At 53.2% G+C, this 70249-nt stretch overlaps 1 protein-coding gene across 2 annotated transcripts; it reads right to left on the bottom strand.

The window, feature by feature from the left end:
• Nucleotides 1-38114: 38114 nt before the first annotated feature.
• On the bottom strand, nucleotides 38115-52099 carry OLFML2A (olfactomedin like 2A). Of its 2 annotated transcripts, XM_032767548.2 has the most exons (7): nucleotides 51817-52099; nucleotides 50198-50305; nucleotides 47636-47821; nucleotides 46836-47100; nucleotides 45263-45520; nucleotides 44584-44769; nucleotides 38115-42375 (listed from the first exon to the last, which is right to left on the bottom strand). In XM_032767548.2, exons 1-7 carry the CDS (start codon nucleotides 52066-52068, stop codon nucleotides 41774-41776), a joined length of 1857 nt encoding a protein of 618 aa, XP_032623439.1. In that variant the 5' UTR covers nucleotides 52069-52099; the 3' UTR covers nucleotides 38115-41773. The 2 variants fall into 2 exon arrangements, with proteins under 2 accessions (XP_032623439.1, XP_032623441.1); XM_032767550.2 differs by lacking the exons at nucleotides 50198-50305; nucleotides 51817-52099 and adding an exon at nucleotides 49241-49315 and having other exon boundaries at nucleotides 38116-42375.
• Between the last annotated feature and the right edge of the window lie 18150 nt (nucleotides 52100-70249).

The following is a 70249-nucleotide window of genomic DNA, read 5'->3' as shown; positions in this document are numbered from 1 at the left end:
GAGTCCAGTCCCCTGCCCTCATGGCAGGACCAAATACTGTCTAGACCATCCCTGACAGACATTTATCTAACCTACTCTTAAATATCTCCAGAGATGGAGATTCCACAACCTCCCTAGGCAACTTATTCCAGTGTTTAACTACCCTGACAGTTAGAAACTTTTTCCTAATGTCCAACCTAAATCTCCCTTGCTGCAGTTTAAGCCCATTGCTCCTGTCAATCTCAGACAGGGGCTCCTTGAGGCAGTGGCGACATCTAGCTTTGTGTGTGCAAAGCACCCAGCCCCGCTGTGTAGTGCTGGCTGGAGCAGGGGCTGCTGTGAGGAATGCCAGAGTGCCAGCTGCTGCTCCGCCAGGTCAGTGGCATGCGCTGTGACCAAGGGCAAGTCCCCTGTGCCTCCCTTCCTCCACCTGTCCATGGACGATAAGACCCTCAGTAGCTCCCAGGAACTGAGAGGCTTGGTGGGACAGGGCTTTGAGCAGGAGCCCCATGACTGCTGTTCTGTGCATGGAAACACTGGGAGATCAAGAGCTGGAAAGGAGCCTCCCATTCCAAGGCAGCTGCTATACTCACAGCTCAGCGTTCCCAGGCTGCTTTTGTGATAGCAGCCTTGGCTTAGCCTGTGTAGGTGCAAAGGGGGGCAGAGCTGGCTGGAAAGATGCTCTTCCCAACAAGGAAAATGGAAGGCTCAGCTGTTTTGTCCATAACACAGTCCTACTAGATGCATGGCTCCCAGTGCCCTTCTCAATGAAGGCAGGTGCCAAGGGCAGGCTGGACAGTAACTGGTACCGTGATTCCCAGAGAGACAAGCCTGGGGGCAGCAGGGGAGTCAGCGCTGGCAAAGCTACATCCCCTATTTGAGCACAGAGGGTTTGCAGCTCCGTGGCTGGCAGGCTGGTCCCTTTCCCCAGCACTAAGCTGGGTGCTGGAGCAGGTGTCTGACAAGAAGTAAAGATGCCATTGAGGGAAGCTCTTAATAACAATTGCAGCCTATTCCCCTCCACTTTGCATGACACTCTCATAAAGGCTGAGGTTTGCAGGAACCCTCATTAGCTCCCCACATTAAATTGGTAACAAGAATAGAATATGGAGGGTCTGATATTTTCCAAATTCACTTTCAGCCATGCTCAGAAGCAAGAAGTCAGGCAAGAGTTTGCATTCCTTGCTCTGCTCTGAGCACTAAGCTAATCTTCCTGGGAAGATGGTTGCATGCAGGAGTCTCAGCAGCAGCCTCTTCATTTGCAGCCTGGTGTGATGTTACAGCCTATATGATTTTATAAAAATATGCTAATGAGTGAATATAATGTAACTGGAATATGCTTCATGCAAAAGGTCTCTTGTAAGGTATCATTACAAAGCTTATAATCTACTGAGTGTGTTCATCCTATTTGTGTAAAGGTATCACTCTTGTATCTGAAACTAGAAATGTGAAATATAACACTGAGGGCCTATTGTAATTACGCAAAGCGTGGGCCATTAATGGTGGTTTGGAATCTTAATGGCTCCCATCAACAGGACAATTGACTGGAAGGCTCTGTTTGCAGGCAGGCCTTCTTGTGAGCCAGGCTGGGAGGAATGAAGGCTTGGGATCTTACAGTGACATGTGATCATGTCACATGAACTGGAATCCACCTTTAACCTGGTGCTTTTCCAGTGGGGGGGGGGTAGAAACCCAGAGGCACAACGGATTCCTGTCTTATGCAAAAGGTATATAAAGGGGGTAGAACAGAACAAAGGGGGGAGAGGAGCCATCATGAAGAATCCCCCAGCTACCACCTGAGCTGGAACAAGAGCTGTACCAGGGGAAGGAATTGTGCCCAGGCCTGGAAGGTGTCCAATCTGAGGAAAAAACTTACTGAAGCATCTCTAAAGGTGAGATTATCTGTATTCAGTTTGATTAGACATAGATTTGCACTTTTTATTTTGTTTTGCTTGATGACTTACTTTGTTCTGTCTGTTACTACTTGGAACCACGTAAATCCTACTTTCTGTATTTAATAAAATCACTTTTTACTTATTAATTGACCCAGAGTATGTATTAATACCAGGGAGAGCAAACAGCGGTGCATATCTCCCTATCAGTGTTATAGAGGGCGGACAGTGTATGAGTTTACCCTGCATAAGCTGTAGACAGGATAAAACGGATTTATTTGGGTTTACACCCATTGGGAGTTGGGCATCTGAGTGTTAAAGACAAGCACACTTCTGTGAGCTGCTTTCAGGTAAACCTGCAGCTTTGGGGCAGGTAATTCAGACCCTGGGTCTGTGCTGGAGCAGACAGGAGTATCTGGCTCAGCAAGACAGGGTGCTGGAGTCCTGAGCTGGCAGGGAAAACAGGAGCAATGGTAGTCTTGGCACATCAGGTGGCAGCTCCCAGGGGGGGTTCTGTGATCCAACCCATCACACCTGATCTCTTCCTGCACAGTCAGGGAATGCAGGATCCCTGCTCTACCCTTCCTAGTACTCAGGTTCTATGGCTGGAGCCAGAGCAGATCTACCTTTGCTCTGAGTCTTGCCATAAGCAGCTCAGACCAACATGGTAGTGGGGGGCACCTTTTGTGACTATCCCATCCTTCCTGTATGTCGCTGAGATGTCCATTGTGATCTAAAATACTGTCTGGGAAAGTGGGGAGCAGCTGGCTGTCTCCAACAGACGTGGGGACTCAGCCCACAGCACCCTCCACCCCCAGCACTGCCTGCCTTTGCTTTTCCAAGGAGAGGATTGTTTTCCAAGTGTGGGAAAGCGGCAGTGAAGCACTGGCTCTCCAGTCAGCAGCGCGGATGGCCTCTCAGCATGCCAGGCCCTTCTGAAAGGAAAACATTTAAGCAGGTGCTTTCCTGGGCTCCCTGCCCAGCCTGGCACAGCAGGCTCCAGAGTCAGAGCCCAGCTGTCACTCACACAGGGAGCAAATACTAATAACAGTTTCGGCTTGATCCTGGTTGTCATCTCTCAGCTGGGCTTCCCAAAACGAAATCCCTTCTGCGGTGGACTGGCCCGCTGGTGGCTTTCTGGGCCACAGGCCTGGATTGCAACAGCTATAAAACACAGGTACAACAAACCCTGAGGGACTCATCCAGTCAAACCTCTCCTGCTTTTCTCAGGGATGTCAGCTCAGATGAAGGCGTTCGGATTAACCTTTGGGGAACAGGCTGCGGTCATTCGGGGCTTGGGTGCAAGGTTTGGCTGCAGCTTCCCAGTTGTTGAGGCCAGCACCATCCTTAATTCACCGAAGAGTGTGAGCCCTGGGCCTGCAGCTCCTCCCTCAGACTGAGAGCAGGGCATGGGTTGGAGCTCACCGTAGTGGGTTCCTCTTGCTGTCTGGAAACAAGGGGGGCCTCTCTGCCAGCCAGCGGGGAGAGGGGGTTGGAGCAGCCAGTACAGTGCTCTTGCAGGGCTGAATTCTCCACACGCAGGCCATTGGCCAGGCAGTATTGCTGCTTTGTGGCTATCAGTGGCAGTGACGGACTCTGCCCCGGAATATGTTTCAGCTAATCAGGAAACAGGTTAATGGGGCTGCTGGAAACCACTGAGCTCCGTTTGTCTTTCAAAAAGGAATTAAAACTGAGCTTCTGACCTCTGTGCTCATTGCAGATCCCAAGGCATTTGCACAGGAAAGAGGCCGCAAGCCCCAGTGCCCACAGGCAAGTCCACCACAGGTAGCTCTATTCTGCCTCCTGAGAGGTCCCTGCCTTGGGAATTCCTGGAACAGAACCAGATTAACACACCACTCAGGAGTTAAGTATAGGCCCAATCCTGCCTGTTACTGGGCCCCTCCTGGGTCCTGTCAAGCATCTCAGCTCTGTTGATAACCATGGAAGACGTGGGCACTTGGCACTGTGCAGTTTGGGACCTGATAGCACCAAGCCAAGAAGAGATTTCTGTCCTCACTTCTGAATGGAATCATCTGAGACACAGCCAGGGCCTGGCTGCTTCCAGACATTTTCCTTCAACCAATCAAAATCCCACTTCCGGCTGCACTCACACCCTTTTCCTTTGTATAGTCTACCTCTCTGGGATTGAATGGCTCTGGGAAGTTAGAGTCCAGCCTTCACCTTGGTGGAGGGCAGGAATGATTGATAGTAACAAGTCCCAGAGCAATATTCCTGGAGTGACATGTGCATGGATCGGGATGAGTTCTGAGTCCTCTGTGACACAGCATCCTGCTAGCTCCGTCCATGCTCCATGGAGAGAGGATGGTGATTCTCTGTGGAAATCTGCAGTTGTGCATCTTATGTGTGCCTCCCTTAGTTCTCTGGGGACGGCTATGGGCCTCATGCCCTCTGCTCCCCCAGCAAACAAGGCTGACGAAGTCACCAGGCCCTGAGACAGATTCGAAGGAAGTCCAAGTGCCCCGTTCTCTGTGAGTCAGGACCTTGAGGCTTTGTCTGAGGGCTGGTGATATCCCAGCTTCAGGCCACCGCTGGCAGCTTACTTTTGCTAGGCTGCCTTGAAGCACGTCACCTGGGTAGAGCCAGGTGCAGACACCTGTGTAGTTCTAGCAATTAGCAAGCTAGGCAGTGACTTGGTGCCTTCCCACCCTCTCAGCTGGAATCCCAACAAATCCTCCTTCCCAGCCTCACAGGCAGAGACCCAGGCACGTTGCACAGAAGCTGTTGACTAGCAAGGAGAAGGCTTCCAAAGGGCGTGCCTGGGCCAACCCTGGAGAGGCCCCTGGATGAACGATATGTCCAGCCCACAGGTCTTGGTCCTTTGCTGACCCCTCTGCCCTGGGCCAGGGGTGGTGTCTGTAACACTAGGACAGCAATGGCTGCACTGATTAAATGTTTGCAGTGTTCCCAAGGTCCTCAGGAGAAACTCATACCAGCTGGCAGCAGCATGTCATTTCCTCTCCCCTCCAGCCTCACCGACCCCTGTGCCACCAGTCAACAGTCCCGAGACCGGGCCTGGGCCCGCCAGACAGAGGCACATGTGGTTTGCCAAGTTGTATTTTTCTGGAGCCAGCCAGCATTCATTTCCCGAAAGAAGGTCGCCCAGTTCCTGCCGGACCCCACGGGGGGTGATTAGCTCTCATTTAAGTATAACGTTTGTACAGAGAACAATGGTGCCCTGTGTGTGACAGAGACAGCAAGAAACCCTATCAGAGGGAGGTGTGGTGGCTGTGGCAGGCAAGAGAAACCCCAGTGAGGGAGCAGGGCTTCCAGCACATGGCAGAGTACAGCAATGGCCTGGGCTCCCAGGCGAAGCACTGGGACCAGGCGTGGCCTTCGGCCCTTCCCTGGGGTGTCGCGTTGCCCTGTGGAGGTGGTGCTGGCTGTCTGGCTAACACAGAGGGCAATGAAAGCCTTGGCACAGCAGCTTCCTTCGCTTGGATTTGCAGAAGCCCCTTTCCTTGCCTGCCTTGCCTGTGCCAGGCTGGGAACAGATCGCACTGTCTGGGAGGGAGGGCTTGTGCCCCTCCCGCATGGGGAAAAGGCAGATGGTGCCTGAGAATTGACCACAGGCTGGGCTTAGAGGAGAAGGAACAGGAAGCCCTGATGGCAGCCTGACGGCAGCAGCAGCAAGGGGCTTACCCTCAGCCCAGTGAGGGACGCAGACCCAGGGTGGGGGTCTGGAGAGAGCTGGAGGGGGCTGGTCAGGGGAAGGAGGATGCTTGCCCTTGTTACTAATTATCAGTGTTTATTCACAACCATGGATGAGCCCAGCCCGTTATAGCCACACACACCATGGTCCTTGTCCTGAGGGACTTGCAGGCTGAGGGAAGGTTTCTGTAGGACATTGAGCTGAGCCCATGAATAGTGCAGATGTTGGGCAACATCTGTTCCTTCCCTGCCTCTCCCCGCAGCTTGGCAGGCTCCCCCAGCCTGTGGCCCCGTGGTTTGGGATACAGGAGGATGATTACCCTGTGCTCTGCTTGGCTGGGGTTGCTTTAGCTCCACTCAGGCATCTGTGGTTAGCCTCTAATCATGGCAGTAAATATAATTCTTCCTCCCTTACTTTTAATGGTGAGTCCCGGAACAAGTGGCTCCTAAAAATGGCACTATCCATAACACAGCACGACACTAGCCAGTGTGAGGGGTACCCTAAGGTTTGAGGTGCCCCTGTCTGAGATGACTCAGATAGTGCCCGTCTTGTAAACGACCTTGTGAACAAAGCCAAACCTCTCATGGCAGATGGCCCAGTGATGGGCGTATTAGGAAGGCAGCTGACTACACTGAGCCTAGCTGTAAGGCAAGGTCTTCTTTGCATCCCTGGAAAGCTCAAGGCACTGTCTGCTTCTCAGCCAGATGGCCGCCAGCCTCCCCACACCTTGTCACTAGCTGGTTGTTTCACAGCAGGCCCCTGAACTGAAGGAAACTCTGTGAATGCAGGGCTGGGAATGAGCGAATTGCTCTTGCTGCCCTGCTGTCTGCACAACCGTAAGCTGTTCCAGACGGGACACTCTGTACGCCGCTGTTGGATTCCATTGCAATGAACCTTTCCATCCCTTTATGATGGTGACTTACCCAGACCTCTCTGTGAGCAGCGTCCCTGGGTGGGGGCAGGTGGGGAAGCACCCAGCCCTGGGGATATCACCTCTTCCTCGTTGCCATGGCCTGTACCTGTGCTCTGGGGCAGCCACCCCTGCCTGCATCCTGCTGGGTTTGTGATGCTAACAAGTGCTGAGGTTCGGGGTGCTCCCAGCAGCCCCAGTCACTACCTACACTTGGTCAGCCAATGACCCAGGAACAGCACCAGCAGTTTCCTCCCCCTGGGCCCAGTGGCAAGGAGGCCTGTGCGGAGACCGCATCAGAGCTGGGGGCAGGGCACCAGGGAGCAAAAGAACAAGGAGTCTGGTGGCTTTGCCCACACATCAGAGCAGGTCACTCCTGTGCTGAGGAAGATGCACACAGAAGGTAACAACCTACTACTGATGCAGCAGCTGTTACTGGCCACACCTTTCTATTAAGGGTACATCCAGAAAGAGTTTAGCAGGGTTAATAAATGATTATTAGATGTTCAGAATCCAACAGATGAAGAAATTACTCCTAACCGATCAACAGCCCCTCCGACTGAGGGCTTTACAGACACCTAGAGCGCACGCCCTTTGTGTCTGTAGCATGTGATCATTTAGTAACCTTTATGAACTATGAATAAATATCCCCTTAACACAAAGTGTGTCCATGTTACCCCTTTAGCTCTGTGCCTTGGTGCTGATGGTCCCAGGTCCACCCTTGCTGACAGCCCTGCAGTGACACATCCTCAATGCAATGGAGCCACCCACCTGCAGAGGTGTTCACTCTAGGACTCCCCCTAAGGCCCCCAAACCTCAGAGGGCCCTTGGAAAGCAGACTCTCCCATGGCCATCCAACTGCCGATTGACCGAGGGCTTGGCACCCCCAGGGAAGTGGGTGCTGACATCTTCAGAGTCCCAAAGCTGAGGGGCTAAAGAAATGCCTTCGTAGGCAGGAGAAAGAGCCTGGCCTTAGGCTGTGGCCAGCGCTTCCCCCTGCCCACAACTCACCAGTCTCCTTGTGTTCGGCACCGTGAATCCTGACTCAGAACCTCTGGGAAAAGGAACGGAGCTTAGCAATGCAGACAGGGCTAAATGAGCTTGAAGTTCATGTCCCAGACGCTAATGAAGCCATTGCCTTCTTGGCAGGAGATTTCTAATTAGTGATGATTTGGTGTGCAGAGCAGGGAAAGAGAGGGCCCGGCCCCTGGGCTGGGGCTTTCCTCCTTGAACTTGTTCTTTGGGCTCTATCTGCCGTGAATATTTGCTACCATGCCAGAGGCAGAGAGTGCTTGCTTTGGAATTCACCCCTCGCAGGCTGACACCACAAGTCAAGGCTAATCTCAACCTCCTGCTGACACCCTCACCTCTCTGTAAGCCATTAAAACATAGAACAGCGCCACTCCCACCGAGTCCGACAGATGGTGAGCAGCAAACCCCGGCCGGGACAGGGTTATCCCCTTCGCTCTTTTCGCCACTCCTCTCTCCCAACCTTCTCCAAATCTTTTTCATATTTGTCCGAATTCAGTTCACCCAGCAGCCCGTCAAGTTCAGAGAGGGTTCTCCTGGCAGAGAAGAGGGCAAAGAAGATGTGTATGAGTCAACCCCTTTGCATAGCCAGTTAGCGCTAAGCTGTTTGGGACCTCGGTAAATACTTCTCCTCATTGGGACACTGCCCCCCAGCCCCATGATATGCTGCTATCAGATGCACTAATATTAGGATTATTATTTATTCTTTGTATTGCGATAGCATCTCAGAGCTCCAGTTATGGGCTGGGACCCCACTGTGCTAGGGGCTGTGTGCTGCTTGTCGTAGATCTCCTGCAGGCTGTGGACAATCTGCTTGTCAGATCACTCAGTGATGCCACCAAGAAAGAAAACACGGCCAGTGTGTGTTACAATGGGAAGGGCTGGACTTATGGTTTGTGCAGCATCAGCAGCACCTTCAGAAGTTTCCTCACCTTCCAGGAACGATACTTACTATAGGTGCATGTTGTAACCTTTGAGATGAACACAGAGCTGGTGAAAGACATCACAATGCCAACCCTGGAGACTAAAACCTTCTGCTTAGCCCCAGAATGGGCACAGCTCAGGAAGCACAAGGCCAGCATCCTCCACACCAGGGGTTCTCAACCTTTTTCTTTCTGAACCCCCACCCTCCCCAAAAAATGCTATAAAAACTCCATGGCCCAGCTGTGCCACAATAACTATTTTTCTGCATATAAAAGCCAGGGCTAGTATTAGGGGGAAGCAAGCAGGGCACCTGCCACGGTGGACACCGCAAAGCTATGCTGCTCGAGCTTTGGCTTCAGCCCTGGGGGGTGGGGCTCAGGGCAGCATGGGCTTTCTGTCCTGAGGGGGCCTCAGACTCCAGGTTGAGAACTGCTGCTTCACACCGCACCCTTCCTGTGTGCCGCTGTCCTGTCCCAGAAGGAAGACCTCTATCAGGGGAGGCGGGGGACAGACAGTCTTTGGCCTCTCTGCTTAGACTGCCAACAGGGTAGGACTTGGTCCTTTCTCCAAGGCGCTTGCTGCAGAGCAAGATCAGCTAAAGCTCCCGGATGAAGACGATTGTTGACAGCTCAGCTGCCCAGGCCCAGTGGAACGCTCTGCACTAAGGGTAAAGCTTGTCTTGCAGGAGACAGAGCTATCTCTGGGGCTGGGCCCAGGCTGTGGCATGGACTCCCCTGGGACTAAGAGACAAGGTCATACGGGAAGGCTGGGTCAGACCAGGGGGGTTGAACCCAGGTTTCCAGTTCTCAGGGTCCAGACCACTGGTCCTCTCTGCTCTTGCATGTGCGTTTGCAATCTTCACAGATAGCTTTGGGAATGAGGCTTGTGACACTGGCAGGCCAGGTGCCAGCTCATACCAAGGTCCTCACGTGCCAACTGGACATTGATAGATACATAGCTGGAATCTCTCTGCCTTTGGCCCCTGAACTGCCTCTGGCCCCCCAGCCACCTGTGCTAAGGGGACCCTGGCCCCCCTCTTGGGAGGCCAGTGGCTGTTGGCATCTGGAGCTGTGGTGGGCACAGAGGAGGGAGCAGCCAGGCACTTCCTGCGCATTCCCCTTGCTGCAGCGTTTCATGGGCTGCCAGGGCTGAGCCCGATAGTTTCATTCCACTGTGGGAAGCTGGCCTCCTCATGCAAATCTGAGGCCTGACCAGAGGAACCTGTTCAAGTTCAAGGTCTGCAGATGAAAGAGGCCCCCGAGACAGCCTGCAGCACTGGGCCCCTTGTGGAAACAGGCTGGCACACACAAGCACACCTCCCTCACACCTTTCCTCCCTATGTAGAGGGACATCTCCCGCCATCACCTGGTGGGAAAACCTCCCCCAATTCCGGAGAGCTTGGCCTGAGTGAGGGCTGCACAGCTGGCTGCAGCTTGCGCAGCAGCACCCAGTCCCCCTCTGCGGAGAGCAATGGAGGCTCTCTCCTATGCTGGCATTTCGATTGCTCCAGGCAGGGAGCTCTGAGCAGCTGCAGGGCCCCTGGAGCCATGGAAATCACGTCCCACACTCAGCCTCCCCCACCTCTGGCCATTAGCCGCTGCCTAGCGTGACCCTGCCTGCGGAGAGTGCAGCAGAGGCCGACAATGCGCCGGCTGCTTGTCTCTGTCACCATGGCTCCGGAGGGTGAAGGTTCCCTCGGCTGTCTCGCTGGGCTCCAGCCCGGACAGCAGGGCAAGCAGGACACACGCTGAGCAGGAAGCGCCTGCTGCTCTCCTCTTCCAGCAAGTGTTTTTGTTGGTCAGTTTTCGCATACTGAGCCTCACTCCTGGTTTCCAGTTGCTGCTTAATCAGCATTCCAAAGAGATGTCTTCACTGACGGGCACAGCCAAAGGAAAACCTTGGCCCAGGTTTGCTGTCCCAGCACCTGAAAGCACCTGCGTGTAGGTGCAGGGAGCTGGAGGCAGGCCTTTGCCACCTTTTTGAACCCAGCTCAGTAAGGCAGTGTCTGGGAGTCATTCCCTGTTCCCCCCACTCAAGTGAGTCCGGGGGGGGCACAGGCCAGTTCTCAGTGAACACAAGCTCACATCAAAAAAGCCATTGGCAGTCACTGCAGTGATGCCAGGGGTGGAATGAGTCCTGGACGTGGGTGTCTCCCTGGGATGATACATCCAGGTCAGAGCGCAGGAGCTCTGCCCGGGGCCACCAGGCATTCCCATGGCCTGGGATGTACTGAACCTACCCAGCGAACAGAAGAGTCAGCTCCAGAGAGCCAATTGCCGATCAGGGTTGCTGCCACTGGCAGCATGGCTAGTAGGAAGGCCACAGCCAGGTGGCAGCCACACCAGGAACAAGCAAACGCAACACAAGAACCCAGAACAGTCCTGCCAAGGGACCTGGTTGCTTCTCAGGGTTATAATTCCAAGGGTAACTCACGACTGCAGTAAAAGTTCCCTGAGCAGCTCTGCTGCTCGGGCTCCTGAGGACTCTTCGTTTGCTGCTATTTACTTGCTTTTCAAAGAGCTTTGCCCTGTTTGTCAAACCCACCAGCTGTCAAGAGCTTAGAGATTGGGAGAGTGCAAAGAAATGGAGCACGAAACTCAGAGATCCGTGGAGCTTGTGGAAAGCTGCCCAGGTGTAAATCCAGCCCTGGGGGCATAGGTGGGCTCTGCGATGGGGAAGGCTGTGACACAAGTCAATTGCAGTGTAGGCACAAAGCCAGCCGTGTCTGTGTCGGCCTGCACTGAGATGCTCCCTTGGCATGTTAGAGTTGGTCAGGCTTGGGGGAGGGGGCTGGAGCATTTTCTCTTACCAATAATGGAAAGAGAGAAGCTGTCACAAAATCTCCTGGCTGGGGAAGTTTCCCTGGCCAGCTGTCTGAACATCCCTAGGAGCTGCAGGTAAATCTTACCTCGCCCCAAGGGACAGGCTGAGGTGGACCCAGCATTTCCCTGCTGTGCACTGGAGTCTTAGAAGGGACTAATCATCTCTGTGGGAACAGGGAACATCGGATGAACTTTGCTTCTAGCAGCCTGTGCTCTGCATAGGGATTTACCGAACCTAGTCCCAGTGGGAGCTGTTAGATATTGGGACGGGGGAAGAAGTCTCAGCAAGTCTACTGTTGACCTCCAGACTTGGCACAGAGGGTGTGGGGCATAGATTCAAGTGATGCCAACAAATGAAGGTCCAGGCAACCCATGTACAGAATAGCTTGTGAATCACATGGACCAGAGCAGACATGCACATGCTCCATGATGACTAGCCTATACCCTTCTAAGAGCCCTCTGTTAGGGGTTTGCAAGGCTCTGATGGGCTATTGTCCTGAGGACACCAACTGACACACTAGCCAGTCTCAAAATGTTGGTTTCAATTCTGGGAAGCTAGACAGGCCAGCCAGGAGCTCGAGTAGTCACAACTGCTGTCAGGGTGAGCGGCTGGCAGGCTGAGTTTAACCAGAAGGGAGTTGGCAGAGTAGGTGTCGTGAGTCCTGCATATTTCAGGAGGCATCAGTACAGGCCCCCAAGAGAGAAGTAAATAAGGGACAAGAGAGAGAGAAATAGATCAGTGTGATGGCTGATGCTGTTGGCTATGGCTTGGAAATATGTTCCCAGCACGGGCGAAATACCTAGTGTCCTGCCTGTTGCAGCTAAGGGAGTGTCTGAGGCCCCAGTTAGTGACACAGTAACAAAGGAGGGCTTCTCCCTGGCTCTCAAACGACCCACTGCCTCACCCAGTCTCTTGTAGGCATGTTTGTTCTCCAAACGTAGCTCAGATCAGTGAAAACGCAGTTCCACAGCACACCCAGGGACAGCTTCCAGGGTTTCCTCATTTATTTCTCAGGTGCCTTTTGCCTCCCATCCCAGCAGGGGACCCAGGCAGTCCTAGCTCGCCAGGGGGGCTTACTATTCCCAGGGATCAGGTCCTGAACACCCCATAGCCAGGTTCTCAGCCCTTTCCCAGACCGTCTGTCAGCCTGACTCACCCATACACCCCCTCGCTGGGTCTCTCTTTGTCCCATTAATGCCCCAGGTGCAGCCCCTCTGGCAGAATTGGGAGCACCTGTTCTGGCACAGGGGAGCTGGACCAGGCACAGGGGCAGGCAGAGGGGCTCCCTACCGCCCTTGGGATGCTGTTCCATCCCTGACAGCCAGGGGTTCTCCCCTGTTATTCAGTTCCCATTTCCCTTTTCTCTGTCCAGCCCAGGATCCCTCGTATAAGCCAAAGCGATTGCTGACTCTCTCCTTGCTGCTGACCCCTTCCGGTCTCTGTCAGCGGCGAGGCTGCAGCTGCCGACATGGTTGTGTGCTGGTTTCAGAGGACTGACTCGCTCTCCCCACACCTGCGTTTCCCATGAAAAGCTGGGCCTTAGGCTCCAGCTGTGCAAAGAGACACCCTGGCGGTGAGCAGACCCAGCGCTGGACGTCGTGCTCCCTGCCATGTCAAAGGGGCTTCATCTGGCCCCCTCCCACCTCTCCCTGAAATCCCGCTGGGGATCTTGCCTTTGATCTGAGCCCTGGCTGTGCTACCAGACTTGTACAAATGAGCCCTGGCTGCACAGTGAGTGCAGTTGGCGTTATGCTGGTGTGAGACCCTCCCTGAGGCTCTCCTGGGAGATCTGCTCTATCTGAGGAGGGAGGGCAGGAAAGGCCTGTTGCTGTCACTGCCTAGTCTGGCTTCATCGCGTAAGCTGGGAGGTGCTCACTAGCACTGCACACCCTGCCCGGTCATTCCTTGGCACAGATCCTGTCTCTCACCAGCTCTCCTCAGGCCAGGCCCGCTGGATCAGAACTGAGCCTGGCCCGCTGGGACTGCAGCCTCCATGGGTCACCCCGGGGCCTGCTGTGTTGAAGGTGAGGGCAGATGCAGGCATTGAGCCCGAACTCTGGCCTCACTCTGATCTGGATCCAAACACCCCCTTGACTAGAGATTTGACCCCGAACTGCAGGGCCAAGCTTGGCAAGTGCCTCTCGACTGCACCCTTGCTACCAAGAGGATGTGAGAGTTTATTTTGGCTGCGGCACCCCCTCTGTGGAGGAAAGCCCAGGGCTGTGTTTTTCAGGCAGGATGTGGCTAATCTCCTATACAGCCTTTGAAGCGCTAGACACTTCTCAGTGTCCCAGGGTTGACAAGCCCTTCCCTCCAGAGTCAGCACTCCCGGCCCTGGCCGCACTGGCTGAGCTGTGTTGGGCCTGGAGAGAGGCTCTGGCACAATGTTCACAAGCAGCCTCTCATCTTGGGTGCTTCCATTTATGGGGTGCCCATAGTTAGACCCCGGGGCTGAGATCCTGATCCCAGCACTGGCCCCTTCATGCCTGATAAAAGAGCTGCAGTGGCATAAAGGGGCCCTAAAACGTCAGCTCTGTTCAGGGAGCTTTCCCCGGGATCGGCGCTGCAGAAGAAGGCAGCTGTAGGATGGCATTACAAGGACTCCTTGCAAGCCCTGGTGTAGGGCTTGTGCCAGGAGTGGGAGGGGTGTCCTGGGATGGGGGCACAGCCCAGCCCTAGGGAGATTCCTGTCAATGATGTGGTCCGTAGGCATCTGTGTTACTCCAGGGGCCCAAGTTGGAGCAGCTCAGGGTAGCCTCCTGCAGTGCCTCTAATGCATTAGCATCAGCAGAGATGGCCTACTGCTCTGGAACCAGTACTGAGATTCTTAGCACTGGGAGAGCAGCCAGTGGCTTTCACGCCCTCTGCTTACCAGGTGGCCTATGTCTGTTTCCATGTCTCCAAGGGCTTTATGTGGTATGTGAGGCTCAGGAGCTCTTTGCATGATCTTTTCCCTTTGGAGCCCAAGAGTGGGAGTAGCAAAAAGAGAAGGGAGGTGTTATAACGAAACCATTGCATCAGCTCCCGCTGCTGCAGAGCGGAAACCAGGAATCCCTTGCAAACTCAGTACAGACCATAGAACTCAGACTCCAAACGCCTAATCTGCAGATGGGCTTTGGCTCCAATTTCACCCTGCTCCTGGCAGAGGATCAGATTGCTTTGCTCTGTAGCTCATGACATGGAGGTCCTTCCTCCAGAGCCTGCCCTGGTGATAAGCACAGAGCAGGCTGCAGCAATGGGATTCTGTGTCCGGAGAGACAATAGAGTCATTATAGCACTGAGCCCATGTAAGGAGCTTTTTCATCTTCAAAGCACACAGTGGTCACTAATGAATCCTCATAAGATAGGCAGAAGTTAGTACTAACTCCATGTTATACATGGAGAAACTGAGGCACATAGAGGGGAAAGTCACCTGTTCATGTTTATACTGCAGGTCAGTGCTGGGGCTAAAACCCAGGGGTTTCTGACTCCCAGCCCTCTGCTCAGGTACACCTCTCTGAACTGCAGCTCACTGCAAACGTAGGGGGTGATCAAAGGCTTCTGATGAGCAACTCTGCACTAGCCACACCTCATCTTGACACCCCTTCAGCTGGGCTGCCCTGCCCGGGCAGAGAGGCACTGCCAGGGAACAGAGCTGAGGCTGGGAATTGGGATAGTATCCCTGGCAGAGCAGCGTTCCACACTAATGGCCCATCAATGGTTAAAGCAACCAGTTTTTAAATCCAAATAAGTTGTGGAGCAGCGTCCAGCCCCCTCCCTGCAGGGTCCCCACAGAGCTGCTATTTCAATCCGTCAGCTCAGCGAACTGCAAACGTTCTGCCCTTGTTAGCATGGAGGTGCCCACAGGCTGGGGGCAGCACGGAGGATTTCAGGCACACCGCTCCCTCACGGCAGCCAGACCGCAGCAGGCCTCTGCCTTCCCTGGAGTATCCTGCCGAGCTGAGCAAAGGGGATGGGTGCTGCGCATGTCCCCCCAGGATCCAGCTGGCCACTCCGCTGCTCACCACAGTGGGCCCTTGAGCTCTGCTTTTGTTCACGTAATGGGACTGGACAAGACGCCTGAGCCCACCTCAGATCTCAGTGCAGCCCTTCGTTTTGGCAGGTTTAAGCAGTAACTCAGCAGCTGCACAGTCTCACCCCGGATGCTGCCAGTGGGTGCGCAAGGAGCCCCATCCCAGTCCCAGTCCATTTAACACACCCATCTCCCCACTGCGCAGGCACACGGCTTAGCATCCAGCATACCGACTAGATCCAGAGTCTCTGCCTGATGGGTTCAAAGACCCTGTACGTCCCACTCGCTGTGTTCGTGCTGCCTGGCACCTTACCCATCGCTTCCCTAGAGCAGGAGCCCAGGCCTATAGGCAATGCGACCTCTTGGCTGGACTAAGACCCCAGCTCCACCACGCAGTGTCTGCTGCCTCCCAGGCACCTCCACGCACTGCAGTGAGCGCTGGGGCAGGGCTGCACCTGACCCTGCTGCCTCAGTGGGTCCCTGTGAAAAACTCCCTTAGGATTTAATAGAGAACGAGATCACCACTATCACACCCTGGAGCCCTCGTATGTTTCTACAGGGCACTACTCAGTTCCTGTCCGTCAGGGGGAAAGCAGCCCCCTGTGACTGGCTGTGCAGAGGGGGACTTGGGGAGTCACTGACCCATGGATGAGCTGCCCTGGGATGCTGGGAAACACGGCTCGCTGGGACCCTTGGGTGGGATATTGGAGCGGGATGAGGCTGTGTCATTAGAACTGCACAGGGCTGGGAGCTGGTGACTGGGCATCCTGCTCCTTGTCCCTTTGCTGGCAGGCTTGGCCCAAGTCCTGGGGTCTCCTCTTGGTGCTAATTAGAATCAAGAGTCAAATATGATTCCTCAGTAATAAGACAAAGAAACAATTAACCTTCTGCCCTTCTGCTTCTCCCAAGGGGAGGGAGGCCAGTCTCCCCAGGAAGCCTTTTCCAGAGCATGGACTAGAACAACTGCAAACACACGCAGGGCCAAGGACTGGCTTCCTGGGAGCTGTGTGTCTGGCAGTTCCACCACGATTGCTGTCTGAAAGGACCGCATCCGAGGATTCACGTTTCACCTCACAGGCACCACCATGTTCTGACACTATCTATAGCTCTCTCTGCCTCCCAGTGTCACTCGAATTGGGAGGCCATTCTTGTCTCTGTGCAATGAGTTCTCTGGGTCACCATCCAGTTCCCAGCGGCAGGCTGTCCAGGTCACAAACCCACACACAGCTCCTCCTTATCTAGGAGGCAACAGATTGAACGGGCGATGGAGCTCAACCTGGGGTGAGGCTCGGCTTGCTGCTGCTTGCCCTGCTGCTGCCGGAGTTGTTCCCGTCTGTGGATGAACAGAGGATACACTCCAGGCCGGTCACTCCGGCACCTTTCACAGATGCCGAACTTCAGGTGACAAAAGTCTATTCCCGGCTCTGGACTTGGGTTCCTGGTAGAGTTGCCAGGGTGCTGTGGGCTTGTCACATCTCTGATGATGTCACTGCAAGCACAGGCAGGTCGAGTACTCCAGTTCTCTCTCCATGCCCCTGATTTGCTATTTATGTCTGAGGCATTTGATAGGGAGAAGCAGGCTCGCAGATTGGGCCTGCCAGCTGGGGTCGCGGGGGCTGCTAGGCCAATGGCTGGGCTGGGAGTCCATAGCAGGGCTCCTGGCTCCTGCAGAAAGCCAGTGTTATTACCCCATTACTCTTGTCTGGCCACTGAGGGCTGCATTGTTTTGGGGTCACAAGAGAGGTGCCCCTCCTCCCTAGGGGCTGCTGCAGAGCAGTAGGAGGTGCTCCCCCTGGCGGAGAGCCCATCTCTCCATGGCCCCCCAATCCTCCAGCAGACTTTGCTGCCCAGAGCTGGAGCGGCTGCAGCTGGGGAACGCCTGGTTTTTGTGAAGGAGCCGCTGCTCCTATGTGGAAGTGGCCCTTTGTGTCTAGTGGGAGGTGCTGGGCTGACAGCCCTGGGAAGGGTGACTTTCCTCTGACTGGCCACAGGACAGGCTCAGCAGCCTTGCAGCAACCCTGAGCTGGAGGCAGAGGGCTCGATCCCCAGCCTTTCTGCCCTGGGGGGGAGCAGTGCTAGTTGGGGGGTGCTTTTGTGACAGGGACCCTTCTCCCACTGGATAGAGACCAAACACTCCGTACTGGCCGCTGGACACTTGCCAGGCAGCCCATGTGAAGCAGCTGTCTGCATTCCCCTCCCTACCCCGCCTGCCTCCTCACAGCTGGGGAACTAGAGCGGTTTCCATTGTGCCTGGAAACCAGCAAAACTGGCCCACACGGGGAGCGAATTTGAGTCCTGGGCCCTTTGCTGAGATGCCCAGCCCCACTCCTCATCTGCTCCCATCTAGAGACAGCTCAAGTGTCCCAGGTGATGGTAGCTGGCAGCTCAGAGCGTGAGGGGAGAAGCGTCTGTCCGAGCCTGGAGGGATCTCTCCTCCTCCCCAGTGAGGGCGAGGGATACCTGGCCTCTCTCCCTGTCTGGGGCAAGAGGCAGGACATGCTCCGGTGGGGGTAGCGGGGGCTGCAGAGCGAGCAGGGCTTGGTGAACACCCAGCAGCCAGGCTCGGGGCTGGCTCAGTTCGTTGCAGATTCACAGACCTGCCAGCGTGGGTGGGAGGTGGGGTCAGACTAGCTCTCAGAGGGCCTGGGGCACTGGAGAGCAGCAGTGGGAGGGAGCTGGGAAGGCTTCACAGCCCTGGAGCTGTCCCCCACCGCAGCAGATGCCACGGCCGAGGGCAGCTCCCTGAAAGCCTTTCCCATCCCCATAGTGGCCCCTTATGCAGCTGGCCACAGGAACAGCTCATGCACACAGCTTCTCTGCTCCCCTGGTGCTCCACTCAGCCAGCAAGAGCCCAGCTGTCGCCCCAGCCCCCTGCCCCAGGCATCATGCAGCCTCCTGGTGATGGGGGACCCGGGTTGAGGGGAGCAAAGCAACCAGAGAAAACACAAAGAGGAAGGGGAAATAGAAGGAAAAGAGGAACGGGAGGGAAGGGAGGTAACAGAGGGAGAAAAGGGAGATGGTAGCAACTGACATGGCCAGGAGTGAATGTGGGGGGCAGGCAGTCACCCTTCTCATGGCCCTGCAGGGTGTCTCAATGGCCCCATGGACACACCAGCAGGGCAGGGGCTGGGCTGCTCTGACACAACCAGGGGCCCCAGGCTGGGTGTGCTAAGACGTATGAGAACACGCCACAGAAGGGGGCACGAAAAGAGCCTTTGGGCACCACAGCCCCCGGTGGGAGAAGGGCGCAGACACCAGAGGAGCTTTGTGTAATTGCTAGAGAGCTGCAAGCCTCACACAGTGTCCCTTCCTAAATAGCTGTTTAATGCCTGGTGATTGGGCCAGGCTGCCCAGCACAGCCCAGCAGGGGAGCAGGGTCCATAGATAAGCTGAGAGTTAACTGCAGAGGAGCTCACCCCCCTTCCAGCTGCTATTCTGTTTCCCTCCAGGTTTTATGTTCCCACTGCACAGATTCGTCAGGACTGTGGCATCTGCTGTCTGTCAGTCCTGCAGGGAGCAGACCCATGTCTCTGAACGCAGTGAGTGACCACACGGAGACAGTAACATTGTGGCAGGAATTCCCAGCCCCACATCTCTGGGGCAATCAGAACAAAAGGGAATGAGGAGGCAGAGGCAGCTCAGAGCTGGACCCCAGGGATGGCAAGTCGGATCAAGGTCCGTGGGAGGGGGTGCATCAGAGCTGCCTTTTAAAGGCATTTCCCTGGATCCAATTGGTGGGGTGTAATTCCCTGAAGAAGGGAGATCAGGGTGACTTTAGATTGGGAAAAAGTCCTGAAGTGATGGGGGGTCTTGGAAGCTCAGAGGGAGCTACACAGTAACCCAACTGGGGAACAATAGCCCCTTTGCTGGTGGCGTTTTGTCACTCAGGAGCCAAAATAACTGCGGCTACTGAGCGTCTTAGGGCATGGCTACACGTACAGCTGTATAGCGCTGGGAGTTACAGCCGTCTTCCTACAGCTGTGTAGGGAAAGTGCTGCAGTGTGGCCACATTTGCAGCATTTGCAGCGCCGTTGGGAGTGGTGCATTGTGGACAGCTATCCCAGCGTTCAAGTGGCTGCAACGTGCTTTTCAAAACAGGGAGGTGGGTGGAGTGTGACTGGGAGCGTGGGGGAGACAGAGAAAGTGGATTTTTGGAGCTGACACTGTTCTCAGCTCCCTGCCTTGCATAGTTCCTAAGTACTTGGAACACAGCACCAACTCTTCAATCTTTTTAAAAGTTTTGACCCCTTCCCCCACCCCTCTCTTATTCACTAAATTGCAAAATTATGCACTCCTAAATAGCCTTCAGACCAGCTGCTCAACACGGACTCCCCCTCCCTTCTCTCCTCAAGCAAATAGCTGTGAACATTCCAAAACAATTCCCCTGCCTTCACTTGCTCGCTGGAGCAAAGAGCAGCTTGTGTTTGTTTTATAAGTAACTCCGGGGAGCTCGCAGTTCCTTCCGGTTTAAGCTTGTGGACAGGATTCTGGGATACTCTACATCCTGTGAGGAGGCCGCAATAAAAGCGCTTTTGGTGGCCGGCTTGTGTATTGAGCAGCGCTGCATCACCAGTGCTGCAATCGTTACACCCCAAGCAGACCAGGTGTGCAGCCAGCGCTGCAGCCAGGGAGTTGCAGCGCTGGCTGTGCCTTGCAAGTGTGGACACAGAGTAAGTTGCAGCGCTGTAACCCCATCACCAGCACTGCAACTCTCCAGTGTAGCCATACCCTGAGTATGCAAAAGAGAGGCAGCCAGTGAGCAATGCCCCACACCCTAAAGCAACCCTCCTCTGCTGCTGCCGCTCTTACTGTGGTCTCAGCATCCCTGCCCTGCCCCTGCAGAATAACCTCAGATAAAATGCAAGCTGCAAACCCTAACCCCTGTGCAAAGATATCTCTATCCCACGCCTGTGAGACCAGCACCCAGTTACTGTGACAACCTCCTACACACAACATGGAGAGAAGGCAACAAGATCCCCACTTGGGCGGGCTCCCAAAAAGACAGTGCTGTGCACCCCTGAGCTGAGTTAAGGGAGCTGCTCAGGTACGAGAGGGAACAATCCAACATTAGCAGGCCCATGGCCACAGACAGGGCAGGTCCTTTCATGGAGCAGTGACTTTCCTAGGAATACCAGTGGGCCAGACTGGTCCCCAGTGTCTGAAGTCACTGGAGTAGTAGCAGGGGTGAATTTATCCCAGTTTGTGTGTCCTCCCTGTGTTACATTCTTAAGGGTAGGAACTCCCTTCTTGTGCAAACATGAGTCTCCCGCCTCCCATGATCAGTGCTATGCACTGTTTGCAGCACACAATGTCTATCAGAGCACAGGGCCTTGGTTAGTGTATTGATGTCAAATGACATCTTGAAGGATCACTGTGTTCAGGTGAAAAGCATTTTGATGTGTGCGAGAGCATCCAAAAGTGGGACTCGGGAGAGCATAATGCTGAGTGTCAGACAGAGCTTCAGGTTTCATAGGCTCAGAAAGCTGGAAGAGATGCTGTCTCCTCTTCACCTCGCCAGTGCAGGAATGTTCCCGATGGGACATTCTCCAGGGTCTGTCCATGGACTCCAGGATGAGTTTCTACCACTTGCAAATGTTCAAACATAAACAAGCCCTTGAATTCATCCTTGTATACGAGCTTTGCTTGCCCAGGTTCCCAGGACGCAGCTCACTGGTACTCTGATTCCTTATGAGCAAACCAGCCTTGAACTGCGGGTGGGAGTACTGATGAAAGTACTACAGAGGAGCTGGTCTTGTTACTATCGCTACTATTGTGTAACTGATCTCACTGTCGGGAAATGTCGCCTGTTTCCCTTTCTTGATCTCAGCTCGCTGCTCCCCTGTGAGAATGTTTAGGGTGGATCTGAGTTGAGGGAAGTGCAGTAGGGAGTGGAGGAGCAGTAGGAACAGGTGATGGGAGAGAGGAAATGTAAAGACAGAAAGGAAAGATGTGTCTGTTTGAAAGCCAGGCAGAATGATGAATGAGAAGAGATGGCTAGTAAATGCATTCGCTGCACCACGAGATAGCCATCAGCAGCTGTCACTGATTGTAGTTTCCCAGTAATGCAGTGAGTAATGCTGAGTTAGATCTGAAATAACCCCAAGAGGCAGGCACACAAAGCAGTTGTTTAGGCTATTTGCGGTTTTAATTGCACGTAGATTACATGGAAAAAGCAGAAGATAGAAATAGATCTGGGAAGGGTCAGAGTTTGCTTGTTATGGGATGTCTAGGACTGGAGTTTGGATCCAGCAGGTCTGCAGCTACCATGCAGTGTTTTGCCTGCTGTTTGTGTTACACACAATTTACGTATGAGGCTTGGTGGACATGATGCTGAATTAGCTCCCCCTAAATGGACCAGCAGCGGTGGGGCAATCCCAGGCAGTTCTCAGCCGAAATCTGCTAAAATAGTTCATCTGACTAAAAAGCTCCTAATTAAGGGTTCTAGTCCCCTCTGGCTCTGTCCATGGAGCCCTGGTTTTGTTAATGGTAGCAATGCTTTCCCACAGGAGGCTATTCCACAGTCACACTTAGGAGTTATTGCCTTATAGCCCTGTGCAACTTTTCTTTAATTCGTGTAATCCCATGACTCCCAGCTATGCTCCTTTCTTTGCCTCAAGTGGTTCCTTTCCCTAACTGGGCTTCCTGCTCGTCCAGAGAGTTTAGAGGCTAGATATTTAGAGATGAATAAACAACCTTTTCTGGAAGTTTTAAAAAGAAAAATGTGCCAGGCTTGGATCCGTCCTCCAAAGCCCTGATGAGCCTGAGAGCAGAGAGAATCTTCTCTCTTTCCTTCTCAGTCCATCATGTACGTGGGGAGGATGGGATTGTTTGGTTCCCAGTACATGCCCAAGTTCCCAGCTGCCTGGCTATGTCCCCAGGGATGCTGAATTGGAAGCTTGCTCTTAGCTTGGCTAGTAACAGGCTGTCTCAGAGATGGAAAATGATTTGATTTCAATTACACTAGCCTTTTATTTATTTTCTTTTCCTTTTCTCTCCCTCCTGGCCTGGAGCAGGGGTTTTCATTTCCTCCATTTATTCTGAAATGGGATGTAATCCCCAGATTTGCTGCTGAGCCAGGAACAAGGCTTGAGCTTTCCAACAGGTGCTAACATTTCTCATGGAGAACCTTGTGTGTGCGACTGCTCCCATTGCCTCCCACACCAGCGTATAGGAGACGCGCACGCTGACATCTTACACTGTAGTAAGCCCCGTCAGACGAGTAAAGCGGCCCTTAACTGGGAGCTGCATAAAGAAGAGTGAGATCTGCAGGCGACGTTGGCGCTCAGTTCCCAAATGCAGGGCACACAGGCTCTCCTGCTATCCTGGATCCGGCTATACCACGAGGCCACTAGCAAAGAGGTGGAGAATCTCTGGTTGTGTGATTCATGGGCACTTCAAGAAGATTTTATGTTTGATACCGAGAGATGGGTCAGTTGTCCCAGTTCCCTAATCTGAACACCCCTGGACTTCTGGCTCTCTGTCCCCTTTCTAGGAGCAATGATAAGGGTCAGGCTGGTAGAGACAGTGCAAAGCTCCAGCCAAGGAATTTTCTCATGACCTTTTGTGAATTCCCTACTCAGTTTGCCCAGACCCTGCCCACACAAGCACAAACAAAGATTTTCCTTTTCATTTATACCCAGAGTTTTCAGTTTTCAACCTTTTTTCCCACTCTGCTCCCCAGATCCCGTGACTTGTGAAATCAACAGATCGGAAAGTAGAAGAATGGAATAATTATAAGCATGTCATGACTCTAACCTGCTGAAAGGAAATAAAACTCAACTGAAAACAAACTAGATGCTTCATTGGTTCTGCTTTCATCTCTAATTCCCCCATTGCTTGATGGTGATGTGGTACCATGAATTTAGGGACTGCCGAAGTGGTTATGGCATTAATCCTGGCTGAAGGGTTTCCTGAGTTAAGGCTCAGGAAGGCTTTGAGTCCCTGGGTGGCTGGAGTTTGTCACAGATCCTGGCTTGCTAAGAACTGAAGCATTCTCTGTAAGTAATGACTGGAGCTCAGCTCCCTTTTTCCAGCATGTTCCATAATTTACATGTGACTGAAGCAAAAGGAAGTGACTTTCCAGTTTAGTTGTTAAAAATGTTCTCAGATTATCAGGCAACAGAAACAAAATCATCAGAGAAAAATTCTAGCTCCTGAGAAGTGCTGTGTGTGAAGCTTCCGTAGCAGAACCCAACGCTGGGCATATCTCACCAGGTTCTGGTGGAAATCACAGGACTGGGACCAGGTCATAGAGCTCAGCAGAGTTCCCAGGAGAATGGCCATGGACCAAGCCGCCCTGGGAGACTGAACCCCTCTCTTCCCCAGTTGCAAAACTGATACACCCAGGCAGGGAGAGTGTGATGGGACCTGCCACCAGTGTCTTGTCTGGTTAGCCTGACACTGACTTTACACAGCAACCACAAGACAGGAAAGGACCAAGTGACTGTGACAGTCATTTCCTGTGTCACTGCCAAGGGCCACCTGTCCGGGGAGCTAGTATAGTTCCAAATCACTGGAGACCTGAGTGACTAGCAGCTCGCAGGTTATGTCTTACCTCCCCTCTAGGGCTCCCAGCACCCACGTTCCTGGCTTTCACACATGGTTCATCTTTGGACTTTCTGGCAATTAGTTTTAAAGCTTTCCTGGCTCTATGAGGTAAAGACAAATCAGAGAAATGGCCCAAGTGGAGGCTTGGCCGATTTGCACTCATAGGCGAGCCGCACAGACTCAGCCCAGATGACCACTGCCTGGGCGCATTTATTTGTTCACAGCAAAATGGTCTAAGGTTTCAGAGTGTGTTTGGGATTTAAATCCTGGCTCTTGGCCTCGCTCAGAAGTGGGAGTCTCCCTGGAGGTGACAAATATCCTGTCTAAACTGTGGAAAAGCCAAACAACACCAGATCCGAAAGCCCACGTGGGTGTCTCATTCCCAGGCATACGATCATTTGCAAGGGGAAAGCTGAAAAACATTTCCAGGGAGTTTGTTGCCCTTAACATCATGGTAGTGGAGCTGCTCTATGGATGGAGAAGTCATGAAAAGAGAGCAGCATCAACAGATGACCCACTACAAGGCTTCTGGGCTGAGGGATGCAGGTCCTTAGACCAGAACCTGCCTCTGTGGAATAGTAACCGCTGCTGGGAATAACTGCTGAACAACTACAGTAAGTTTATGTCCAGGGCGCAGAGCCAGGAAGTGAGAATGACCCTACCTAGCCTCGCTGTATAGGCTGGGTCATGCTGTGATGTCAGCCCTGGAAGTCCTGAGCCGAATTCTGTTGGTGTAAAAGGGTGAAATGCCACAGATATAATTGGAGCTGTGACCGTTTACACGCAGAGCTTTTGCAGGTGGAGTTTCCTGCTCCCTTCAATCTGTCCGGACTGTGGGGGCTGAACTCAGATGCCTTTGCTGCTCTTCTTTGTGCAGCCCGCTCCTCACCTGCTTCCCTGGTACAAACAGTATTTCTCCAAGCAGCTCTCAGCCATCGTTAATTGCTAGGTCTTTTCCAATGCAAGGATACCAGACAGGGAAATGTAAGTGGCAAACATTACTGAAGACCCTGGAAAATGGACATAGCTTTGATTGACCAGGGCACTAAAGCTGGTCCCCTTTTAGCTGTTTGCTCAAGGGGATAGCAGGTCAAAGCCCAAAGCCCTGCCTTACACACTAACACCGGGATCACAACCTTCCAAGGAGTCCCCAGGGACAGCTGGCTGGCCACGTGAAACAACATGCCCTCACCTCTGAGGGACTTCTGAGCCAGACCAGGCACACTGGTCCCAAGCCCACCTCCACCTGCTGTGCGGGTGCTGACTCAGACAAGGATCTTGGTCCAGGCAAACCTTCCTTCCTCCTGCCCCCTGGTAGTTTAACTGGAAGCCAATAATGAAATTCACTCAAAACAAAACTTCAGAAACTTCATGCACTGTAGCCAGAGCGTAACTGAAAGAGGCTGGCGACATCTGACCCTTCAGCTCCAGCTGAGGAACGAGCCTGCCACCCTATCCAAGAGCTTCTGGGGACGGGACACTTGACCCAGCTGTTGCTCTGTGCCGCGCCCTGGAGACAGCCACACTTGGTGTCATTGTGGAAAAAACCTGGGAGCCCCACAGCAAACTCCAGCTGCGAGTCTGATATTAAGGAGAAGGCACATGCCCGTTCCTGGCAGATGCTCCCCCTATAGCTCGGATTGGATTGAAACCCCCTGGGCTTCACACACTCCACACCGGCATCTCATGGTCGTGGGTCTCTGCTCTGCCACCCATTTCTTTAGCTCCTTCATCAACCGCCACTTGTCCTAACTTATCTTGTCAGCTCCTAGGAGCAGGGACTGTTCTTGTTCTGCGTCTGTACAGCACCTCGGGCAGTGGGTCCTGGGCCCGACTGGGCTCCTGGGCGTTACTGAAATACAGATAAGAAATAATAATGTTTCTGCTTTGTTCTTTGCTCCACCCCAGCCTTGTTTCCCGCTTTTCATCCCTCCCTTGTCACTGGGAGCTGAGAGTCATTCTGGCCTCCTCTGAGTCCTTGAAACAGGTCGTGCCACTGGAAGCCCCAGTGCCACTGGCACAGACACCAGTTGCATCACGCAGAAGAGTTACAGAGAAGCCAGGGACAGAGCAGCAGGGCCCAGCTGGGCTCCTGGAGACAGGTTTAATTTGCTATTGGCAATGGTCACGGGGAAACAGCAGCAGCAGAATGTAGGTGTTTTTTCTCCCTGTGTGAAGAGACCAAGTGCAGGGGCCTGGGAGGGAGCAGGGCTGGGGCGTGTTGGAGATTTCATTCGGAGACAGACACTAAACATGTCTCTGGCTCAGGCTAGGGAAGGCTGAAGGTGAGCAGTGCCCACGAAACTGAGGGCAAGGGGCCCTAAAGAGGGCAGGTCCTGAGTTGGGTAGTGCTGAAATGCTGCTAGAGTTCACGTTTTGTAGGGATCACCTGAGAAAATGTGATAGCCGGGAGAGCTGGAGAGGCCCTCACAGGTCCTCGCAGTCCAGACCCAGTTCTGGATTGTTCCCTAGAGTATGTTTTACACAGTGTAATTGTAAATATCTTCTCTTCATGAGGCCTCTTTTATGGGGCTTGGGAGCTTTCAAACACTGTATGTACTGAAGTGCCCATGTGGCTCTGTGTTCAGACAGAGCCGAGCGCAATGGGGTCCTGAACCTGACTGGGGATCCCAAATGCTATTGCAATGCAAGAATCAATAAGTGGCCTAGCATTAGTGTGCATGCTGGGGTGACCCAGGCTGAGCTGTGGCCATGTTTCACTAACAGGGTCCTTTTCTCCCATCCCTTTCGGGATGTCACCCTTCTCTTTTAATCAGCTGGCAGCGTTTGCTAGCCTGCGACTGGATTACCCATGAACACCTGTCTGAATCAATCAGCACGGAGCAGAAGGAAGGGTGGGAGTTGTATGAGATCAGTGCTGATGCTTCGGCTCCTGAAATTTTGAGCACATTAAATGGAAGCTCAGCTGAACCAGTGATGGGCCTGCTTGGGAGGCCAACTAATTTACGTGGCTACAGAACATTTACAGAAACTTGTACCAAGCCAGCGCCTGTGCGGTTCCTCACCGGTCGCTGGGAGAATGCACTTCTGGGGGAGTAGGTCTCCTGCGTTGGGAGAGCCAAGGGAATGGCCCATGAATACAAACCATTCACTAGGAAAGGCCTGGTCCTCTTTCACATCTTTTCCATTGCATAGCCCTTACTTCCAGACAGTAGCTGCTTTTATATGGATTGCTCTGTAGCCCTGGGGCTTTCTGCAGACAACTGGCTTGTTGCTTTTGACTTCTGGGGAATGGGAACTCACTCCCAGTGAAATCAGGGACCCATTAGCCCCTGGCACTAGAAACCCCCCGATTTTCAGGGGCATATAATTGAGCCATTGAATAATAATCTGCAGGAACCCATCTTCTGAGCTGTCAGCATGTCATTGTGGAGCTCGGCTCCTCGCGCTATCTGAAGTCCACACGTCACTTCCAGGGTGTGAAGTCATTTGTTGAAGGGATCCTGTCAAACAGCTCAGGGTCCAAAAAGATTTTACAGCAGCTAACACTGAAATTGTGCCTGAATCATTTTAAAAGCATTTCCATAAACATTTGTAAGGTTTCATTTAATCATTCACCCTGCAGTGTGGGAAGCCCAGGCCAAAGAGTTTGTGCTGGGGTATGAGAGTCAGAGCAGCAAAGAGACTGCAAACTGATGGGTCTCCTTTCACTGCTCCAGGTGAGCAAATGGAGTAAAGCACAGCCCTCCTGGGGAGACCTTCTGCAGTGTCCAGGGGTTGATAGGGACTCTGCAGGAAGGTGCTTTATCAATTTCTGAATTTGGAACACTGGCAGTGCCCCTGGAAGGCTGTACACCTGGCAGGGCTTAGCAGCAATTGTTCTAACAGACTTCGGAATGAACGTTTGCATACTGGAGCTCCAGCACTTGGGCCACTCAGCGGAAAGGGAAAGGAAACTATTATTGCAGGAAAGACTTTTGCTGGAGAATTAGGGACACAAGTTGAGGGCCACAAAGCTCTGGGGTAGGGTAGGGGCCCACCTTGACTGCAGCTTCCCTTGGCACTGGCCTGCTTTGCCTGCATTTCTCTGTGTGTATAGACTTGGTATAGGGAGCACTTAAACTGTTTCATTTTCCTTGTCCTTGTGACTCCTGGGTAGAGTTGGTTAAAATGTGACATTTGTATTTTGCAGGAATGTTTCAGAGGGGGTTTAAAAGAAATTTCCCGCTACATATTTTTAGTTTTTGGATGAAAAACTAAAAACAAAATAAAAAAGTTTTTGGTTTCTGAAATCTGGTTGGTTTTCAGATAGAATTTGGTTTTCAAGAACCATAAACTAAAAGGTTTTACCAAAAACCTTTTATACAAAGCAAACATTTTCACTGAAATTTTCTTTTTTTCAATTTTTGTTTCCAGTTTAATTTTCTGCAGAAAGGTTGTGTTTGGGTCAAAGAGCCTTTTTCCCCTCAAAAAAGTGTCGGTGAAGAGATTTGTCAGCTCCAGGCCTATCTGAACTCCAGATAAACAGGCTGTGACACAGGATGCTCAGAGCTGCTTTGCTACTTCCCCCCATCCAGCTATTCCCAGGAGCAGCACACGGGAGAGCAACTTCACGCATTGCCCAGGGTGTTTTGCCTTAGGGAGGAGCAGCCCCCAGTGCTACTAGGCCCAGGAGGAGCTGGAGAAAAGGCCTGTGTTTGATAGGGTGCCCCATGGAAACCTGGGGCATTCCTCACTGCACAGAAGCTGGTTTTGGCTGAGGCTGAGACTTCCTATTGATAAGGAGATGTGTGAGGTGGGGCTAGGCCAGAACCTCCTCCCCCACAGCCCACCTAGGTCTGCACTGACTGCTGGGTGGCGGACGAACTCTCCCTTCAATGGAAAGCAAGTTTCCTGGATGCTTGAATGTTTGGGGAGTTCAGTGAGTTTGTTCAGTGTCACTTGCCACGTAGAAATACGCCCCCACGACAGAGTCTTATCAATACCTGCCAGAAAGGCTCTGCCCACATGGCTCAGGGCTTGACACAGCAGTGGAATCCAGCTCTTCTAGGCATGGCTAGGCTGGTTTTCATATTGAACACAACCCTCTTCTCCCCAGTGACCAAAAAGCTGCTTCCATGGTGGCAGAGACACCCCCCCAGCTCCAGTCACCATCCCGGACCCCCTTTCTCCTGCACCATGGAGCAGATTTAGTGGGACTGGGGATTTGCTGCTTAGTTAAAGCAGTTGCTCCAATCTGCATCTCCAGTTACTCTGCACTTTTGCTTCAGCAGCAACCCCAGCCCCTGTGGGTTTATGGGCAAGCTGCTGCTCCCCTCCTTTCCGCTTGATTTGATTCCCCCTCCTTCCCATGGCCAGGGAAGGGCACAGAATCTGATGGAGCCAAGAGTCTGGGAACTGCTGACATAATGGTAGCTTAGGGCTGGTAGGCGCAGAAATGGATTCAGGGGATTACCTGGACAGGTGCTATTCACAGAGGTTATATGTGTACAGGCGGCTGTGCTGGAAAGCAGGCTAATTACTGATGCTGAATGAGACGGCATCAGCCACAGCCCAGACTGTTGGAAGTTTACAATGGGAGAGCTGAGGAGGCTGGTATGATAGACCAGGGGGCCGCGTGGGGGCTGTAACTCCAGAAATCACAATTTCTGAAATCACCTAAAGACTACACCAAAAATACTGCCCTTCTCCATCTCTTCCCGCTCTGCACCACAGTGCTGGAACCTTTCATTAGTTAATCTTACCACCACCCCAAGATGTAGATCAGGGTTTTTATTCCTAGATGAGGAAGCTGAGGCACAGAGTGGGAAAGCACTTTAACCAACATCATCTTGAGTGAGCACCAGCGCCATGACTAGAAACCTGAGCCTGTCTTCCAGATCCCTGGTTTGGAGGTTTGTTGGAGATAAGCCCTTGCTTGTCCCAATCCCCTCTGTTCTGCAAATGTCAGCAGAGCAGGGGCTCTCACAAAATGTCTTGTATTCCCCAGTTGTAACCTCAGGAACTGGCACAAACAGGCGTTTTGGATATTTCTGGCTTTGAACGTTGACTCTGCTGTTCCGACTCCGAAGAGTGTCAGCCCTCCGGGGCTTGCCCAGTGCTCAGGCTGCATACGCTGGGAACGCATTAGTAATTTAATATATCCGTGAGATTTATTTGCTTCCAAGTGAATATACTGTGAGCAAACACAGGCTGGCTAAACAGCTGGAGCCTACACAGCGGTGCGTGGGGGAAGTTTGGAGAACATTAAGCATCATGCTCCCGGAGAGCCAGAACTCTGAGCTCTGAGTGATGGCTCTTTGGTGTTGCGAGGTGAAGCCATCTGCCTTAAGCTAGGGGTCTCCAGTCCCCTTGGGATTTGTGAATCCCCCAGACATTACTGGGATTGTCTTTACAAGCCATGTATCTGCCTGCCTTCTGAGCAATGGGGCAGCAGGCCCTGAGAGTTCTGCTGCACCACATTCCTCCGCCCCAGGTGACAGAACCTCTGATTCAGGGCAGCTGTGAACCTGTGCAGTGCAATGCAGTGAGGGGCGGAGGGCAGAGGAGCAGAGGTTGCCCAGATGTATGTAATTGTTCAGCCTAGTGACATTCCAGGGGAACCCAGAGGGGCATGGGTCTGTCCTAAATCTCAGCAGCTTCTGAGAAGGTCCCAGCAGGTCTTGTAACACATTTTAGAGTTTGTTTTTGGAACAATTCCCTCCCTGGGATCCACCTCACTCCACCCAGGAGATACTGGGGCCGTTGGTGGTGCGCGGGCAGAGGTGGCAGGAGAATAATGCCTGCAAGAAGAGAGAACATTGGGGCTGCTTGTTTCACCTTTCACTGCGGGTGCAAGTGGAGGGGAAGGGGCAGAGGCCTCTCAGGATCTGGGCACACTGGCTAAGCCAGCTGACGCAAACACCCTGCCGGCTCAGTGCTGCAGCTGTCTGCCCTGCCCCCAGGCTGAGTGGCGCCGCACCCCTCCGTGGGAAGACAGCGCTGTCCCAGGCTAGTCCGAACTGTGCTGCTCGTCCTGGAGCTCAGGCAGGGCAGTGGGCTGAGCATGGCACAGGGCAATAAAGAGAGATGGGGCCTGGCCTCACAGAGCTCCCAGTCCGAGGTGAGAAACCCAGCCACGCACACCAGGCCCAACACCCACTTCACAGTGGAGTCCTGTCTACTGGGACATCTCCATTGAGCCTAACCTACCCGAGTAAGAAGGGGACACTGACATGTCTCTCCCGAGAGGCTGGGTGTACAGGCATCAGGGACAGAGAGCGTGTCAAGGGGTGACCTTCATTCACAGCTGTGTCTGTGGGCTCACAGGAGAGAGATGCCCCACGCTCTCCCAGGAGCCGGCGGGTGAGATGGGATTCCCAGACAGGGATTGGTGTGTGCGTGAGGCGCGGTGAGGGTGTTGCTGCAAATGGCTCTTGTTTTGAACGGTGCCATTCCACCCGAGGGTGCTGTGTGCCATGCCAGGCAGGCCGGACCAGCTCTTCTGCATCGCTCTGCATTTCCTCCCCTTGCCAGCCTGGCCCAGCTAGTCCCTTCGAAGGCCAGAGTTGCTCATCTGCTGTGTGTTTTGATGAGCGGGCTGCGCAGGACCCCACCATGGCAGGGCCTGGGGAGTCAGCCAGGGCCTTACCTCATTTCCGATGTTTTCTTTCCGAGATAGAACTGAAGAATGTTCCTAACCCTAATGCTATGCCTGGATTCATCCCAGCAAGGCAGCACACAGCAAAACACCAGCCCCTGCTGAAGAACAACAAAGCCCTGGAATTAGAGATATGCTTGGGAGTTTGTTTTAGCGCAAAAAAATAAAAGTCAGAAATATGTATTGTTTAGACAGGGATTTGTTGGGGATATTTAGATAAAATCCTGCCACAGACCCAGCCTGACGAGAACCAAAGCAGCCCCCTTTCTTCTCCTGAAGGACCTATGATAGGAGTCAAAGCATTCGGGTAGATGGGACTCCTGCATCTAGGCACCTGGCTGACCTACCATGCTAATGGGAGACAGCATGAGTGAAATGGCCTTCAGAATACAGCTGAACGTACATGTCCTCAAGGACTTGAAATGCCAGTGGGCTGCAGAGTGATGTCTCAGAGGATTTCCAAGACAATATATGGCCAGGAGTCAGCACCAGAACTGGGGCAGGGCTCACTCACCAGCTTCCACTAGCCACTGACCTTTTGAAGAGAAGTGGCTACCCAGGCCAATTGACTCAAGGTCCTGGGGCTTGTGCTGCAGGGCTAACAGTGTAGGCGTTCGGGCTCAGAGTCCATCCCTCCGCACCAGGCCCCAGAGCCTGGGCTCCAGCAGGAGTGTCTACACTGCTAGTTTTAACCCCACAAGCCTGAGTCAGGTGACTGGGCTTGGCGACTTACTGTCGCGGGGGTGTTTTGCTGTGCGGGCGCACCCAGATCATCACTACAATTTTGCCTTCAAAAGCAGAGACAGGAAAGCGGACGGAGACAGTGTCAATGATCTGTTTCTTGTGCCCATCACAATAGTGTCGAAGCATCAGTGATCAGACCAGGATGCCTGAGTATTCTTCCTGCATTGGGCCTTGTGGGGGCAAGTCTCCCACTATCCTCATCTGACTTGCCTCCCAGGGCTGCCCTGAGAGGTGACTAGCGAATGCCTGAGAAGAGTCTGACCTGCTGAGCCGAAAGGTGCTGTAAGACACTGACGGTACAGTGCACAACACTTTAGCACCTGTCCTGCTGAGCCTCACACACGGCTTGCTAGGGAGTTGCTTCCAGTTTAAAGGGAAGGGAGGCTTTCAGGCAAGGTTTAGAAAGGGAAAATCTCAGCGTTTTTCAGTAGTGTCAGCAGCTGCCATCTCCCCATTGCGCTGACCGTGTTTCTGTATTAAGTCTGGTGTGGATGTGGAACGACTCCAACAGGAAATGATATTTCAAACCATGCGTAAAGTCAGCTCTGCCTAGCTGGCCTTAGCGAGGTGATCTCTGTTGTGGGGATATATGCTTAGTTAAGCCTTCAGACGCCCGGTGATGATGAGCACTGACTAATAGAATGAATATGGACATCAAACATATTTGCATCTACAGTATCATTGGCGGTGTAGGGCTGATCTGCTGAGCGGTCTGCAGAGCAGCAGAGGCCAGCCTGAGCTGTATTGTGCAGCCTGGGTGTACAGCTCTGGCCAGGGACAGCGGTGAGGTACCCCGAAAGCAGCACAACACACATGAGAGAGCAATGAAAGCAGTGCCCCCCACTTCTATTTTACACTGATTGCCAATCCTCCAGCATGCAGGGTCTGGCATGTACACGGACACTAGCCTAGAGGTCAGGGCCTTTATCTGCTGAGGCACAGGCCTCTAGCACTTGAGCTACAAGAGAACTTGCCTTGAAGATGTCATTTGTCACTGGCCTCCCACCCACCCAATGGTAAAGATGCTGGCATGCTGTCCGGCAGAGGGCAGGAGCAGGGCTAGCACAGGGCCAACCAGGCACCAGGCTGACATATGGATCCAGAGCAGAGGGGATAAGGGCATCTGTCTTTCAGTGAGTGCTGGCTATTGTGCTGAAAAGCAAATTGCTGGAGAAAGACTTGAAGCACCTTGTGGACATCCTGTTGTGCTGGAGAATACCGGCCACTTCCTCCCCGAAGGACCAGGCTCATGTGGCAGCGTTGGTGCCATTTTAGTCACGTTTCTAGCTCTCAGGGTCACCTATTGTGGGGAGCTCAGTCACAGGGGCTGGAACTAGCGGTGCTGGGGGAGATGCAGCACCCCATTACTTGACGTGGTTTCCATCATACGCAGGGTTTACAGTTTGGTTCAAGGGCTCTAAACACCCCCCCTATACACACTGTTCCAGCCCCCCTGCTCGGTACAAACCCAGCTCTTCCTGACCCAGCCAGTCCTGCCCAGCAGTTTGCGCTGATCGAGCGGCTTCTTCCCTTGGCTTATTAGTGTTCCCCTTGTTTCACACATGCTTGTAATTCTGCTTCAGCTGCCTTCTGAGCTGAAGCAGGTTGCTAATGCATGTACATGCACACACACATACTCACACATACATGTAGGAGAGAGTCAGCCAGGACTCTGGTCTCTTTTCTTTTTCCAGATTAAAGGGAAATTAGATTTCCCCAGAAACAAAGTTTTGGATCCCAGCTGTTCCTCGTCATGTTGCAAATCAGATCTGGAAATGGCAAAACTCTTTTTTCAGGAACACTGACAGAAGCAGCATGAATCCTGGCTCCATAGAACCTCTGGCATTGGAGAAGCCATCTGCCTTACGCATTTTCCTGTACATGGTGCATTTAGGAGATGTCAGGCCAGGACTGCAGGCTGCTTTTCAGCCTTTCCAAATCTCCAGCTGCTGGCTAAGCCTTGAGTCAATGTATCAGGCAGGCTGAGGAGAAGGAGGCTGCTCACAGTCTGAGTGGGTATTCCACTTGAAAGGGCTCCAGCTGGCAACTGGCGACTAGAGACCCAAGGGACAGGTTTGTTTGGCTTCGTGGGGCCCCCAAATGAGGTCAGCAGAATCCAGTTGATGGATTTACCGGAATCTGCTGTAGACAGGGATGAAGCTGCTGCCTACACAGCAGTCCCTGGCAATGAGCAGCAAGGCCACACATGTTCGGTGCTCACCTTCGTGCATGCAGAGCATTGCCTGGCTCAGTGTTTACTGGGACAGCCCCTCAGTCGCACCCTGGGGGAACAAGGCTCTTTACAAATGCTACCAGAGCTGGCAGCCCTCCCATGCTGCAGCAAGCTGCTGCCTTGTCTCCCAGCAGGCACGTGGGAGTTGCATTCCCCAGAGTACAGACCCTCTCTGATGGGGCGACAACCACATCTGATGGGTCTCTTCTCATTTAGAGGGTTTGATTGTGCAGTGCACAAAAGAGACTCCCCCAGGCACCGCGTGCTGTCCCATAAAACCTTGCCTGTCTTCAGGCAAAACAACAGCGGTTTGCTGTGCACAGCTGCCTCAGAGCGTCACCGCCATGGACTGGTTACACAACCCCGCTCTATCTCTGAGTCTCGCCCTCTCTCTTCACTTCTCCTGCTAGTTGCACTGATGTGCTGAGGTTTCTTTCAGAAGATGATCTGGTGACGCAATGAGGTGGCATGTGTCCTCTCAGTTTATGAGACCATGGCTTGGAAACAAGTGCTTTGCACTAAGCTGCAGAGAGGCCTGGTTCTCAGCAGGTTGTAACTAGAAGGGGGCTAAGGTTTGGATCCAAAGCTCCACAGCGTTCAGGGGTGCTTGGGGCCAGACAATGGACAAATGCCGCACCTCCCACCAGGAGTTTCTGGCCACGGTGTCCAAATGCTCAGAGGCCAAACTAGCTACAGGGCCCGAGAGAGACTGTTGGTGTAACTTACCCTTTCCCTGGGCAGAGCAGTGTTTGACGCGCCGGGTGCCATGAGCAGGGAATGGCTTGTCCTGCCTCAAGGAGATGTCAGCCCCTCTCTGGAAACAGCTGAATTAGCCCTGTGGCAGAGAGCCCCAGGCCAGCTCATGAAGATCTTTTTTGCAGGACTCGTTTGCGCTGTCTTTTGAGCGCATCACAGAGCAGTTATTGCCATGTCTCCCCACGCCCCTTTTTCCCGTACAATGGCTTTATCCGTCCTCCCACACCAAACACTGACCAGGACAGAAATACCCAGGGAAATACCCTTCTTAAACCCTGCAGCTGAGAGCTGCCCAGATGGTATCTCACCCTGTATCCTGGCTGCACAGCTGTTTGCTTCCCTGGCAAGCCCGTGTCATTGCCTCATGCTCAGCCTGAGCAAAGCATTTGAGCGTCTGAGCTGTCCGAACCTGGCGTGAATGGAAAGTGGAAGTGACAGGACCTTTGCACTCACCAGGCCAAACACATGTGGCTACAAAGACCCGCTCCTGCGAGGTGCTGAGTGCCTCCTTAGCCACAAGGATGCCAGTGGGAGAAGAGGGTGTTCCACACCTCAGCACCTGACAGGATGAAGTCAGAGGGGAGGAAATGAGGGTGTTGCTGTCTGCCAGGGGCCCAGTAGCCTCCTGGCCTTCCCTTGGTGCTGAAATGGCTCCAGGCTGGCACTGTGGTGGTCTCTGGCAAGGGTGGGGTCACTAGCCTGGAATCCCTGCGACACGCTGGGCACAGGAAGGAAATGCCAGTGGGAGAGGAGCCGGACTGGCTGAGCTCTCACAGAGGCGTCAGGGAAGGGAGCCCTCTGCACCTTGCAGGTCTTGCGGAGAGGGCCGGGAGCACGGGGGAAATTGTAAAGAGCCAGGGACTGTGACAGTGCTGGTGGCAGGAACTCAAACAAATGGCCCAGTGGACACATGATCAGCAGAGTCTGAGCTGTTTCTGGGGGGCAAAGAGGCAGGCACGGCGCATGCCCTCCTAACTTCCACTTCCAGCCATTGGATTGAGTTTGACCTTTCACTGCTAAACGGCGGGGCCCAGTATTAAATGTCTGTACCCCAGGTAGGTACTTCTAGACTGTGATCATGTCACCCCCTTTGTTACACTAAATAGACTGAGCTCCTTGAGTCTATCCCTGTAAGCAGGTTTTCTCGTCCTTTAATCGCTTTCATGACTCTTCTGGGAACCCGCTCCAATTTATCCCTGTCCTGCTTGCAGTGTGGTGCCAGCACTGGGCAAGGATTCCAGCAGAGGTTGCACCAGTGCCAAATACACAGTAAAAGAACCTCTTGACACCTACTCGAGATTCCCCTGTTGAGGCATCTGAGGATGACATTAGCCCTTCTGGCCGTCGTGCTGCACTGGGAGTGTATGGTCAGCAGTTCACCCACCTCGGTCTCCCAGGTCTTTCTAGAGTCATTGCATCCCAGGACAGTGGCACCATCCTGTATGTATGGCCAGAATTCTTTGCTCCTGGACATGTACATTTACATTTAACCATATTAAAAAGCATGTTGTTTGCTTGCCCCAAGCTTACCAAGGGATCCTGATTGCTCTGCACCAGTACCCTCTCTTCTTCGGTATTTACCACTTCCCCAAGTATTGTGTCATTTGCAAACTTTGTCAGCAACGATTTTACGTTTCCTTCCGGGTCAGTGATAAAAATGTTAGTGTGAAGACAAGACTGGCTCCTCACTGGAAACAGACCCACTCAGTGACAATTCCCCATTTACAGTTACCTTTTGAGACCTATCAGCCAGCCAGCTTTTAACCCACTGAATGTGTGCCAGGTTCAGTTGATCTCATTCTTGTTTTTCAATCAAAATGTCGTGTGGTACCAAGTCGGGCGCTTTACACCAGTCAAAGCACATTACGTCAGCACTGGTAGCATTATCACCCAAACATACAGCTGCAGCAAGAATGGGTGCCAAGGCCTCCAGCCTGCTGTAGGGCTCTGGGGAGGGCTTCGGGGGCTCTGGTGAAGTGCAGGGGTGGCAGGCCCCTCCCACTGCAGCACGAGAATGGGCACATGCTGGAGAAGCCAGGGCTGAGGCCAGTGCAGGGAGTTGTGCTCCATGCTCGCGGCTGAGGGAATATATTTTTGAGAATGATTTTACAATTCAGTGAGCAGACGGAGGCAGCCCAGGAGGGGACTGTTTCAGCTCCGCATGTTCTTTGGGGGGAGGTCCCAGGGGTGGGTGGGAATATGTCCTTGGGATCCAGTTCTCATGTGTTCATACTATGAGACTTTACTGTGCATCTCCAACCAGCACCCTTGCCCTGGGCTCAAGCTTTGGGCTGTTGATAATCCAGCCTGCAGCACATGAATGGCTCTGTAGTCCCTCTGTTCTTCCATTGACAGAAGCGCCTGCATTCGCAGCCACCTACTACAGACAGGCTGGGAACAGGCATCGCAAGCCCCTCTCTATCGGAAAACATGGCAAGGAGCTTGCAGCTCCCCTGCAGCTGGAGCTTTCTCGGATTTATTTAGAGTCAAGTTTCCCATTAACCATGGTAACTGGGCTGTGGCTGCATGGTGACACCATCCCCACCAAATGGGCAATGAACCAGGAATATTGGGTGGGCCATACAGAAATGCCCTGTAAAGACCTTGTGTCCTAGTGGCAGCAGGATCTGGAGATTCAACTCAAGGGCTGATGGCCCAGGCTGGGAATGAGCACAAGGTGTATTAGCTAATTAGAGGCCCAAAGACAGGTGAATGCGGCTCTTCGGCTGCTGTGTTAAGCTATGGGCACTGCTTGGGGGGGCAGGCTTGTAGACATGGGAGTGCACGGCTCTCCAGGGGCAGAAGGTAGCTGGGACCCTGGGGCACAGGGCTCCTCAGCGGATCAGAGTCTGGGCTCAGAGAACCCAAGCCGCTGCAGGGAGCTCTTATGAACCATTGTTCAGCTGCAGAGCTCGTCTTTGCAAGACTGGGCCAGCACTGACCAGGACATGCCAGTAGTGGGGTGGGTCCGCAGACCAGTGCTCCCGGGTGAAATGACAGACAGAAATTGGGTTTTTTATCATGTTTTTTTTTTTTAATATTGTTCACTTCTAAGAATGACTGGAAATCAAGCCAAGCACTCCCTGGTTCTAGCCCTCCCTCAATGGCTGGGAGCCTGTGAACGCAGTAAACACTGTCTGGCCAACGTACACAGCTTGCCATTTGCAGCCTTGTTCCTTTGCCAGGCGTCATTAATCCAAGTGGAGTTAACAGCCAGCACTGGGGAGCCTTTGTTTGCCAGGTGAGTGTTGCTGCCCTGAGTGCACATCAGTGGTAAGCTAAGAAGCTGCAGAAAGCAGACAGCTTGATCACATCTTCTAAACTAGCAGTAGGTGGTTGCTGCTTATGCTAGGGTGAAGTAACCCAAATAAACCCCTTGCCGGAGCGCGCTCAAACCCCTGCCCTTGGGCATCAAAGTAAGGCCGATCTGCAGTACAGCAGCACCCATAGTGGCATATTAAGGCACTTGTACGCCTGGGCCGCTATGATATTAAAGGAAATGCATTTTGATGATGGTCCTAATGCGCTTGCTGCGGGACTCCAGGGGCAGCCTGGGCTGGAAGAGCTGCTGGAAAAACTCTTTCCCCTTGAGAGGTGCAAGGGGGCACTGGAAGGGGTGCCGCACACCCTGGAATGGTGGAGGTCACCTGCCTCTGTGATTGCAGCCCTCAGCTCTGAGCAGCCTCCCCATGCAACCAGCACCCCTGATCCTCCACTTCCTCCTCACGGCCTTCCCCAGCACTGCTCTCTTCCCAGCCTCCACCTTTCCACTTTCCTGGGCACAGAGCTGCTCAGGGACATCCGGGGAAAGCTTGTGGCTGGCAAGAGCTGCCGGAGACTCTGCTGCTGACTGACTCCAGCAGTGGGATGAGGCGACCTAGCAGCATCTCCCCCACCCAGGTGTCCTGGGGACGACCAGTGATGGGGGAAAGTTTAGTAGGGCTCGGGCAAAACCCTTGGAGATTGTCTGAGTGCCTGGTGCTGCTCCCACTCCCCTCAGCTGGAGTATCAGGCACAGGCTGTGAACTCAGACCTGTGCCAGGGAGAGCAGAGAGATACAAACCAAACCCTGCTCTTTGCAATGGCCAGCAAAGAAAAGCAGCCCGTGTTCCATGCTGGGAAGCACAGTGAACCTTCCCCTCGGGAAAGACATTTCTGTGCAAACCTCTGTGTTAGTACCAGGCCAACCCCAGGCAAGATCAAAGCCATCTGTGTCAGAGACCAGGACTGGTTTAGGGGGTGGGAGTCAGTGCCAATGTCTGCCCTTCTTGCCTCTGCCAGCTTTGGCTTTATAACCTTCCCACGAGCTAGAACTAAAATGTAGCACCTGACGCAGAAGTTGAAAGTCTATCTGGACCCTGCTGGTGAACCTGGGCCTGGGAAATAGCTGATGGTCCTGGGGCCCAGGCTGCGCTGGCCTCCCAGGCTTATGGCACAGAGAGGGCCAGCCGCTCATGCCTGCACATGGCTGTCGAACACAGTAGCAATGTCTGCTTAGTGCGCTTTGTTGTGGGGGAGGGCACATCAGGATCAAGCTCATCCCATGGACACCCAGCCACGGAGGATCACATGGATGGCCCAAAGCACACACTGCTTGTCGGGGCCATGGGGAACTGGATGGGCATGTGGGGCTGCTCCCTCCGTCTTGCTGAATTGTGTTACGAGGCAGCTATACAGACACAAAATATTCTCTCGACCACTGTTCCTGGGGAGTGCGCTGTGGTGCTGCTGCTGCGGAGGGGCACTCGATGTGGGCTCCGGCAGAGGGGGCAGGGAGCACAGTGCTGTATGCAAGACCCTGAAAGGCCAGGTTGGCAAAGCCAGCTCTTACCCAACGTCCGCAAAGGCTCTGCCCTGGGCCAGTGACAGCCAGGTCTGAGGATGGAATGATTCTAGGAAGTTTAATTGGTTGCGGGCACTGCCAGTCTGCTCGCTGGGTGAAGTGCTGGACAGTTGGTTTGGGCTAGTCTCTAGCTTTGAGAGATTCTTCTGCTCCAGTAGCCGAATTCATCTAATTATCTGCTGAGTCTTTCATTCCCCTTTGGGGTCTCTACTGCAGGCAGCCATGTCACCAGGGGCTGACCACCAGCTGTTGCTGGGCTCTGGAGCAGACCATGTATCTAACCATTCTCAGACAGGATTGAGGGAAGGTAACCAACACTTAGACCCTGTAAGGGGAAGGCAAACAGTGGGACCCCAGGGGATGTCCTGCTACAAAGATTGCTGATGTTGCAAAATTTATGCACGTTAAATATCGTGAATGTGGCAGGCTCTGGGCAGAGTGGGCACCATGCAGGCTCCGTGGCAAGTGCGCTGGGCATGGGGCATGATGCCCATGTCACCAAGCCACTTTGAGACACGGCACCTGCATTTCTGCTTGGAGGGCTGCAGCAGGTGCTGCTCACCCTGTGAATGTAACACAGCAACTGGCAGCAGAAAGGGGAAAACAGAAAAAGGATCCTAACTCCTGCGAGCAACCCAAGATGTTCAACCCTCTGGGGTTACAGCTGCAGTGCAGAGCCAGAGCAAACCCCTCCCCGCGCCTGGGCGCTCAGAGATAGCTCAGTTCCTTCCAGATTTACATGCAATGAGAGCTCTGCTCACCCCACACTGGCTGGGGCAGTGGACAGATGTGGAGAAGGGAGCAACAATGCTCCAAAATCTGGCAATCGGCACCACAAGCTACAGCTTCGTACAGGAATACACGGGGTCACTATTTACAGGAGCCAATGCAGAGTATAGATCAGCGGCCGGATGGCTGATCATTTAAATAAGACCTTGCCTTATGTGGACCAGCCTGGAAATGTACTGGCACCCAGTTGCCAGCAAAGTTCCTATCCTTGGTGTCAGCACCAGGACTTACAGAGAGATCCCCTGGTCATTTAGGTGTGGTTACATGAGACAAGCCATTTCAGCAAATGCTGAGGTGGCTTTCAGGAATGAATCTAGGAGGCTGAAACACGCTGACCATTGAATGAAAAGGGCTTAAAGCCATCGGTTGGTGATGGAGGAGAATGGGTCCAATCCTTTGTAGGGACTGAGTGAATTAATACCACCATGGCTGTGCTTCTGGTGGAGGGTGTATGGGGAATTCTTTCCCAGCCTCCAAGCTAGGGCTGGAATGTAAAGAAACAATGTCTCTGTTACCTCCACCCACCACGTAAAATCTGCACGTGCAATACTTTAGCACTGGACTTGGACAAGAAGGGTGGAAAGCTGAGCCCAAGATGCTGAGCAAATGGCTGCTGTTAGAAACCTAGGGAGAGATCCCATTTGCACCTTCCCTCAGCTACCACCTGGCTCTGGAAGATCCAGGGAGAATGGTTAAGGCTGATTGTAGGAGGGGGAATGAGATTTCGCTGGTTGAAGAGCTCTTTGGATCCGGTGCTTGGGCAACACTGAGGTCTTCTCCTGCAAGGCACTGATCATGGCCAAGGCCTGGCTGCACCAGGCCAGTTTGCCTGTTTTCTGGCAACGACTGACTTGCAAAGGCTGTTAAAGGTCCGTGGCAGTGGGTGGGCAAGTGTGTGGATTTGTTTGCAGCCCAAGTACAGAAGAGGTGTGAGGCACACGGAGGCGCCTTGCCCCTGGACACACAGCTAGAAGTGCTCAATGGGGTAGGACCAACATATGCCGAGACACACGGCCCGCTGCTCAGACCACAAAGTGCAGCCTGTAGGTCACTTGGTGGCCATTGTCCCAGGCATAGAGGACCTTCTCCTTGGGGTTGTAGTCGATCTGCGTGGTGAAGGAGTACTCGTTGAGGAAGGGCAGCTTGAGGTTGGCCTCAGTGTCCGTGTGGGTGTCGTAGGCATAGGAGATCTGCCCATCTTTCTGGTTGTACACATCCACGGCATACAGGATGCCACACACAATGAAGCAGTTCCCATAGGAGTTGCGCTTGAGGCTCGTCTTCCAGGTGGTTTCCTTCTTCACAGAGAGGTCGCTGGGGTCCAGCTTGCTCAGGACGATCACCTCCAGCTGGGAGTAGTCATAGTCCACTGAGGGGTAAATGACCCACAGTCCGCTCTCGTCCACTGCAAAGTCGATGTCCGAGTGGCCCCTCCACTTCCAGGGTGTGGTGTCCTCATACATCACGTCATGAAGCAGGGCCCAGGCAGCCACAAAGCGCTGCTTCAGGTCGTACTTGATGATGTTCTTGGTGAAGGCGCGGTTGTAGTAAAACGCCCCCTGGTAGACCACATGGCCGGTCCCAATCCAGTTGTAAGGGAGCTTGTACAGGTTGCTCCAACGACCTGTGGTGAAAGTGAAAGCTCTTTTGGGCACAAAGATTAGGCACCTGAGCCACAGGAATGGCTCCTTACCTCCCACTGGCCACATTCCCTCCCCTACATCCCATTGGCCTCTTCTGGACACTCATTTTCTGCACTCCCAGCTGACTGCTCCTACCAGACAGGCCTGAGTTGCCCACCTGCACCCACCTGGGCAGGGCCGGGAGGCAGAAATGGAAGCTGGGACTGAGGATGTGACTAGCTGCTGCTGCTCAGCAGAAGGTGACTAGAAAAGGATTCTAGGGAGAGCAAACTGCTTTTACCGAGGCAGTTCCAGACCCGGCCAGAGCATTCTATAAACCAAAGCGCATAAACCCGCTGGCAAAGTTCCAGCACAAGTTCCCGCCTGCCTAACAGGCATTAACTCTGGGAAGAGAATAAACCAGCTTCTGTTCAAGCCGGAAGAATCTCGTGTCTAGGGTTGTGAGCCATGCAGCATTGATAAGGGCGGTAAGTCCTGCTACAGGTGCTAAGGAGAGACCTTCTGGCCAGGTGGGCCAGGTGGCCCCTGCTCTGACCCAAGATGGTGATTCCCATGGTCCTAATGGGAGAGATTCCCTCTGGCTACTGACTCCGGCCCTGGGCAGGCTCGGAAAGAGTCTGGGTCTGTTGGTGTTTCTCATCCCAGACCACATCTGTGCTGGATGAACATGGACAGGTCTGGAGGCTGGGCTCAGAGAAGCCCCAGGATAGGTGAGGGATGGATAACAGGGAGGGAAGGCTGGGACTTTCTGACAGGTCACAAAGTGAGCTAAAGAGCCACACCTGTGAATCTCTTCCTGAGTTGATCTGGGCTCATGAAAGCTCTGGGTTCAGTTTGAGGCAGGTGCGGGGCTCAGACTGAGTCCCATTTGTATGGCTCCTACAGCAGCCCCGCAATGGGACAGGAGCTGTTTCTCATGTTCAGCCCTGAGAAATCAGCCCCCTTTCTCTACATATCTGCAGCATCCAGGCCTCATTCCTGGGACGTTCTCCCCAGGACCCCTCAGCCAAGTGAACTCGTATAACCCGACATCCAGGTGCCAGAACCTGCCTGATTCCCCAGGTGCTCCTCCAGTCTCCCAGGCCCTGTCCAAGCCCCAGAACTTTTGAAAGCACCAGATTCTCTTTTATCTTGTTTCAACATGCAGATTATGTGTACGGCTCCCAGCAGTTCTAACCTCCCTGTGCCGCTAACGGCGCAGTCATGCCAGTCACCCTGATCAGCTTCCATAGGCTGGTTTCATCTGCTGTATGGGAAAAGCATTTCGGTGTCTGCCTTGGCACGCAAATGCAGCTCTGGGGACGCGGGGTCTGTTGAGCGGCAGCAATCCAGACGCCATCAGTGGGAAGAGGAATCCGATACATGGGGCACAGTTAATGTTTCCAGATGTGCTCTCTGGTCTGCGAGTCTTACTGCTGAGCCCTACCACAGGCCAGGTGCATTTGGGAACAGCCCGAGGAAGTGAGGACAGCTCCCCTCCCCCAGTCCACCCCTGCGCCTCCCGAGCAGGGGGCGAGGGAAGCATGTCAGCCATTCTCCCATGGGTGATTAGAGGTGCTACATGAATTCGCTGCAGCTCAGCCTTGCCCCCTTTGTGTACGCTCCCGGCAGCTGCCCTCGCACTGGGGCTTTCAGGGGACGCCACATGCACAGTCACCAGCGCAAGGACCTTTGGGAAACATATTTTACATTCTCACACCATTAGTAGTTATACTCATCCAATCAGGAGACAGAAACAGCACTGCGTGACCTATTGAGAGGCAGTGTGTCTAGTGGCTGGGGCTAGCCTCAGCCCTGCCCCTGGCCTGCCGGATGACCTTGTGCAAGTCCCTCCCTGTCTCTGCAGCTCTGTCTGCCCTCACTCCCCTGTATTGCCCACTGAGGCTGTGAGCTCTTTGGGGCAGGGTCGGCTTCTCACTCTGGGGTGTGCAGCGCCTAGCGCAGCAGGAGCCTGAACTTGGCTGGGGCTCTGGATGCTACCAGAATAAAACCAGAGTGAGAGCCAGTCTCTAAGAACCAAGCAGCACAGTGTGAATCCCCTAGTCACGATCCCCCACCCCCAAAAAACAAACCAACCTCCAACGTGCTGAGTAATCGGGGAGGCGAGGCTAACTGGGTACGTCATTCCCTGTGGCTCTGGGGCTGTGTGGGGGAGCCCCCGCCTGGCAGGCGTCCCCAGAGCACCTCACCTTGCTTAAAGTTGTCGAGGCTCCTGAACTCCACCAGGTTGTTGCCATAGTAGTAATTGGTGACATAGATCCTGTTGTCTCTGGCCGTGGGGTCCTTCATCCATGCCCCCTCGTTACGCCCGTAGCTGTGGTGCTTCACAGGGGCTTCCACAGACTCAATGGTGCCCTCACACTGCACTTCTTCCACTGCCGAGCCAACAAGAGCAGCTAACTGCCATGCCCTGCTCCCCCAGCCAGCGTCCACAGCAGCCAGTCAGGCTCACCCTCAAGGAGACCTTTCCCCGCCCTTGGAGAGCCTCCCCTCTTTATCCTGCTAGCCAGCTTGTTTCAGTGGGCCAGACAGAGGTTCAAAACATCTGCTTCTAGGAGCCCCCCAGCCCCCCAAGTCCAGAGATGTTGCCTTCTCACCGTGTGACTGGATTTCGTGACGCCGCCCGCTTCAGGGACTGAGCCACTCTAGCCACAGGACAGGTACAGCATGGACAGCTTCCCTGCCCACCCCTTACCTTCCCAGGGCCCCTCAGCCCCGCCTCGGAGGGACCACAGCTCCAGCAGTGTCACCAGGGCCCACTCAGCTACGTGCCAGTAGTGGCATGTCCACAGAGCAAGTCCTCCAGCTGCAGTCTGGGCCTGGCCCCACTTGCCCACCTGAGGGACTTGTGAGGTGCCCCCAACCCACCTTGGTTAGTCGCTTCCAGCCCCTCAGTGCCTTCAGCATTGTCCCCCATGGAGAGGACAGTGACTGGTGGGCTCCGGGTAGTGGTACTGGGGGTCCGGGCGGTGCTGGGGGCCCAGATGGTGCTGGGGGTCCAGGTGGAGCGGGCAGTGGTGGTCTCTGCCCGCTCGCCAACTCTCCCCTGGGCCTCTGCAGCAGCATAGGACTCGGGGTTCCTCTCCTCCGCTCGGTCCATCCGAGGGCTCCCCTTCCCGGGGCTTTCTGAGGAAAGAAGCAGAGCCCTTACTGCCATTCCCTTCCCTCAGCTTGGCGCTGTCAGGCAAGGAGTGCCAGGAGGGTGGGCCAGGAGCTGTGCTGAGGAACAGGCCATGGCTGTGGAGAATCTGTCTCCCCCTCCTCCACCCCCGCCCCCAGTCCCTACTCTCTTTCCTGCGCTGAGCATCTGATTCCCTCCCTTGCCCACCCCATCCTGCCCCCTCCAAGGCAGCCCATGTCCCACCCCGCTGGGGAGCTGACCGTGAAGGGGAGGAGATGCCGAGAGTCCCACCTCTTCCCTACTCCCCCGCTGTCTTGCTTCCACAGCACATTGGGGGGCAGGGGGTGCAGAGGCAAGGCAAGAGGGCAGGGGAAACAGGATGCAGGGCCTGGGCTCCCCAGGTTGGATTTCTGCAGCATTTAACTACCTTCTTCATTAAACTAAACCAGCTGCCCCACACCTAGGAAAACACTGTGGGGCTCAGAGAAGGGCTGGGCCCACGGAGCCCCACACCTGCCCGGGAGTTGTGTAAAAAAGGGGGATGCTTCCTTCTGAAATCCCTCACTCATTCCACTAAGTATGCAAACAGCTCCACTGAGTGTGCAAACACAGTATTTGAGAGGAGCAGGGAGTGCAGCGCGGGTGCGGACAGGATCAGCATCCAGGGAACAGATTTACCCCGAGGCTGGAGGCCAGGAAACTTCCCAGCGGCTGAGTGTGGGATTTGCTTTTCAACCTTTTATGCCACTAAATGTAGGGCTGCTCACCACAGCTTTCCTGATGCATTTTGGTCTTGTCCTGCAGCCCTCCATCTAACCCAGCCCTGGGCTCCTCGCTCTCACCCCCTCACCCACCCATCCACAGCTCTGCTGGTGGCCAGACCTGCAGCCCCTGTTATCCCATCCCTGGGTCCCCTTTGAGAAGAGCCAGTGCCTGTCTTGGTCGCTGAGGTGGTTTTGTGATGTGCCCAAATGCTGGAACTCACTTTCTCCTGTGCTCTAAGACCAGGCCTTGAAGCCAAATCCCAAGAGGTAAATGCTGAGTGCCTGGCCCCCTGCACTTCCCTGCCTCACAGGAGAGAGCAGGGGGCACACAGGGGCTGGGTGCTCACAGGAGTGGGGGACCATGCAGATGGCTCTGAGGGGGAGCACTATGGCAGACTGGTGGGGAAGGGTCTGAGGCTCCCTGAGGATGCGTTGGCAGGGCCTCCCAGATACACCTTCTGGCTTCCCCGGCCAGCACAGTCCTGTCCTCTCAACCACATGCCACGCTGGGCCTGCTGAGGTGCTTGTGCCTGCTCCAAGGGGCCTGGGCACTTACCTCGGCTGCTGACCAGGCCCTCGGCCTCCTCCTGCTTGGCAGCCTTATAGTAGGTGATGCCTCGGATCACTGTTTGCTGGTGGACAGAGGGCTTGGGCTTGGGGGTGGGCTGCCATGAGCCCAGTCTGAGTCTCAGAACCTCCTTCTTGGGCTTCTCCGTTTTCGGCAGCTTCTCCTTGGGGGCTCTCACAGCTGCTTTGTCCCCCAGGCTCTTGCGGGCACTGGGATACTTGCTCGCCTCCTTGCCTTTGGCCCTGGCTGTGTCCTAGGAGACAGAGCCAGGCTCAGAGGCACCTCTGTGGGCAGCAGTGGTGCCGTGTCCGGCCAGGCTCTTGCACCGTGTGGGGCCGATGGCTTGGGATCACAAAGCACCTGCTGCAAATAGAGGGGCTCCAGGCAGCGCAGCCGGCAGGAGTCCCGCTCTGAGGGGGCTCAGATACCATGGTGATGGACACGGGATGAACTCTGAACAGAACAGAGGCTACTTGCAAGATGGCAGCAGCCAGGGCAGCGAAGATGGGATGGAAGAGAGACCAGAGTATGCAACAGGCCCACTGCATGCTGGGCTTGGCCCATGTCCAGGCCTGGGGGCGCCCTGACTGACTCTATCAATGGGCCAAAGGGAGTTAATCATTTAGCACAGGTGCTGCCGCCCCGGCAGTGCCACAACGCAGCAACGCAGCACCTCCTCTGGGCCCTCGCTCCGCCCAGCGTGCGGCCCCCTCAGCTCTGTGGCCAGCGCCAAAGGGATCAGGCTGGCACCTGCGAGCATGCGCACGGTGACAATGCCAGGGAGTTACCTGGGCCTTGCTCTCGGGAACGGCAGCAGCATCCTTCTGCAGCAGCTGGTAGCCCAGGTTGGAGATCTCTTTCTTGATGCTGACCATGATGTCGGAGTAGTTCTCATAGCGCTTCATCTGGTTGGCCAGGTGCATGACGCTCTCCTTCATGAAGTCATTCTCCCTGCTCAAGTTGGTCTTGATGGTCTGAGCAAGAGGAGGGAAGGGAACAGGGCGTGAGGAGCTGAGCCCTGATGGGACTTCCATCATCCTTTGGTTCAGGCAAAAGGTTTCACGCTTCTGTATAAACCAAGGGCATGAAGGAAGGAGGAAACCTACCCCACTTCTACTGGCTAGGTCAGGCGGGGCTGAGAACTAGGACTCCTGGGTTCTATTGCCAGCTCTGGGAGGGGGCTGGGAACAGGATGGACAGGGAAGTACTGTCCTGCTCATGTCCCAGCGCCCAGGGCCCAATGCAAACAGTCTCTCAGCTGGGAGAGAGAGCCAGTGCTGCTAACCTGCTCAGGCGATGTCTGGTGGTGACTGGGAAGCATCACTTCTGCAGGCAGCTGAAGGATCTCTAGGTAGGCGACGCCTTTGTCTTACTCCCTGCTCATAGTCACTCCCACTCGACACTCATAATAACCCCCAGGCCTCAGCCTGTGTAATTGACCAGGCAGAACACAACCCCCACCTGGGTCGTTACCCTGGTGCCTATCCCTTCCCCTGCCCTTGGCTGTGTTTGTGTCAGTTTCACTATGAGTTCTAGGGCAGGACCCACATTTCCCCCTGTGCTGGTGCAGTGCCCGTCCCCCTCCCTGCCATGGGCCACGGTAGTGGGGGGAGGTAAGGAACTGGCCTGAGGGGCAGCACAGCCAGAGTCCCCGAGTCTCCAGATGACAGAGCCACAACGGCAGGTTACAACCTCTGCTGCCCCAGCCCTGTCCGCCAGCCCTCAGCCACTGGAGCGCTCACAGACCAGCTGTCACAGCACAGCAAGGCCCATCACTGCCCAGGTGTGGGGAGCTTAGAGCAGCTGACGCACAAGCCACTAGAACCAGCGCTGGGCGCGGCCAGGGTAAGAGTGAGCCACCCTCGCTCAATCTGGCAGGTGAGCGAGGCAGACTCCCATGAACTCCTTAGTTGCTCTGGGAAAGGACATGCTCTCACAATCACCGCATGGCCCAACACACCTGTGCTGGGCAGGGGCCAGTCTTGCAGGATCAGATTCATGCCCATGTGCAGACTGTCAATATGATCCTCTCAGCCCACCCCCTGGCCAAAGCCCGGATGCCTGCACAACTGAAGTGTGAGGCACCTGTAGCCAGCAGCTCAATGAAACAGTGAAACTTGGCTGTCTCACATCTGCCCTGGCAACGGTGAGGAGAGGCCAGGAGAGGGTTAACTCTTCCAATGGTTCTAATGGCCTCAGTGGAGGTTTCCATCCCCAGCCAGAGGATATGGAGGAAGGACATTATCAGTGCTCATTTCCTGCTAGCAGTCTCTGCATCCCATGGCAGAGTGGTCGCTGGGCAGCAGTAGCAGGTGCTGGCTTTTGTGTTTGCTCATCTGGCCGCACTGTTTTGGGATGGCTCCGAAACAGCAGTGCGTGGGGTCTGCTCTTACCTCCTCCAGAGTATTCATCTGGGAGACCACTTTGTTGATGTATGAATGGACCTTCATCAAATCCATGCTGTACAGCTTCCTACTCAGATTAGAACCTTAGCGTTCATAAACTGAGAAGCTAGCATGAAACCTCCAAGCTCAATTACCAGCTTGGATCTGATCTCGCTGCCACCATCCAAAATTTCCAGGGTTTTGGCCCCCTTCTGGTCTCCCCAAACCTTCTCTGGAGAGACCCCCAAGACTCAGAGACTCTGAGTCTCAACACAAAAGGGAATGGTAATCCTCTCCCCTTGCCTCCTCTATTATCTCAATCCCCAGCTCTCCCCTCCTGGGTTATCCTGGGCGATTACTGTACTTAAACTCTTGAATGCAAAAAAAGTGGGCAATTTACCTTCCCCCCTGAGGCTATGCATTCAAACCTAGTCAAGCTAACACAAAGAGATTTCCTCCTCCCTTCGTTTCTTAGCCTTAACCAGAGAAAAACCTCAACAGTTTTAAAAAGAAAGCTTTATATAAAAAAGAAAGAAAAAAAGCACATAAACATATAACCTCTGCATCAGATGACAAATACAGGACTATTGTCTATAAGAAAATATGAATAAGCAGTCCTGATTCAAAAAGATGATCCATTTAAACATTCCAAGCAAAGCCTACACCACATGTAAATACAAAATACAATATAACCCTACTGTTTTTCCTTTTGTACTCACAACTTGGGAACAGAAGGGTAGAAAGAAGCTTGGAGGTAGAAAAAAGAAGATCTTCCCTCATAGCCGAGAGAAAATAAACAGAGAGAGCAAAACCAAAAACACCCAGAAGTTCCCTCCCTCACTTTGAAAAATCCGGTTTCCTGATTGGTCCTCTGGTCAGGTGTTTGGTTCCCCTTGTTAACCCTTTACAGGTAAAAGAAACATTAACCCTTAGCTATCTATTTATGACAGCAGGGTCTGCTCTTACCTCCTCCAGAGTATTCATCTGGGAGACCACTTTGTTGATGTATGAATGGACCTTCATCAAATCCATGCTGTACAGCGTTCCCTCCAGCAGGTCAACCATGGACTGCAGCTGTGAAGGAAAAACCTTGAAGCTGAAGTTCAAGATCAGCACGTGACAGTGGGGGCTGCAGTAAACAGGGACCCCAGAAGGAAGGAAAATTCAACATGGCTTCCTGCAGATCAAAATCACACGAGTGGGCAGAGGAATCCGAATGATATAATGCAACAGGACTCAGTATTGGGAGCACCACGGGACTGCTATGGTCCCACCACAAGATGCCATAGATGCAAAATAGGTAGGCAGCAGCTTTGTGGGGCTGAGATGCTGTGTAGAATGCGAACCCGGTGCAAGAACCCACACAGAGAGAATGATGCCCAGCTACCATATCCTCTGGGATTTCTCACTACCAATAATCCCAACCCTGATTTTAATTTCATGCCACTTTTCTGTCTGTCCCCGTGCCTCCACCCTGCCCACATACACACACTTCCAGAGAAAGGGCCACACCCACCCCAGAGTGTTATGGAACCGAGGCAGACTTAAGGAAGGGGAAATGGGGGCTGAGGAATGATAGAGGGAGGGGACACCACAGGCACTAACTCCCATGAGTCTATAGTACCTCGGCCTGCTGGGAGCTGGGATCAGTCGTGTGCCTTGCAGTGCAGTTGCATAGGAGCCGGAAGCATTAAAGGTGAAATGTATCCTTGGGTGGGGATGAGCCCAGGCCTGGAAACTGCCCGAGGTGACTCAGATCCTCACTGAGTGACCCTATGGCATGGACCCTCTTTGGCCTTGGTCTGTCGGACCTTGCCCATGAGGTGCAGGGCAGCCCATGCTCCTCCCTGGCCACTCCTTCGACGCGGAGCCCGGTGGGCCGATCCGGCAGCCTGCACAGCTGCATGGAGGGAGTGAGCAGGGCACACACTGCCTATTGTTAGCTGGTGACATTTAGCCACCAGAAGCTCTCGACCCTGCGCCGCCTCTCACGCACAAAGGCCAACAGAGCCGCAGCCTCCTGGGAAGCCTGCAGGCCCCAGCACAGATCTGCTCTTGTTAGGGAGTCAGCGCTGCTGGGAGAATCTGCTGTCTGGTCTCTGGGGAGCAGGGATTCCTGCACCATGGAGTCACGGCCAGCTGTCGGCTCTCCCTCCCTCACCCCAGACCTCACTGATGCCACATGGCCCAGTCCTTCCCGCCTGATGTGCCCCAGCGGGGCTGGGTGTGAAGGGCCCTTTGTGCCGTGCTGCAGATGCCATCAGCCCATGATGGATCTGGCTGGGACCAGGAGTCAGTCTCTTTTCTTTCCAGCCCCCAGGTTTCTGCCCTCCTAAGAAATGGCCTTTTCTCATCAGGGCACTGCATGAGCCTCTAGAGCAGGAGCGCTGGAACCAGCCTCTGGTGCTGGGGTATGAAGGGTTAAACACGCATGGTGCAAGGGAGGGGGTTGCAGCTCTTGCGTCCATGCACCCAGGGCCAACCATAGCATTCAGGGCCCAGGTCAGCGTGTGGGAGTGAGCCGTGAGGTGGAGGTGGAGGCTGAGGCTGAGGCTGGTGTGCAAGACCTGCCTGAGCCCAGGTACCTTGAAGAGTTCCGGCGCCTGCTTCTTCAGCTTCTCCATCTTCCACTCGTTCTCGCAGGGGTTGAGTGAGGAGGGCGGGGCCGTGCAGGAGCACTTGCAGTCGGCCCCCGAGCTCACTGTCTCCACTGTGTAGAAATCCTCCACCCGCATGCTGCCATCCTTGATGCGACTGCAGGCATCCTTACTGAGAGGCCGCAGGATGCACTTGCAGCGGCAGTCAGAACCCTCGGATGTCATCCGCACTTGGTCCATGTCGCCAAACACCTGGGCAAGGGCAAGAGGTGGCGTGTAAGGACAGGTGGGACTTGGGCTGTCCTGGGTCACACCTTAGGTTCTGGGGTGCATGGGGGACACTGAGGGAGGGGTCAGGAAGGAATTCCTGCCGGTGTCCTAACACCTTTGGGGTTCACCTTCCACCAAAGAGCCACCCCGCAGCCAGGTGCCCTGCATATCCCTCATGTCCCCAGGCTGGGGCTCCCCCAGGAAAGTCTCTGCTCTCTGGTGCATCAACGTGGAGTCCTAAAGACCCCACCCACAAGTACGAACGAAGGACCAAAGCCCCTGCTGGAAGAGTTCCATAACCAACCCCTCGGCCATCGCCAGGGACGGACCCTGGCTCCTCTAGAGCCCAGGTACGAGCTCTATAGCCTGAGCTAACGGACTAACCACCCTATGTCCATTCTGGGGCCCGTGTTACCCTGGAGTAGAGAATCTCCTTCCCCAGCTGGCTTCTCTGGGAGGTGGGTTTCACTGGAATGCCCATTCTGTCACAGCACGTTCCCAGGGGTGCAGGGAGCCAGTTCGTTACTCTCACCTGTTCAGCTCAGCCCATTTCCTTGTATTTGTTAAACGCTGATGGGTTGGGGGGCAGAGGAGCACAAGGGAGCTTGCACCTCTTGTGATGAACTGGGAATGTTCTTAATGTTTGCTCTGAATACTGTGTTGGTGCCTCAGTGTCCCCTATGCAGTTCTTAAGTATCTAGGGGGTGGAATAAGGGTGTGTGATTGCTGCAGAGCAAAGGGCCAGTGCACCTAAATACCTGATGCTCTGTCTCCTAGTAACTGATGGCCTGGGCCCCTCCCCTGCAAAGGTGCCAGCTGAAGGTGTTGGAGACAAAGGGATCAGGTGACCTTCCTGCCCCGGGAAAGGAGCCTGAGCAGAGAGGAGTTGGGCTGGAGGGGGTTGTAGTGCTGAGCTGCCTGGGGATGAGGACGTGAAGGAGACCTGAGGGTTCTTGACTCATGACCCCCAAATGACCCGGCCGAGGGGTCCCGTTCGCTGTAATCTGCAAGCTCTGTTTTAGCACCTGTTCTCTGTCAATTGAATAACCTCTGTGTTACTGGCTGGCTAAGAGTTTCAGTCTGACTGCAAAACGGGGGTGCAGGCCCTATGCTTCGCCCAGGCCCCACCTAGGTGGGCTTCGCTTGGGAAGCGCACGAGGTGTAGAGGATGCTGAATGCTCCCAGGAGAGACCCAGGAGGTGAAGACGTGTGAGCTTCTTGCCCTGAACAAGTCTGCTCCAAGGGAGAGGAGGCTCCCCAGAGTCCTGACTGGCTTTGTGGGGAGCTGTTCCAGAGCATCGCCTGGGGACTCTGTGACACCTCTCCTTCCCCTTCTGACACCCTCCAGGGCCTCTCTCCTCCTCCAACAGATGCCAGGGTGGCTGGCTGGCTGGCTGGGAGTGGGGCCCTCCTCCTCTGACTGATATCAGGGCACCTGCTGGGCGTGAGGAACAGGGATTTTCAAAGTGGCCTAACTCCCAATCTGGGCACCTAAGTCCCTTAGGCTCCATCAGAACCCCAGCCTTGGCCCTGAATGTTCAGGAGCAGGGCCTAGGGTGGTGGCCGACGCCTGGTCGGTGAGCAACAGCCGCCTTGTGCAGGGCGGAGAGGACTCGTTCCTAGGCAGCTGCTCAGAGCTAAGGAGCATTATTCACTATTGCTGCTCACCTCTGCGCAAGACACAAATACCGAGTCCCTGCCTGGAGGCTCCAGCCTACGAGACTGGCAAATAAGCCGCTGGGAGGCTCTGAGCAAGGAGTAAATGGTTAATTCCCTTCCCCCATCTCCTCTGCTGGGGTGTTTCAAAGGCCCCAAAGCAGTGCCTGGGACGACTGCTGGGCGAGCTCAGAAAGCAGGAAGAGGAGATGGAGGAGTGTAAGGCCAGAAGGGACCCCAGCTGATCATCCAATCTGCCCTCCTGCCCAGCACAGGTCACTGGTGCCCATCAGCTCCCGGCCACCATTGGCAGCTGCTTGTTTTTATTTATGAGGGACTAAGGACAGCAGCAATTCCTTGTGTTTATAAAGCATCCCCTGCAAAAGCACTCGGGCTGCTGCCCAGCAATCCTAAACCAATGGCCCATGAAGTAACCCACACGCAGCGGAAGCAGCTCATTTATACTTCTCAGAAAAGCCACCGAGAGGCTCATCCGGCCAGAAGAGCCGGTCTGAATGGGTTTCTTTTCAAACCACTCTCTATGGGTCTCCAAAAAAGCCAGTTCATTCTGGTCCCTGTCTGCCCATCCGCTGGGGACTGGGCACGGCACGTCTGGTACATTTCAGGGGCTCAAGCTGCTGTTCTGGAGAAAGGGAAAAAACATTTGCGCTCTAGGGCACGAAGGTCTCGTCATCTCCCAGGAAGGAGCCCTGTGTGAAATGCCCTCTGTGCACCAGGCCAGCGGGAATGGGAAGCTCAGGCTAGCATCCTGAACTCCTCCCAGCACTTGAGTGCTGTACCAATTGGCATACAAATGTATGTCCAGAGGCCAGTGCCCTCTCCCCAGAGCCTGCCTGTGTCTCAGCCATGGCTGAGCCACGCTGCACTGCGGGAACTCCTGCCTTTGACAGCTCCTCCTTACCCTACAGCCACAGCCGGTGGGTGGCCCTTGGCTGCATGTAGGGCTCTGAAGACCTTGCTTTGGCCAACTCTGCTTCACTAGCTGTGGTCATGTTCCTCTCTTGTTCCCATGCCAGCAGACGTCACTTCTCGCAGTGTAATCCTGGTCATATGTGCGGCTGTCATAGAGATGATTCCCACACACTGTGATCTAAAGCAAGGACCTTTAATCTCCTCTGATGCCCTGGATCTCACAAGATGTGGGCCTCTCTCTGCTTAGCCTGGCTGACAACGTGGCACATCATCTCTGACCCAGACAGGGAAATCCACCTGCCCCAGAATCCCAGCTCCATAGGTCACAGCAGTTAAAACCACACAGCACCACCACTTGCAGCTGTGTGTCCAATTTGTGGTTAGCATTTATCTGACCTACTTCTGTGAAGCTTTTTCTAGCCTACTCTAGGATTTAGCTAACTGGGCAGCGTGTGCAGAAAGTGCCTGTATTCCCAGATATAAGGATACTGAGCTTCCGTTTCTGTAGCACCTTTCACATGGAATGATTCCTAAGCCTTGACAAATTTAAACCAATACCAACTATACACAGGAAACCTTATTTGCCACTAAAATGCAACCACCACTGGGATGGAAATCAGCTCCTGTTTGAGAGCGAACAGCTTCACGCTACCGTTTAAGGCAGGAAGTCAAAGATCATACTGCTTCCAGCCGAGGTCTTGACTGATTCTGTTCAGTGAAGATCTCAGAGACTTTTTGGCCAGATTCTCTCTGATTTCCCCTGCTATTTCAATTGGAAACAATATTCATCACCACTTCCTGTTCTAACCTATAGTGTACGGCTGTGCGCTGCTGAACAGCTGCTATGTTTCACCCCAGAGGTGGGTGCATTTCAGTGGTGGGCAAGATGATTCCAGTATGCACCTCCGCCATTCTATATGATTTGTAAAGCACTCGGGAGGTTTGGGGGTTAGCAGGTGCTTTAGAGACATTAGGAGATATTACTGCCTTTGGAGAGATCCAGCTCTGACACTCATTACTTCCAGCTCCCTGTCTGTAATTTGCTTTAGGAAATGGACATTCAGTATTCGTCACCTGTTAATTATTAGCACTAAACTGCGTGTCCTCTACATTCCTCACCCCCCTGCCACTTGCATGGGAATGGAGACTCCAAAGGCTTCCAATGTGGCACCTCTCTGAGGAGAATGCGGGGCCCACAGACCTCTGTTTTCTGTCAGATCCCTCTGCCCTTCCTTGGTTCCAGCCTTGCCTCCCCAGCTGAAAACCTGAGCTGGTGCCAGTAATTGAGAGTGATGTGTGCGCACACACCAATCACACAGGGCTTGGGGCCTAATCAGTCACATTCAAGCTTCTTCCAATTACTGGCCTGGAAAAGCTACTCAAATGATCTGTAGGAGGTGGAACAAGCTGCTGCTCTCACTGGCTAGCTGATGAGGTGTGACACTGGCAGAGGATTTAGAGTTGGCGGTTTAGCTTTAAAGCATTCAGTGCAACAAGACCATGTTTAAAGTCTGGTTCTGCTCAAGCCAGTGATTCAGAAAAAATGGCATGTCAGTGCCCCACATTTATCCCCCATCAGTGGCCTCTCAGCTTCAGACAGGTATTCCCAGCTGCCGGCTCAGCCCGAGTGGTGGAGCCTCGACTGACCTACCCCTCTGCTGAACACTGTGGGCCCAGCTGTAAGGGTTCAGGAGGCAGCAGGGAGCTGGCATACCCGAGGCAGAATAGAATCCAAGTGCCTTTTCCATGGCAAGGCCTGCACTGCAGGGCCAGCAGGAACAAAAACATCTGGCCATATTTTCAAAAGAGCTCAGCACCCAGCAGATCCCACTAGGGGTCCCGGAGAATGACTCCACCTCCAAAGGGAGAACAATGGGAGTTGCTGGGAGCTGAGCGCTTTTGCACTGGAGAAAAGTCAGACCTGGCGCATTGAAATCAATGGAGCTGCACTAGTCCCTACCCATTCATACAGGGGCTCATTTTTCAGTGGGAACTCCATTGCAGGACAGTGGCATTTCAGGCTCCAGCACTGTAGGGAGTAGGCATGATTGCTAAAGGCCTGTTTTCAGACTGCTGTGTAACTCTCAAAGCCAGCTAGGCAGCAGGTCAGGCCCAGCAAAGGGCACTGCACCTTTGAAAGGGCTTGCTAGTTTCACGGGATGCCAGGGTCCCAGGCCTGGTCAGCAGAACTGGCTTCCCAGTTTAGGCGAGGCAAACTGAAAGCTTAAGGGCTGTCCCAGGCCTACAATGTCTGCTGATGCCTGAAGAAGAGTGGATTCCTTCACAGGGTATTGCACAGAAGCCATTGGGAGCAGAAACGGATATGGAGGCTGCTGCACATTGCGTTCATTCCTGTGGCACAAGGCTGCCCTGCAGACAGCTATTTATAGAGAATACTGTTCAGTGGCAAGAGATACCAGAGCAAAGGCTGCTAGAGAAACATCACAGACCAGCGCAGGGGCAGGAGGGAGTTGGAATCTTTCTACGTTCCTCAATATCATCTCAATTCACACACAGCTCTGGGCTGGCACCAAGGTAATTTTCACAACTGTGAATGAGTAAATCCCAGCCAAGGACAGAGACCAGCCTCTTCACATTGTGTTCTCATGACCTGGAGGAGGATCTCCCCAGTCACAAGCAGGTTCTCAGCTGGGGTAAACGGGTGCAGCTCCATGCAAGTCGATGGAGCTGGGCCCACTGTGGCAACAGAGGATCTCGCCATAGGTTTGAGGGGAGAGGAGTCAAGGGGGAATAAAAGTTTCCCTACCTTCAACCTTCATTATTTTTCTTTATCGCAATTATGGCCTACTTACAAAAGGGTGACTGACAGACAATTTCCCCAAGGGGTGCGTATGTGCATGTGTGCGCACGTGTGTGTGTTTTGTGGGGGTGGGGATTAGAATTCCTTTCCTTGTCAGTTTTGAAGCTGCTGTGGGAATGCAGCACAAGGGCCGCTCCTCTGAATAAGGGATCTGGGTCCATTACAGCTGCTCTTCTTGCAAACCATCCATGCACAGCCAGAAAGTGTTTTCCTCATATCCTTGTTAGGTTTCCCCAAGCCACTAACCACACCTTGTGCTACATAAAACTTGACATTTTTCATGAGTTATGTACGTAACAAGCCGCTTGGCTCATGCTGAAATCAACAAAATCATGGAGCAGCCGGAGTGAGGTCCATCCCTTTCAGATAATAAAGAAGCGAGGCTCAGTAATTGGTAGGTTTCCTTACTGACCTTTGAAGAGCTCACTGGAACTCCCACCTCTTAATCCCCAAGTGACCTGCATTTCCTGGGAACCAGGCCTCACATGGCCTTTAAACAATGCTGCATTTCCTGACACTTCCCCACCCCACTGAAACTAACAGGCCAGACCTAAAAGGTGCAAGTCTCTGGGAGTGCTGAGCTATGATGTTGACATTATTCCATGCAGCAAGCTGATGTGCTTCAGTGGAGAAGCACTGCCAGGGGATTGGAAACAGATGTGCACATCTTTTATCCAGAGTCATGGGAAAACTCAGGCCTGTCCAGATACCGGAACTGCCTGGTGGGCAGCAGAAACAGCAGTGACTGACCTGCCATATGGGAATACCCAGAGAAGTGCCAAGAGACCACAAGGAAAGCAGAAATACCAGTGTGGGACAAGCAAGTCACCAATAGGATCATTCAGAGTGACCCTGTCTAAGCCACTCCAGAGGAGAAAGCCCAGACTTAGTAACCCATAGCTCTATCCTGCACTTTCGGTAAAGGATCATCTGGAATGGGGGGACAGTGGGAAAAAGCCTCAGGCAAATAACTCATAAGCAAAGCCCAGCTCCGACTGGATGGCATTCGTGACCCTTTTGTCTTTGCTTCCCACAAACAGAGAGGTTGTCAGGCACTGCAGCACAAAGGCTGAGGCTAAGGTCAACTGCTCGGATATTCACGAAGGCTGCCTAGAGCAAGCACAAGGTCTAGGTACCACCTATGTCCCACTATATCCCAAAGTGCCTAGGCCTCGTGAGATTTTAGCAGCATCCCGGCTGTGATCTGTCCCCCGGCCCAGCGCTGAATTCAATTCAAATTCTGAGCTGCAGATTTGACTGTGACATTAGACCACTGACAATTGAGCTGCACTGGTTAGCTGCACCAAGTCCAACATCCAAGCTCAAACTTCAAACACTGCCCCCAACCCATTGGGGGGGGCAAGTCCCCAAACCATGGGACGAATTTTCCTATCAGTTCACGGACAAAAGAAGGTGAATATTTTGCTCATCTCTGTCCTCCCAGCTCCTGAGCAAGGCCAGTGTCAGTCAGAGCTGGGCTTGGCCTCAGCATTCCCTGGCTGGGAACAACAAACCCAGGACACAGTTCCAAGGCTGCAGCTGGCTGTGCTTCCTCTGTGACAGATGTCTCTATACCATGTCCTTTGCCTGAGAGGTCACTCTCATTGGGCCAGATTCAGTGGTATTATAGAAGCTTGCAGTGGGGCTAGATAGAGCCCTTCAGAGAATCATAGAATATCAGGGTTGGAAGGGACCTCAGGAGGTATCTAGTCCAACCCCCTGCTTAAAGCAGGACCAACCCCAGGTGGATTTTTACCCCAGTTCCCTAAATGGCCCCCTTAAGGACTGAACTCACAACCCTGGGTTTAGAAGGCCAGTGCTCAAACCACTGTGCCATCCCTCCCCACCCTTTGCTTTCATCTTATACATGAAGCAGCCTGTCAAGTCAAGATGAAATTCAATAAAGAAAAGTATAAAAGCACTTCGCTTTGGAAGGAAAGTCAAATGTACAAGATGGGGAAAAACTGGCTAGGCAGCAGTACTGCGGAAAGAGTCTGGGGCTTATTGTAGATCCCAAACTGAATACGAGTCAGTAATGTGATGTGGTTGTGAAAAAGGCGAACATCATTCTAGGGTGCATTAACAGGAATGTGGTAAGCGAGACTCGTGGTAACTGTCCTGCTCTGCTCGGCACGGGTGAGGTCTCAGCTGGGGCACTGTGTCCAAGCCTGGGTGCTGCACTTTAAGAAAGATGTGGACAAACTGGAGATAGTCCAGAGGAGAGCAACAAAAATGATCAAAGGATGAGAAAACCTGACCCACGAGGAAAGGTTAAAAAATTGGACATGTTTAGTCTTAAGGAAAAAAAAACCTGAAAGGGGACCTGAAAACAGTTTTCAAATATGTTAAGGTCTGCAATAAAGAGGACTGTGATCAGTTGTTCTCCATGTGCACTGAAGTTAGGACAAGAAGCAATGGGCTTAATTTGCAGCAAGAGAGATTAGGTGATATTAGGAAAAACTCTCTAACTCTAGGGGGAGCTAAGCTCTGGCACAGGCTCCCAAGAGAGGTTGTGGAATCCCTGTCACTGGAGGTTTTTAAGACCAGGCTGGACAAACACCTATCAGGGATGGACTAGGTTTACTTGGTCCTGCCTCAGCACAGGTGGCTGGACTGGATGACTTCTTGAGGTCCCTTCCAGTCGGACATTTCTCTGACTGTGAGGACTCTGTCCTGGCTCACTCTGGCTCATCGTAGAGCAGTGGTCCCCAACCGTTTCCGGGTGGCGGGTGCCGGACGACGAGCCACCAAGGACTGCGGCCGGCGGACAAGCATCCACCGAAATGCTACCGAAAAGCGGCGCCATCAAGAGGCATCGCCGCTACAATAGCGTCGTCAAGAGGTGTCGCCACCAAAATGCCGCCAAAAATCAGCAGAGTTTTGGCGACAGTGCCTCTTGGTGATGCTGCTTTTCGGTGGCATTTCAGCAGTGATGCCTCTTGGTGACGCCGCTTTTCGGTGGCATTTTGGCAGATGCTAGTCCGCTGGCCACTACGCAGGCACACATAGATGCCCTGGCGGGCACCACTGCACCCACAGGCACCGCATTGGGGACCACTGTCCTAGAGCAACTTCTCTGGCTTGGTTAACTTTAGTGGAGAATCTCTTTCAGCTGATAGCACGAGCAGAGCTTAGAGCCTCCCGCCAGTGGTGAGCAAGACTTGTATGTATGTCCCCTCCTTGGCCAAAGCATCCGAGTGCCCAGGCATGAAGCGCTAGCTATCCCCAGCACAGCCCACATGTGGAGTACAGGTGGCACCAGCAGAAGCATGCTAAGCTGCAGCAGACAGGAGAGAGAGGTGCCAGCTTCTAACTGAGTGCCAGCGTGTGGACTTGCTCTGGATCTGAGGAGCTGTGGCTGCTCAGAGCAGCAGATCTATGACAAGCATCGGTATTATCAGTGCTAAGTAGAGATGGGCCTGAATTTCCGGGGAATTTGGGTTTGGATCCAAATGTCACAGCTGGCCTGAGTCCATGACCCTTTCTAGCAGAGAGATTAAGCAGTGCAGCATAGTAAGTGCGGAGCCACTTCCTACCAAGTCTCACAAATTAACAAAGTCTTGTCCTCAGAAGAGAGATAAACCCCTCAGTAAACAGCTGGAATCTGTGTGGAGCCCCGTTGGAACCATTTGTCACCCACTTTGATCCTCATCCGCTGGACAAAGCTTGCTGAAGTGGTGCCATAGCAACAGCCCTTCTGAACGGCACTGCACAGCAGAAAGGAAATGCACCGACCTTTTATCTCAGTCTGTGGCACGCGGATCCCAAACCCTGCCCTGCCTAGGAGCAGGCCAGTCTCCTAGCAGCTGTTGGGATTTTCATGCCCTTGCCATGCCACTGAATGTTCCTGCAGAGGATCTTTAAGAACGATGTCAGAGTGTTTCAGGGAGGAGGGTAAATATTCCTCAGCTTTTAAAATGTATTTTATTTTTACAAAAGATCAGGTGGACAATTGATGGCATGTGTAGTGTGTGTGCACACGTGTGTGTGTGTGTGTGTGTTTCAGTGTGGGGAGGTTAATGCTGGTGTTTGAGTGAGGCCCTGTGTGTGTCTGTGCAGGCCTCAATCAGCAAGTACTTTTGTGTGTAGCTGGCAGTGTATGCAGAACTGTGTGTAGCTGGCAGTGTGTTGGAGTGTGGATGTGTGTGCTCTGCAGGGAGGCTGATGCAGCTGTGCATGTGCAAACATTATTTAAAGCCAGGGCTTCATGGAAAGGGGCTGAGCTGAGCTTGTCTGCACAGACCCAGCAGCTGGGGCCTTTCAGATTGACAGCGTCTAGTGCATTGGGCTGCACTGCAGGGCACTCACCAGTGAGATGGGAGCCAAGTGTGGAAAGGCAGAAATGCATCTGCTTGAAAATCTTACAAAGAGACTGGAGCCAAAGCAGTGCACCGAAGAGTAAACAAGGGGCGGATCATGCAGAAGAGTCTGAGACCTGGGAAGGCAGAGATGGTGCCCAGGCTGGGGGAGCAATACTCTTTCTAAAACGTGGACATGAGAAGTGGACATAATATTCCAGGACTGGTCTCACCAATGTTGTAAATAGGTAAATCCCCTGAGATGAGGAGGGGAGGGGACCTTGGGCTGGGAGACAGAGATAAGGAGCTATGGGTGGCAGTGAGGGAGACTGGGACTGGGATGAAGATCTGAGGCTGCTTGAGTTTGAAACCTTTTAACGTAGTTTTTTGTATGTAATATATAACAACTTTACAAACACGCACATGGTGACCGATAAAGCTACCTGCTGGGCCCAGTCCATCCCCAGAGTAACTGCACAGAAGCCAACGGAGTTAATTCGATGACAAATCTAGCAATGCTCCACCTTCTTTGGTAGCTAGCCAGGACTTTTTGGCCCCCTCTCCTCTGCTACCCGCCATTGACAGCCGTCCAGTTACCTCTTCTACTGAATTAAAAGAGCCAACCCACCATTGTTTGGCTAGTGCACTGAGCGCCCAGTCCTGCACCCCCGCTTGGCTGAGCACCCCAAAAGCAGTGCTGTGGCAGTGGGATGATGGCTGGTACAGGCCCCTACGGGCAGCGGAGCAAAGCCGCAATGTTCCACTGCTGCACTTGAAATGAATGTACATTGTGTCCAGCGTCCATGTATGGCTTGTTTTCCTCTTGTCACTGGGCACCGGGTGTCTTAAGGTGACTGAAGTGAAGTCTCCCTCACTGGGCAGCACCCAAGGGCAAACAATGGCTGGATAACGGAGTGCCTGGGTGCTGAGCAAAGACACCTGTCAGCACCTTCTCATCAGCGTCTTCAGTGACCTATGCCCACATGAGACACTGGGATTGGGGCTGGAGCAGGCTGCCCGCCCCAGCCATTGTTCCATTTCCGGGGGACAGCCCAGCAAGGGTTTGCTGCCGTTTCACACACAAGCCCTGGGGGCATCACATCCACCAAACAGCGCCAAGGAGCTGCTTCCCTCTAATCTCCCATTATGTGAAACTGCTGTAGGGTGTGACTCCAAGCACTCTGTTTGCTTAACTGATTTAAACTGTTGAGGCAGTAAAGCCAGGACGTAGTGCTGGAGACGACACTGCAAAAACAGAGTCACCATGAAGGCAGCTCCATTGTCCCTCATTACAAGTGACTAAAACCTACAGACATTGTGTATCCAGCTTCCACCAGTGCCACGAGACCTTAATACAGGAGAGAACATTTACAGGAAGACTCACACTGGGTCAGAGAGCGCATCGGTGACCAAACGAGAGCTTTGTTAGGGGCTTTGCTTAGAAAGCCGCCTGACCTGAATCTTACGTAGCACTGCTTGCTCTTTGACGAGGGAGCTGTAACCACAAGGATATGGCTCAGGGGAGCAAAACCACAACTCATCCAGCAGGAGTTATTCTCCTCTAATGCCTGGCTGAGAAAACAGCGAAAGCCGGTACATCCTGCTGCTCTCACTGGTGTTGAGCAAAGGGAGGGTGGATCACACTGGTAATAAGAACTGAGCTCACTCAGCGGACAGGAATTTTAGTAGTAGCGGCCTGTTCCAAGACATTAATTATCACTGAGAGGCCTCAGCCAAGCTCAGGCCCCATTGTGTAAGGCCCTGTACACACACCCAGGCCCTGCTCAGAAGAGTTTACAGTCTACAGAGACTAGCAAGACAAAGGGTGGGGGAAAAGGTGCATTATTATCCCCATGCTACTGATGGGAAACTGAGGCACAGAGCGATTAAATGACTTGCACAGGGTCTCACAGGGAGTCTGTGTCAGATCTGGGAACTGACCTGGGGTCTCAAGTCCCAGTATAGGCCCTTCACCCCAAGACCCCCCTTCCTTCCATCAGACTCCCTCTCCCTTGTGAACGTCTGCAGACCACGCGGGCAGGAGATAGGTGTTTGGAAGTTCTCCAGATTTCTGGGCCCACCCGTAGCAGGTGATGTGGTGCTGACAGAGGCAGATCCATGAACAATATACAAACCTCAGACTCACTGGAACTATTTCAGCCTATCTCCAGGCAGGACTCATTACAACAGCCAGAGCAGGGCTCAGATCCTAAGTAGGCAGAGGCCTTATTGCAATGACTCATATGTAAAGCCCTTCCCTATTTCCATGCCAATCTCACCATGTTTACACTATCACTGAGATCACCATGGCCAAGAAATTGTAACCCAGGGATTATTTTCCCCTGCGTGGTTGGGTCTTCCAGTGCAGCACAGAAAACGTCTGCAAGATTCCCACAATCTCTAGTAAACAATCTGCAGTGCCAGGAGCTTTCATTCATTAAACAGAGGCAAAATGTTTCCCGTGTTTTGCATTTCAAACAAGCCTCCCGCTTTCCATCTGGAAACCCCAGAAAAGAGGAGGAGGGTGGGGGACATGTCACTAGACAGAATGAAACCAGTGGGGAGAGCTGTACATTTTAACAAGCTCTAATAAGCCCCTTGCCAGGAGTGTAGCAGGAGGAGACAATGGCAGGGGGGAGAGACGGGAGAACGCAGCTGGTCAATAGGATTCTTTTACACAAACACAACTTCTCAAGATTCCAATATTTTCCTTGTGCATGGCCCTCTGCCCTCCCCATGGCAATGGGGTCTGTTTATACAAACAGCCACGACGATTCATAATCCCGCAGAGGGCCGTTTCGTCCTTCCTGGCACAAACAGCCAGTGCTCCTTCCACTCTCTCAGAGGTTATTTATTTTTGCTTTAATCAACGTTGTCCATCATCTCACACGGGGGCTTGACTAACGTGGATCAGTTTGCGTGTGCAATTCAGCCGGAGGCCAGCCTCCCTCCCAGCTCTACACATTCAGTGCCGACTGGGTATGCTGGGAGCTCCAGGATTTCCTGCTTAGAGACCATGTTTCCAATGACGAACAAAGCTGAAATTAACGAAGTGCAACAAAAATACCCCTGGAACATCTGAATCGGATCCCGTCCCTTGTCGGGGTGGATATAGTGTCTCAATTAACATCTCCAGGGAGGAATGACTCCAGCTTCCTGTACCAAAGCCACCCACTCTCAGTGGAGGAATCGAGCAGCAGCTCTTGGCTCTCGCTGCTGGGCTGGGCTGCCCTTGTTTGCTACTAGAGCTCCTTGGCAACTTTGTCCTTCCAGGGTGAAATTCACCCCTGGACGGAGAGCCGGACCAGCCATCACACTTCAGTGGGCCCTAAGTGGGGCACAGGCCTTCTGCTGGCCCCCCTGCCCAGGAGGGAGTTTAGTGAGTTATTACTTGCATTACAAGAGCACCAGAGGATGCAGCTGAGATCAGGGCCCCATCATGCTAGCGATGGCCCTGCCCAACAGATCATTGCCAGCAGATGTCTGTAGTGTACAGCTGGCCTCAGCCATCACCTCTACTGCTTTTAAATCTGTATTTGAGCAAATCCCTCCCTGGATCGGGGCCCCCAGGCTCTCTCCGGCTGAGACACACAAGGGCCACTTGCCAGGAGCCCAAGGGCTGCAGTCCTTCCTATCATACCTTAGCACAGGCAGTGGACAACACTGTTCAGCTCACATCATGATGGAGTCTGGCACATTGGGCCCTGTAGCTTCTGCTGGCCGTACCTCTGGCAAAGAGAAGGGGGACTGCAAGCGGTGCCAAAGACCCTTGTAGGCTGCCTCTGGTTGCACTTTGCCCCCTCTACCTTTGCTGTGTAAACTGCTTCTGGGTAGGGAATCGGGGCATTCTGCTTTCCTTTACACAGAAACCAAGGCTTTGCCTTTTAAACAGCTTCCTTCAGCCAGAACCACGTGTTCTATTTATACAACAAGGCCTCCCTATAAACAAGGAAGCCTTAAAAAAAACATCTCTCTGAAGTTTATTCCACAAAGATCACTCAACTGCAGTGCATTGCACCCACTCAAGAATCCATCTCTTGAGCACAGCCCCCTCCTGGTCACATCACCCGCTCAGAGGTGTCTGGAAGGCTGCAGCGGGCAAATGCAGAGGAGCTCAGCTCAGCTGATATCACTGTAAACCCAAACCCTATGTTCAGATGGTTGTATTAAAGGCCCCCCTCTCCCTGATAACATGCAGATAGGTCATTAAACCATAAGGGCCCTGACACAAGCAGATGCCATTTCTGCTGAAGCTAGTGGGAGCCGAACCCAACTGCACAAATGATAAATTTGGCCCAACTTTTTTCAACAACGAATGTCTGGGGAGTAAGCAGTGCTGCTGTTGGGCCCAAACCATTCCTTCTGGGAGCCAGCCGCAGACGGCTTATTTCCTATGCAACCAGCACATACGACTGAAAAGAATTGAGCCAGACAGCAAGTCTAGGGAGCCACAGACATGTGGAGTAGGATACTCTCCCACACCATTTACTCCAAATGACTTGGGTGGTTAATGGGAAAGACTAAGGTGTCCTGCACTGGTGCAGGTGGTTTTTTTTAGCCAGCTGTCATCCCTGGTGGCAAGGGAATCCCAGGCTGGATTTTTGTGCCCAAGAACAGACAAAACCAATACTCAGATTCAGACTGCAACAGAAGAAGGGAGAATGTGCTCTGGGCTGAGTTCCCTTGATGGGAAGATGGAGCACTTGCAAAATCAAGCTGTTCAAACTGACAGTGAAGAAAGAGAAGCAACTCAGCTCTGTCCCCTGCATATTGCTCACTTGGCTGCTCGTATTATTTGCTGAGGAAAAGTCAACAGACAATGTAGCTGTGTTGAAAGAAACCCTTCTGCAATGCCTCTCACTGCAAAGCCACAGAGAATGGGCAGTTGGAAAGGTCTCCTGGGTGTGCAAGGGGTCTGTAGATAGGACAGTATCCAACTAATTTTAGTGAGAAGTTCTCATCCTTTTTGATACCTGCATTTCACTATCGCCCCATTCCCTCCCCTGCATCCCAACAAGATACATCTTTGTGGCTTGCTTATTCCTGAATGGAGATGCTCCCACAGTAACAGTGGTATCACATGAGACATGAGTAAGAGCCTAGGTAAGAACAATGCTTTGTCCTGTGTCCTCTAGACATGAGAATTTGGGGGCTTTCTGGCAGATTTTTATTATGTGGTATGTAAATTCTCCTATCCTGTGTAAGTGTAAGAGTAATGCAGCGGGAAGTGGATCCAACTAATCAGTGCTCCTTCTTTACTTTGTGTCACTCATTGCTCCAGATACCTACAAGGTTGCCTTCTTCAGCAGAACACCAGATGCCCCTCACTCTGGAGAAGTTACAGGTGGGGAACGACACTGCAGTTAGTGTTCTCCCCTTTCTACTGCAGGACTCTAGTGACTTAGCCAAGTGGTGGTTAGGTTCTGCAACCTTTTAGGAGAGCATCAGTCTTCTGCATGAACATCTAAGATATGCCATTATTTTGAGAGGCACCCTTAGTAATGAAATCTCCCCCAGTTTCTTTTATTCCGTAGGCAGGGGACTGCCTGAAAGGAACAAACACTTTTGTCAACACTTCTGCAGCAGAAAGACAAGCAGCTGTATTCCCATCCCATGCAGCTGTGGGCTGCTGGAAGGATGTTCTCATCATGTGGTGGAAACTGGGTAATTCTCCCCTTCCACTTCCACCTCCTACCCTGCATTCATATGCAGGCTTGGCACAAACTGTTCAACACCATGTCGTCATGGCCCACCAGGCTCTATGAGAGGCAGGCTCAATGACGTCAGAAGTGGCAGCAGCACCACCTTAATTTGCATGGTGTCCTCAGGTGCACAGCACCTGGAAAGCTCAGCCCTTTTCTCACCAGTCCATGAGGGCAAGACCCTCCAGACTCACTCCATCTGCCTACCTTGGAGAAGAATCCCTCTTTTGTGCTGGGCATAAGGAAGCCAAATGTTACAGAGCAAGAGAATCTGCTACGTACAGCCAACTTTGAATGCCTGGATTCCTTAAAGAGGAATCTGGAAAACTTCTCAGTTTATACACCTGCCATCTTTTGACTTATCACTCAGAGGATGAAGTACCCAGGAGGCAGCTTGGACAACTAAATTTATTCCTGAAGCCTGGACTAAATCCTGGCTATCTGCGAAACATCTGTAAGTGACACATCTGGTTACCAGCTGGCTAGCCAGCAAAATACTGCACAAGCTGAAACACCTGAGTGCAAGACAGGCAAAGTAGTGCATGCACTGCTATACAGCCCTCTCCAAAGCCTATCACAGGCTAACGTGCTCCTTGCACGAGCGGGCCAGGCTGTTTCTCTTGTGGGCACTTGGGCAAGGACAATATTTAAATCTTAACCCATCTCTCATGTGGGTGGCCAATGATTGACTCTTATTAAAATCACATGAGAAGAATATTCTCATGGCTGCAGTTTTCAGCGTAATTAACTTCATATGAAAAGCAACTGAAGTCCTTAATAAACAGCAGGATGGGATTTTCAAAGGCACCTTTGGCAGTTAGGTGCACACTTCAGCAAGGTGTGGGTGGACTCTTTTGAAAATCTCATCCAAAGCCCCTATTCCCCCTTAAACAACCCCCACAAACCCATGTTATCAATGTTCCAGTCACTTCAGAAAGAACAGATGCCGGTACTAGCTGTGCTTTAGCTTGATGACATTAATTGTTCTGGGGCCTTTGGCTTTTGTAATTCTCCTAAGCCGTGCTGGCATTCAGTCATTCCTGTAATGACTGCTGCTTTGCATAGCTTCTTGTGGCGTAATTGTTACAGCCCAGTCCTGGGCAGTGGATTGGAGCAGTGTTACTGTACAACAGCAGCTCCTTAAGAGTGACAGGCAGTGGGAAATCTAGAGAACAGCATGCCTGGTATTCACGTCTGGTTCCTCTCCACACAGACCTTTCCCATCCCCAGGGCTCTCCCGTCCCCCAAGAGGAAGTGTCTTAGGATGTAGGCCACTCTATTTTGACATTAAAAGGGTCTAATAACAGAGCTTACAAATGCAGACCCCACTACTAAGGCAGGGCTTCTCAAGCTTCGTTGCACCATGACCCCCTTCTGACAACAAAAATTACTACAAGATCCCAGGAGTGGAGACCGAAGCCTGAGCTCACCCTGGGGGAAGAGGGGGACAAAGCCTGACCCCACCACTGGGGGAGCTCAAAGCTGAAGCCCAGGGGGGCCTGTAACCTGAGCCATACTGCACAGGGCTTCAGCCCTAAGCTTGGGCTTCAGCCCAGGGCGGTGGGGCTCAGGCTCTGGCCCCAGCAGCTCTAAACCAGCTCTGGCGACCCCATTAAAACAGGGTCGTGACCCACTTTGAGATCCCGACCCACAGTTTGAGAACTGCTGTACTAGGGGATCCTGGTACTTTCCAACCCAACAAACACCCCCCATTTAACGACCAGCGTGTCAGTCTGTTTTTACATCTTTGCACCACGTGCAAACTGAGTAGCCACTATCTCCAATTAGCCAAATACACACTTGAAAACAGGCAGGCGCTATTCTGATTCTTACTCTGTTTGGAATTTGGTCTCACACCAAACATTCAACTCCACAGTCTGTCCTCTGTGGATGTTGGGATGCTCACACACTTGCTCACACTCCTTTCATTCAAGCTTGTGCTGATGGCAGTAGGATTAAACGTTTGCTAGGGCGAAATCACTGCAACAAAGAGTTCAACTCACAATTCTGCACAACCAGCAGTCAGCATGTTTTGACAGCGGGATTATTTTCTTGTAGTTCAATTCCACGCACAGTTTGTTTAAGCAGCTTCCAACATTTCTCTCCCTCTTCCCCCCCCCGAAAACTTTGTGTGAGCAGGGGGTGTTGTTTCACAATCAAAGAAAGCTCATTCCTCATTGCCTGGGCTTGCTGTGTATGGGACTTGTGAGCGCTTCACACAGCCACAGGGTTTCACTTAAACTAAAGCAGAATGACTAGTCTCTACGATGTTATTTTTTCAGAGGAAGATAGGGATTCTACAGGCCAAGGGCAGGGATCAGGGATGGATGCACTGTATTTCTCCATGAAAGGCCTGTGTGGGGCTCCCATTTCCAAGGACAGCTGAACAGCTCCAGAACCTATATTTGCAAATCCAGAACTAGTGGCCACTCATGAGCCACAAGAGGTCCCAAGATGTGAATCAAGGTTTTCCTTCCGCACAAGGGGCTGAGCCTACCAGTTTTCCTTCGCAGCACAATTAAGGTCATCAAACTAAAGCACAGCCAAGATTTGCTTTTGTTCTTTTTGAAGTGAGTGGAACATCCTCACTCAGGATTCCCCATATGCGTTTTAGGAGTCAACAGACCACGCGTGCACAACTGACTGCCTGTCCTGAACTTACTCTGGACTCTCTTGCACTGGGCAGCCAGAAACCTGCACCCTGCACTCCCTGAGTGGATGGAGAGTTAGTGACTCCAGAG

The sequence above is a fragment of the Chelonoidis abingdonii genome, chromosome 24 (assembly GCF_003597395.2).
Source record: "Chelonoidis abingdonii isolate Lonesome George chromosome 24, CheloAbing_2.0, whole genome shotgun sequence".
Lineage (NCBI taxonomy): Eukaryota > Metazoa > Chordata > Testudines > Testudinidae > Chelonoidis > Chelonoidis abingdonii.
This window is presented reverse-complemented; position numbering and strand designations above follow the sequence as displayed.

Coding starts and splice junctions, on each gene's coding strand:
- OLFML2A (XM_032767548.2), bottom strand. CDS start 52,068: ATGGACCAAGTGCGGATGACATCCGAGGGTTCTGACTGCCGCTGCAAG. Junction 47,822..50,197: donor AGATGAATACTCTGGAGGAG/GTAAGAGCAGAC, acceptor CCTCTTGCTCAG/ACCATCAAGACCAACTTGAG. Junction 45,521..46,835: donor GGGCCTGGTCAGCAGCCGAG/GTAAGTGCCCAG, acceptor TTCTTTCCTCAG/AAAGCCCCGGGAAGGGGAGC.